The sequence below is a fragment of the Lathyrus oleraceus genome, chromosome 4 (genome assembly GCF_024323335.1).
Source record: "Lathyrus oleraceus cultivar Zhongwan6 chromosome 4, CAAS_Psat_ZW6_1.0, whole genome shotgun sequence".
Classification (NCBI taxonomy): Eukaryota; Viridiplantae; Streptophyta; class Magnoliopsida; order Fabales; family Fabaceae; genus Lathyrus; species Lathyrus oleraceus.
Window position 1 is genome coordinate 258,442,042 of NC_066582.1, and position 72,089 is coordinate 258,514,130.

At 39.8% G+C, this 72,089-nt stretch overlaps 1 protein-coding gene, 1 long non-coding RNA gene and 1 pseudogene across 3 annotated transcripts; 2 read left to right on the plus strand and 1 right to left on the minus strand.

Moving 5' to 3' along the window:
- Window positions 1-14,834: 14,834 nt before the first annotated feature.
- On the plus strand, window positions 14,835-14,934 carry LOC127077222 (uncharacterized; annotated as a pseudogene).
- A 4,687-nt stretch (window positions 14,935-19,621) lies between these two features.
- LOC127136964 (uncharacterized) lies at window positions 19,622-20,209 on the minus strand. The gene has a single exon (XM_051063467.1). The coding sequence runs from the start codon at window positions 20,207-20,209 to the stop codon at window positions 19,622-19,624; it is 588 nt and encodes a 195-aa protein (XP_050919424.1).
- A 3,599-nt stretch (window positions 20,210-23,808) lies between these two features.
- Window positions 23,809-30,974, plus strand: LOC127074961 (uncharacterized). Of its 2 annotated transcripts, none has more exons than XR_007786153.1 (2): window positions 23,809-29,512; window positions 29,600-30,974. It is a non-coding gene; the product is annotated as an uncharacterized LOC127074961 (long non-coding RNA). The 2 variants fall into 2 exon arrangements; XR_007786154.1 differs by having other exon boundaries at window positions 29,648-30,974.
- The last annotated feature ends 41,115 nt before the right edge of the window (window positions 30,975-72,089 follow it).

Here is a 72,089-nt window from a genome sequence, read left to right on the forward strand (position 1 = left end):
CATTTATGCCCCAGAGAAGCACAAGAGACAGCCAACAGGAAGCCAGTTTAGGATCGATCCAAAAAGGCAGACTGAATCAGGACTCATCCTAATGAGGAAAGAACTCAATAGGGAAAACCCATCCCGTGTAGGGAGGAAACGGAAACAACCGTCATCCACGAGGATGTATCTCAGTGGGGAAATGGCAGTAAAGGATAGACACTTTCTGCTTAAGGGGTTGGATCTACATGGAGAGTCAGACACGCCCACATATGCTAGGGGAATTGAACCAAGCTTGCAAAATGATGCCAACTTCGGGGAGTAACACTGCTGGGGATACCCACTTAACTAAGGAGTCACTTGTTGGGAAAACACCAACTTCTCAACCATGCTGATGAACCCAATTCTGAAGCCGATCCAATAGCGCGATGCTAAACTCTTTCCAACAACCCAAACTCGGCTAGTCACCACGGCCTAGGGCTAATGGATATGTTTGCAATGTTGATGCATGAGTTTTTTTTATTTTACACAATGCCCCATGATCATGGAAATGCTATGCACTAATGATGCAATATGCTATGCTTATCTAAATGATGAATGCATAAACACACGTCTCCTCCAGAGACAACACCGGGGAACTCCAGGAACTGTGCTGAGGATCCTATAACCATGTCAACTTCCATCCTGCTGGGGAAAGACAAACCTTGTTGGGGATGCACTCCATCGAACCCGAACTGCTTGGAGATTGCCCTACTAGAGGAGGCAACCCATTCTTATCTCTACTGGGGATGATTTTCTCCGAACCCGACCCGCTTGGGGATCTCACTGAGGGAAAACCATCAACACAAACCCTACTGGGAAGGCAGTAACCTTCAGGCTCGCTAAGGAGACACTGATCTCAAATCTGTTAGGGAGGATCTACTGGAGAGATCTGTATCAACAAATAGCAGGAGACAACCATCAACAGATACACGACAACAGCTGCATCATGAGTATCTGAATGCTATGATTATGCATGTATGCATGATACCTAAAAATGTATGATGAATGCTGACAAACAGACGTGCTCAACACACAGGTCCGGGAATCAACCATCCGGTACCACTCTTCCGGAGGGAAAACCAAAGTCACCAGAGAGACGAGAAAATCCACTGGAGACTGGGATATCAGGGAGCAACACCATCCTGCAGGGGAGGAAGGCCACCAGAGGCTTCCGGAGGGATCGTCGGTCACAACCGGAGAACAGAGCTCAGCATACAAGCGGACGCGCCATGACCACTTGTGTTGGAGATCAGAGATACCATGAAGCAACCAGATCTCTGATAAGGATAGATAGGCACCGGTAAAGCTCATCATGCCAACAACTCCGCTGGGGATCTACCTGAGGACATGATGGAGTATTGGATGTCAATCCACCAAATACTGAATCTTCCAAGAATAGCACCCATGCTGGGGGAGGGAGGAAGACTGCTCTGCTGGAGAGAGGAAAGTTGAAGTCTTCAATAAATGCTCTGCCTAGGACTGCCCCACAAAAAGCGTCCAAACAGCAAACTTGCTAGGGATGCCCCACAATAGGGCTCAAACAGCACTCTACTGGGGATGCCCCACTATAGGTGCTAATAGGGACTTGGAAAAAAAAAAAAAAAAAAAAAAAAAAACTGCACTGCCGGGGACATGAAGATGAACAACTTCAACCAACACTACACTGGGCAATCTCGCTGAGTAGAAACCATGAGAGGTTCTACAGGGAAAAGATACAGTCATGCTCGAGATACGAACAATTGTCTTACCTGTTGGTAATCATACCGCCCTTGGGAGAGCACTGTGGGTCTCCTAAGTATCCTTCCATCATTGTGAATATTCACTTAGTTTGAGAACAATTTTGAAAAATTTATTTATTTTGAAAAACAATGATACTTTATCAATTAAAACATGCAAAACGTTTGTTGAGTTGAAACAAATAAGAGTGCAAATAATTGGATAAAAGCTCAAATTGATGTGATGGAATGGTAGTCTGCAAAGGGCGAGACTCCATAGATTTGTACAAGTTTGAAATCGGTGATATATATTGGAGAGGGCTACATTGAACATAATGACCCTTACTCTACCATTCTGAATTTCGATGTATTCAGAGCTTCAGTCGACGACGCATCGAGGATTCCTGACGGATGACAGATATAGAACACAGTCTCGTCAAGATGCAGTTACTTGCCAAATCCCTAATTTTTGCCTAGATTGCCCCAGTGTGAGGTGCTCAATCTAGCGGGATGCAAATTCTTTTTTCAATGTCTCTAACTTTTGCCTGGATCGCCCTTTCGGGTTTTCAATCCACCGAGACGCTCCTTTTTGCCTAAGTCGCCCTTTGGGGTGTTCGACTTAGCGAGCTGTTTTGCTCTTTTTTTTTTGTTTTAGGCGAAGTATTTCTTGACTGCATCTGGATCCACAAGACGAGTGAACTTCTTCATCCATTGTTGTAAGTGTCAAAACATTGCCTGAAAAAGCTCTCTTGACAACATATGGACATTCATAGCTTGGGGGTTCACTTGCCCCTGGACTCGGGCACGAAAGACCAGACTTTCTTGAGCACAAGGTCCCTCGGAACACACGAGGCTTGACCTTCTTGTCGAATGCTTTCATCACTCTCTGCTGATATGACTGACCATGACACATGGCAGTTGATCTCTTCCTTTCGATCGGATTCACTTGGTCGTAGTGACTCTGAATCCATTCAGCATCAGTCAACTTGGGACTTTGAGGGTGCTATTTCTCTTTTGTTTCTTTCTTTCTTTTTCTTTCTTTTGATTTGGATTTCTTTTGATTTTGCACCCTCCACTTTTTTTTATTTTTTTATGTGCCCCAGTTGGCTGTTCTGCTGATTCTCGAGATGCAGCTGAGTGATCTTCTTTTCTTGCTCACGAAGCCGGGAAATCTAGTCAGGAATCCTTTCAACATCATCTTCTTCCGCTTCAAATACAGGGAATTCAAAATTGGGAGATAACGTCCGATCATTAGGTTCAATGGGTTTAAGAAACAACCTGCATAATGATTTAGAGATGAAAAGCTTTTTGAAAAACAAACAAGACAATCGTTATGCAGATGAAAAGATTGCTTTTATTCTTGTTTTTTAAGGTTTTTTGTGATCACCAATTTCATGCAAAAAGCGAAAAGGGAAAACAAATGGAAAAACAAATGTTTTAACATGAATTTATTTGAATGAAAATATCATTGCACAAAATGTTGCCAACAATGTCATCACTTCTCCTTTTGGCATGGGAGAAGGGTTTTTAAACAAAGTGATTATTACTCTGACTTCTGAACAACTGTAGGAACACCCACGGTGACCCATTTGTGATAGATCCCACCAGGGATAACAACTGTCAGTATCCTTTGCATCAGCAACTTCTGCTTTTGAACAAACCTCTTCGTTGAAGACCTCAGAAGAATAACCATCACCAACCCGGGACTTGCCGTCTTCAAGCTTGATTAACACGGGGACCTAAGTCTTCAAAGCTCGGAATCCCTGACCTCACAAGGTCTTGAACCTTCATCTTTAGCTGGAAACAACTATCCACATCATGACTAGGAGCACCCGAATGATACACACAATGCTGTTCAGGCCTATACCACCACCGAGGGTTGACGGGTATAGCCGGCGGGTCTCTGGGAGTAATCAAGTTCCGCTCTATCAAAGAGGGATACAGCTCTGCATAGGACATAGGGATCGGATCAAAAATGATCTTCTTCCTCTCATTACTCGTACTGGCTTGATTACCATTGGGAGGCCGGTAAGTCTGCTGCCGAGGACGATGTTGTTGATGCTGATATTGCTGAGTTGGTCTTCTCTATTGTTGTTGAGTTTGAGTGGCTGGAATAGTCACAGCAGCAACTTGCCGATGCTGTCCTTTGTTCACGCTCCTCCGACGGTGCACAACGTTTGTTTCACCCTCTCCCCTTCTGGGTGCCCCAGAGGATGGCTTTTTAGAACTTGAAGGATTTGAAGAGCCAGGATGGCGAACCGGAGCAAGGGTTGCTCTGACATTAACAGTCTCTGTAGCAAGGGGCTGTCCACTGATTATAATACCCCTCAAATCTTCACCCACGGCATAGTTGTTGACGGGAATAATGACAGCAGTAATTTGATAATTGACAAGGACCCCCTCTGGTGAAGCACGACTGGGCGGCAGAGTCACAGCTTCCTGTCTCTGGGCTAAGGCACGCAGCTCCTCTTGCCCCTGAACAACTCCTTGCATCATGGTCATGAACCGGGCCATGTTTGCCCTCATCTCAGCCAACTCAGCTTGGACTTGATCCATACTCCTCTGATGATTCAATCTGGTTGCGGTGCGGACGATGATCAACAATCCCGTCTCAGTCAAAACCCAGAGTGAGAAGTCTCTCCCAAGCATGTCTGCAATGCAAGGATGATATGTGCATGATATGCATATGATGCGGATGCTATTTTATCATGAATGATCCTGAAAAGGATATGCACATGCGAGTTAACTTTTTTTCATGCATTATTATTTTTTTGGAAAATAAACATGCTATGATGCAAAGGATGGAGCCAAGACTGGCAGGTTGTGCATCTCGGCACATAGGATCCGAAGCTTCGGCTTGAACTCTGATCACAACCATCTGAAACCCAAAGTCAATCTGATCAACTGGCATCTGAACCCATGTCTGGAGAACTGAGTCACCATCTGAATGAGCACCCACAGATTCAGCCCAGGGATCCGAAATAAACGGAACCCGCTGATAAACCACGGACAGAACTCCGGCGTCCCAGAAATAAACGTCCATAAATTTGGCTGAACCAAAGTCACCATCACAGCACCACTGGCAGAAACCGTATCTGTAGAGATCAAACCCTCCCCTCACAGGTAAGTTCTAAGAACAGAAGTTTGTCAGCTTCAGCCCTTCAGTCGAGAATAATACGTTTACCACTGAAGGTTTGGCATTATTTCGGGATAAAAGACCTCCACTGACTCCTCTCAACAGGACATCCTAAAGCAAGTTCCCAGTCTCGGGGTCCTCGGATTGAGCAGCGAGAATGCGCCCACCAGAGCTAACATAATCACGTCTCGGAGGAGAGGCCTCGACTGAGTTCTCGGGAAATGGTCACCAGAGTCAACGATTTCTAAAGGAATATCTGTCATTATGGAACACCCATAGGACAAAATATACCCAACAGAAACCTCGTCTGGAATGTGGGTCTCATGAACGACTTAACGTAGCAACATGCCACGCAAGCCTCATGACTATCCACTCTAACACTTATGTGTATGCTCAAGCCTGGGTAGTGGGCTTATCTCTCATAGAACATCCCCCCTCAACAAACAAACAACCCACGGAACCCACAGATACAACAAACATATGTACATGAATGCAATAAGATAAAGCAGGTAAATGCGGAAAATAAATAACTGTACAAAAGAATAAACACCCAACAAACAAGAAACCTACAAAAGCTAGGAGGGACTCGCTTAGGGAAACCAGGTCCCCAGCAGAGTTGCCAGCTGTCGCAACCCGAAAAAACAGAGGTGCGAAAAAAACAACCGGCGAAAGAAAATGACAGAAGAGTCGCCACCGTGCGTTATTTATCCCAAAGGAGGGAAAGGAAACGCTCGAAGTAAACCTGGAGAAAGGAAAGGAAAAGACAAGGTCTCGCAACCAAATCTTGGGTTCGGGAGTCGATTATGCGAAGGGAAGGTATTAGCACCCCTACGCATCCGTAGTACTCTACGGGATCCACTCTTGTTGTTTCTTGTCTAAAGGGTGTATGTTTATCTAATGTACTATTTACTAAAAGAAAGGGGTCAAAGAAATGACTCGCACAGATGTCGCATCCACTGCATACGTATCTCATCTGAATATGAGAATCAGAGTCTTCGTAGCTCGGCTACCTATGGGCGAAGGATAAGTGTGCTCGCTAAGACATCGCGTCTTATGCCTACGTATCTCATCGGGAATGAGAATCAGAGCAAAACGTAGTTCAAACTAACTACGGGAATAAGGGTCTCGATTGCAACTAGGGCAAGAGAAAGGGAAAGTCTCGATCGCAACGAGGGCGAGAGAAAGGATCGCAACGAGGGCGAAAGCAAACAAGGATTAGTTGTTAGTTGTTAGTCAAACTCGGAAAGACATCGCATCTTGTGCCTACGTATCTCATCTGAACATGAGAATCAGAGTTGCCGTAGTTCGACTCACGCACGCAAACAGACACAGGAAAACGTGGAGCCTGAATGCCAATCACTGGGCTTACATCAGCATCCGAACCAACACACACACAAAGAGGCAAACGTGGAGCCCGACTGCCAATCACTGGACTTATGTCAGCATCCGAACCAAACAAACTCGCAAAGAGGCAAACGTGGAGCCCGACTGCCAATCACTGGACTTATGTCAGCATCCGAACCAAACAAACCCACACTGGAACCCGAATGCCACTCGATGGACTTACATCAGCTTCCAAGCACACAACAAACAACAAATTGCCAAGGAGTCGGGAACTCGAGCCTAGCAATTGTCAAACAAACACACACAAAAAAGGAAAAAAAGTGCCCGGAGTGGTCTCGCACGACCACCTGCCTACATACCTCGTCTGGAACAAGGATCAAGGCGATGTAGTTCCCCTACATAGGGGAGCAAAACACACGCAAAAAAGAAAAGGGTGCCCGGAGAGACCTCGCACGGTCTCCTGCCTACGTACCTCATCTGGCATGAGGATCAGGGCGACGTAGTTCCCCTACATAGGGGAAAGGATGAACACACAAACTAATAGGGAGTCTGGAACTCGGACCTAATAGCCATCACACAAGCAAAAAGAGACGATGAGACGTCAAAAGAAACAAGAAGGTTAAAAAAGAAAAAGGGTGCCCGGAGAGACCTAGCACGGTCTCCTGCCTACGTACCTCATCTGGTATGAGAATCAGGGCGACGTAGTTCCCCTACATAGGGGAAAGGATGAACACACAAACTAATAGGGAGTCTGGAACTCGGACCTAATAGCCATCACACAAGCAAAAAGAGACGATGAGACGTCAAAAGAAACAAGAAGGTTAAAAAAGAAAAAGGGTGCCCGGAGAGACCTAGCACGGTCTCCTGCCTACGTACCTCATCTGGTATGAGAATCAGGGCGATGTAGTTCCCCTACGGAGGGGAAAGGAAGAACATGCAAACTAGTAGGGAGTCGGGAACTCGAGCCTACAAGTCAACAAGCAAGCCAGAAGAGACCCTGAGACGTCAGAAGAAACGGCACACACAGACTAACAGGGAGTCGGGAACTCGAGCCTGATAGCTGTCAAAATAACACACGCAAAAAAGAAAAAAGGTGCCCGGAGAGACCTCGCACGGTCTCCTGCCTACATACCTCGTCTGGAACGAGGATCAGGGCGATGTAGTTCCCCTACATAGGGGAGCAAAACACACGCAAAAAAGAAAAGGGTGCCCGGAGAGACCTCGCACGGTCTCCTGCCTACGTACCTCATCTGGCATGAGGATCAGGGCGACGTAGTTCCCCTACGGAGGGGAAAGGAAGAACATGCAAACTAGTAGGGAGTCGGGAACTCGAGCCTACAAGTCAACAAGCAAGCCAGAAGAGACGCTGAGACGTCAGAAGAAACGGCACACACAGACTAACAGGGAGTCGGGAACTCAAGCCTGATAGCTGTCAAACAAACACACGCAAAAAAGAAAAAAGGTGCCCGGAGAGACCTCGCACGGTCTCCTGCCTACATACCTCGTCTGGAACAAGGATCAGGGCGATGTAGTTCCCCTACATAGGGGTTGCCATCTGAACATGGACTTAGAAAGGAGGACACCAGTTGTGTCAAAGGAGAGTGGGCGATGTGTTCACGTCCTAGCAGTAGGTGTCGCAGCTCGCTGAATCGAGTCTTAGGCAGTTACCTCTTTGCAATAGAACGGACTACATGCCACAAGATCGGAGACACTCGAAAAGGTCTAGAAGGGGGAAGCTCTGCCCTAGTGTTGTCATGCAATATGGGATTTACAAATGGGGACATCTACCTAATGTTAGCATGCAAAGAATATGGAAATTCTACCTATGTTATCATACAAAAGGATACGGGAATCCTACCTATGTTATCATGCAAAAGGATATGGGAATCCTACCTATGTTATCATACAAAAGAATATGGGAATCCTACCTATGTTATCATGTAAAGGGTTCTATCTAATGGGTGCTACCTAATCGGAACAAGAATCGACGAATGGAGCAAGGAGAAGTGTTAGGGATAAAGGTAGATGGCGATGCATGAAGCAATCGACTTACAAGGTTGATGGCGATGCATGAAGCAATCGACTTACAAGGTTGATGGCGATGCATAAAGCAATCGACTTACAAAAGGGTGGATGAATACGTGCTGGTTCTGTTAGGTTTTGAAAATTGATTACTCGACGTTGGATCGAGGTTTTGATCTTGTTTTGAAATGGTTATCGAATGTTCATTTTAATTCTTGTATTAACAGGTGAATAACGAATGAAAGAATATTATACATTTCATGGGAGGGGGATACATTTTTTATGAATGGGGGTTGACATGGCAATCAAGCAATATAAGTATATGCCTCATACACCATACAAATAGGCCACAGTTAAACAGACAAGTAAGATATGAACAAGTATATAATCGAATCAAATAATCAAAGAATGAAATAATGAAGCATTAAACAATGTATGAGTGTAAGTGCAAGGGAACCGGCTCATTGTAAGAAAGCCCAAGAGTAAGCTATGTGAGGTTGATGGCGATGCTTAAAAAGCAATCGACTTACAAGGGTGTAAAAATGGGCTTGGTATTAAATCGAGAAAAGTGTGATTTTTATAGTTTGAAAAAAGATTTTGAACTAAACTAAAATACAACAACTATACATCATCAACAAAATGAACATATGAGTGTAATAAACATAAAAAGGATATTAATCAACATACTAAAAGAATAAAAAATGCTAAAGGAAAATAAAATCAAATAAAAAGCAAAAAAATTCACACATGAGTATTGAACCCTCTCCATTTAATACTATGAAACTAATCTCTTTCCACTAGACCACTCAACAATATTTGCTACTGATATACTATGTTAAATATATGAACCGGGCTAAAAAAGATTTAAAATAAAAAAAACAAAATAAACATTTTTATGGGTTTTTTATTATCTCTGTTAAAAAACAAAATAAGCTAAATAAATAAAAAGTAAATAATAATAACAAAAGAAAATAAAAGCATATACATTTTTCTGATTTTTGTGTTAAAAACAAACTAAATTAAATAATAAAAGAAAAAAATAAAAAAAGAAAAAAGAAAATGGAAACAGAAGCTCGTCTCCCTCACTCGAGCTCAAACCTTCAGCACCTCACTCGCATCTTTCCATCTCTCACACGAATCCCTCTCTCGCTCTCAACAAACCCCTCTCAATCACTCTCAACTCTCACAATATTTTCAACAGCAAGCACATGAGAAAGATAAACAAGAAAGAAAGAGAAATACTTACAAAGTGTCGTGGTGGTGGTGGCGGTGAAGAACGTATAGACGCCGGCCTCCAGGTAAACGGTTCTAGGTCTTTTTCCTTCCTCAGATTTCCACCTCTAGCTTTTCTGTGAACAGTGGCCGCTCCTCCAACCTTTAGAAATTAGGGTTTTTTCTCTTTTGATTTTTGCCTCTCAGTTTCTGTTGTGCTCTAGGGTTCTCTTTCTTACTGATTCCTCCCTTTTTATAATCCCATTGCTAGGGGTTTGGATGAGCTCAAAAGAGTATGGAATTGGAAGTGCTTTCTTTTTTGTGTTGCTCTGTTGTCTATCCCATTTTGGTGTTTGCTCTGAAAAAGGTAACATGTACCTTGTACTTCTTCTGTGAAAATGTTTCATTTTGTTGCTTGTGAATTTTTACCATCCTACTGAGTTGTTGTGATTTTACTGCAGTGAATTTTCTTGCAACTTTGAGGCTTCTGTTAACAACACTCAACCTTGCAAGAGTAGCTTGAAAACTTCACTATTGGTAAGAAACAAATTCACCACTGTAACTCGCTTGAATATATGTTTTTTCTTTTGGAATTGGACTGATTTTGGTGTGTTGTTGCATGCTGCAGGACATGGTTGTTAGTGATTGGTTGGAACCTAAATAATAGGGATCCGGTGTTGTTATTTGGAAATGGATTGGCCTTTGTTATGAGACCTTGCAGGCTGGCTGAATGGCTTTTGTCATCAAGAGGAATGGACTTGAGCTGCTATAGATTGCCACTCACATGTAATTTTGCAAGTTGTTATGGCACAAGGCTGAAACAAATGGAGCTGCTTGGACTGTGGGGCTGTCATTCTATGTTATGTTATGATATATGTAGATATAAGAGGATAGAGATCAAGAGTAAGATAGACTCGGTAGGAAAATTGGGGGCGAGAAACAAGCCTCTCAATGTTTGGATTATCATTGCATTTTCTTCTCGGTATGGATTATCGCCCTCATTGATTATCCCATCACCACCAACACATATAATTCCATCAGGACAAATGCTGATGTCTACAGTGGATGCAAGATTTCTGGCATGACCAGCAGATGTTGTTTTGACCACCTCCAATCTAAACCCAGCAAGCCTAAAAATTGGCTCCACGGTATCATGGAAAACTTTACTTGAACGACCTCTGCCTGAGCGTGGATTCAAAATTACAAGCATCTTGGGTGGAGTTTTGCATCTGAAGAGCAATTCAGGAGGGGTATCGGTTTGAAACAATTCCGAGGACGCTTGCTTCTTGGAAGACACTAAAGGGTGAGGAAGACAGTTAATGAAACAGTGTTGATCAGCAAAACCACCAACCCACTGAATTGCCTCTTCTATTGTAGTAGCCACAAAACGGAAGTCCTTGCAACTCCTTCGAGATTTAATAGAACAAGAAAGACCACATGAAGCCTTTTTCATTGGATACGAGTGCACTGTGAAATATTTAAGACCAGCATGATAAGAAACCGAGATGACATCGTCAAGGTGCAGCACATGAGATCCCCAAAGTAAAGCTTTGCTTGTTAGTTTGGCATCCACAGAGGCTTGGTTGGTAGTGTCAAAAGAAGTTTGTTGAGCATCACTTTTATAGTTATTTACAGAAATCTTCCTCTTATCCAAAACCAATTTTCCAGAGAATACCACATACCCTAACAAATCAGACTTCTCATCTCCTGTTCATGCTCCGCAATAGCGTGTTCCCGTTTGTTGATCTCAGATTTCAAGTGCTCCATCTCAACATTCATCTCTCCAATGGTTTGTTTTAGACTGTCTCTTTGTTGCAGTAATAAATGTTGTCTAACAGTTTTGATTTCTGGTGATGCAGCAATAGCTCAGGTCCCTTGAACCTTGATCCAATGGTTCAGGTGCTGCACTATGGAGACTTTGCGTATTGCTTCTGTTATATCCTGGTTTTGACTTGGCTGCTGCAGTACCATGATGGCAAGATGTGTCAAGGTGAGTGCAAAACCATAATTCATGTGCATTGCTTTGTTAAATTAACCATGTATGTGCCATCATGTGATTAAGGTGTCTGGTTTTGAGCATCAATTTCCCCCACACTTTGCAACAGCTCTGATGAATCCTGCATGCAATGATATGGAGAACCCTGGAGACCAGACTCTCCTAATGGCATTGTCGATGTATCGGCATCAGCTGACGCAGAAGTATAACGAGGAACAGTAGTAGGGAGCAGAAGACCAGACGAATCGATATTGACCCCAAACAGAACAGAATTTTGGGCATCTGAGTTGCAATGTGGTGGTGCGAGTGCTGTATCTCTTCCAGAATACTGCACGTGCGACATTGAGTTACCAATGCCATCGACCTGCGAAGGCGAATACTTTGAGGCCCATGTTTGTTGAGGTAACTGTTCAGTCAGCACAGAATGACCACTCGATAAATTCAAGAGATTGCCACTCCCTTCAGAACAAAGTGAACCAAGCATGTTTTGACCCGGTGAAACCGAAGCAACAAACTTCATGCCTGAATCCAAGAAATCCGGTTTCGAATATGACGGTGAAGGCAAACTAGCGTGCTGCTTCTGATGAAGTGGATCACCTTGAATTAAAAGTGTATCTTGATAAGTTTGTTGCTGTTGCTTTTTCTTTGTCTTCAACAAGCCTATTTTCACACGTACGACTTGTTGGTGCCCCTTGGAGGAGTCTTTGGAACTTATTGTTTTTTTTTGTTAACAGGCCTGTGGTCATATTGGGCATGTCGTGCAGCCAGTGAATTCAACATGTGGTGTGTAGCATCAAAGTTTGGCTGCAACCATTTGATGTTAGCTTACTTGTGATCTTGGTTAAACTAAGTGCAGAATGTTCAATAGACAACCTATCCGGCTTCCAGCCTGCTGAAAGATTTGGTGTAAGCTAAACATTACAGTAAGCATATCAAAGGGAGAACAAGGCAAGGTAGACTTCAATCTCTCCATTGTAGCTTGCATTTGAATTAAGCATTGGATGATGGATTTATTGCTGCTGTTGCATTTCCTTGTTTCTGTTTGAGGTTTATGGCAATGTATCAACTGTTTTTTTTTCATGTTGTTGTTGCTGCTAATGCAGATTGAGCATTGGGGTGGTGCAGCAGGGCAAATGCAGTAGGATGGAAGTGAATTGGCACAGCAAGAAACCCCAGATGTTCAAGGCATGACCAAGTTGGCATTAAAGTGAAGAAACCAAATCCACAAGGTAAAATCAAGGCCAACATGGACATGAAGCATGGGATGAGGATTAGGGTCATGATGGAAGACATAGGATTTTAGGATGCAAAGAGGTTGCGTTGACTTTGGTCAAGGTTGACCAAAAAGTCAACTGTTGACCAAAGTCAACAATTGGTCAAAAAAGCATTTTTTTTGTATTTTCTTGTGTAAATGGATAATGAATCAATGGTTATGATGGAATTGAGGTTTAATGGATTTGGGTTGACTTTGGTCAAAGTTGACCAAAAAGTCAACTGTTGACCAAAGTCAACAGTTGGTCAAAAACGCCAAATTTTGTATATTTTTTTGTATGGACTCATATGTACTGGTTTAAACAACGACATGAAATAAATTGAAATGGATTAACAAATGGTTGAAATTGGTTTCACAATTTGTTTTGCCTTATGACTTGAATGTTTGACTTTGAAAAGAACATGACTGATAATGCACATGAACAAACACCATGACTTTGGACCAAGACCAATCCTCATGTAAAAACCAAAGTAAGGTTAGGCCAAGCACGCTAAACAAACATAAAAAATTCAGGACCAAAATCGGGGTATGACAGTGAGTCGTCCTCGTTTTACGTCTATGATTGCACCGGCAGTTGCTAAGAACGGTCTTCCTAGTATAATAGGTGTAATATCATCTTCTCTAATGTCCATAATTGTAAAATCAGTGGGGATGTAGAATTGACCTATGCGTACGGGAACGTTTTCAAGGATTCCTACAGGATATTTGATGGAACGATCTGCTAGTTGCACAGACATTTTGGTTGGTCTTAATTCTCCCATTTCCAGTTTCTTACATATGGATAAAGGCATAACGCTAATTCCGGCTCCTAAATCGCATAAGGCTTTGTCGATGACAAATTTTCCTATGTGACAGGGTATAGAGAAACTACCTGGATCCTTGAGTTTAGGGGGCATGTTTTGGATTATAGCGCTACATTCGGCAGGGAGTGTAACGGTTTCGCTATCCTCAAGTTTCCTCTTATTAGAAAGGATTTCTTTTAAGAATTTAGCATATGAGGGCATCTGCGTAATAGCTTCGGTGAACGGAATTGTAACGTTTAATTGTTTAAGGAGATCAACAAATTTTCTGAATTGGCCCGCATCTTTGGTTTTAACAAGCCTTTGAGGGTAAGGTATAGGTGGTTTGTAAGGTGGTGGAGGTACATAAGGTTCCTTCTTTTCTAGGGTTTCCTTATTACTCTCTTCCTTTTCCTTAGGTTCACTTTCCTCAGTTGATTTCTTAGGGTTTTGGTTTTCTATCCTTGGATCAGACGGTCCTTCCACTTCCGTTCCACTTCTTAATATAATTGCATGAGCTTGGCTTCTCGGATTAGGTTGGGGCTGTCCAGGGAATGTACCAGTTGGGGCAGCAGTAGGTGCTTGTTGTTGGGCTACTTGTGATATTTGTGTTTCCAGCATTTTGTTATGGGTAGCCAAGGCATCTACTTTGCTTGCTAGTTGTTTAAGTTGTTCGCCAGTGTGTATGTTCTGGTTTAAGAAATCTTTATTGGTTTGTTGTTGGGAAGCTATAAAGTTTTCCATCATGATTTCCAAGTTGGATTTCCTAGGGGTGTTATTGTTAGGCATGGATGGATTCGGTTTCTGATATCCCGGAGGTATAGATGGGGCTTGATTTGGAGACTGTCCAGGTGCGTACAAAGCATTATTGCTCTTATATGAAAAGTTTGGATGGTTCTTCCAATTTGGGTTATAGGTGTTCGAATAGGGGCTTCCTTGAGCGTAGTTCACTTGCTCTGCTTGGATTCCAGTCAAGAGTTGACATTCCGCAGGAGTGTGACCTTGGATTCCACAGACCTCGCAATTATGAGTTATAACAACTACGGCGGCTGGGGGTGATACGTTTAAACTTTCAATTTTCTGGACCAAAGCATCCACTTTTGCATTAACGTGATCAAGGTTACTTATCTCGTGCATGCCAGTTTTCGTTTGAGGTTTTTCCACCGTTGTTCGTTCGGTTCCCCACTGATAGTGGTTTTAGGCCATGCTCTCGATAAGCTGGTATGCATCAGCATAAGGTTTGTTCATTAGTGCACCACCTGCAGCGGCGTCTATTGTTAACCTTGTGTTGTATAAGAGACCATTATAAAATGTGTGAATTACTAACCAGTCTTCCAAACCATGGTGTGGGCAAAGTCTCATCATGTCTTTGTATCTTTCCCATGCTTCGAAAAGAGACTCGTTGTCTTTCTGTTTAAATCCGTTTATCTGGGCTCTTAACATAGCTGTTTTGCTTGGCGGAAAATATCGGGCAAGAAAAACTTTCTTCAACTCGTTCCATGTGGTGACTGAGTTGGAAGGGAGAGATTGAAGCCATCTTCTAGCGCTATCTCTTAATGAGAAAGGAAAAAGACGAAGTCGAATTGCCTCTGAAGTGACACCATTAGCTTTAACAGTATCAGCGTATTGGACAAATACGGATAAATGAAGGTTTGGATCCTCGGTAGGATTTCCAGAGAATTGGTTCTGTTGCACAGCCTGCAACAGCGAAGGTTTGAGTTCGAAGTTGTTTGCTTCGATTGCGGGCGAAGCAATACTTGAATGCGGTTCATCTTGCGATGGAGCGGCGTAATCTCTAAGAGCACGAGCTAGTTCTGCCATCTCGGGTGAAAGAAGAAGATCATTGAGATCAGGAAATTCGATAGGAGGGAGATTGTTTTCAGCACGGTATTCCCGAATTCGTCGTAAGACTCGGAGATACAGTTCGATATCGTTGATTCGTAAATAGAGTGGTTCGCCTTGTGAGCGAGTGCGTGGCATACAAATCAACGAAAGAAAGAATAGAAGAAAAATAAACCTTAGTCTCTACAGCGTAACGGAAGAGTTACGATATCGATTAAATAAAAGTCCCCGGCAACGGCGCCAAAAACTTGATCGCTCGACTGTGTGAGTCGAGAATGGGATACAAACTGCAAGTGCACAGTTTTATCGCGTAGTTTTAAAAGATATCGATCCCACAGGGACTTATGAATCGATATACCGTTATCTAAGGTTACTACGTAAAGCTAAGGTGAAAAATGTTTGATTGTTTGGGGAAAAACTAAAGGCTAAACTAAGATCTAGCTTAAATATTAATAAAACGGATATCGGTATGTAGTTCGTCAAAACTAGGGAATCAAGTCTTTGTCGGTTTCTTGGTTTTAAAATAAATCGTTTCGGTTAACTTTATTGGTTAAAGGTTTTATCTCAAACTCTCGCTCTGTTGAATAAACCATGATTTTATATTAATGTAGCTGTCACTTATAATTAAGTCAAAAACCACTTTTTGAAAGCAATAAAGTTGCAGAAACTCTTCTTAAGAAAATACTGACCGTTTTAAACACCCTTATCTCAAACTCTCGCTCTGTTGACTTAGGTTATATAATTAAATCCAAATGCTTAACTCTCGTCCTCACATTCAATCTTTAAAATACTTTTTGGAAAAGGTCAGAATTTAATTAACTGTAAAACTTGCTCTCGCCCTGATCTAGAATTAATGCCTAACTTACACTGTCCAGTTAAAACCTCAAACTCTCGCTCTATTGATTTTAACTTCTTTATGTCCTTTACTTTTGTAAAAAATCTTGTTATTAAACCTGTAAGTTGAGACCGTAAAAAGATTGATTTTAATTTTAAGTTTAAATAGACCGACTCAGTCTTGATCCCTTATTCTGCTTACTTTACATACCGATATCTAGGCGAATTAGCTAGACATGCTAAACGAACCAGAATACATATCATGCATAAACAGACTCATTCCAGGCAGATAATATAAATAAATAATAAAACAAAACATTAAATAATGATTAAAGAACCTGAATGCGTAATACAATAGTCTTGAACACTCCACCACAAGCCGGTAGGATTTGTTCTTGGATTCTTCAATTAAACAATAAATTAAACCAAGGAAATAAAACTAGAATCTAACGTAAGGTTAGATCCGATAAAAAGTTACACAATAGTTTCCGGTGTAGAAACTATTATGCGAAAAATATCTAAATGCTAAAAAGGGAAAGGTAAATTGCAAGGGAAAAAACGTAGAACTTGCAAAAGAAATAAATAAATAAACAATGTTAAGTTGCTGGAAAGGAAAATTGCAGAAGCTAAAAAGAAAAGAAAATTGGAAAAGCTTCGGCAGTGTGAGCGTGGAAAAACCGAGGAACCCTTTTAGGTTTTTGAAGTAGCTATTTATATTGGTGTTGGTAACTGCTTTTCGTTTCCCAAGGGTCTTCAACGTGGCTGAATGCATGGCGTGGATATAGGACACAAACTCCTCAACGTCTCTTCAAGTCTTCTGAGGGCGTTACTTGCGCCAAAAAGATAGTGGAATGGTGTGACGCTCGTCACACCATGTGTGACGCCCGTCACAAGGCTGCTTTGCGTGACGCTCGTCACGCACCTTGTGACGTCCGTCACAGGTAGTGCCTTTATGTTTTGCGCTTTGGGTTGGGCTTTGGCATTTGGTTCTTTTTCTCTCCTTTTTGCACCTCCTTTTCTTCCATTTTCACTTGTTCTTCAAAATAGACTACCTGAGACAAATAGGAAGAAAATATCACGTAATATCTCATAAAATGCAGTAAACCGAAATAAATAGTCATAGAATTTAATGGAATTAAGTCCTAAAATATGATATAATTTCGTGTTATCATCATGTCCAAACAAGTTTCATTTGACATTTCAAACATCAACAATGGAGAAAATAAAGTCAGATGAAAACTTTCCCAAAATAGAAAGTGACTTGTAATTCAAAATTGCCAAAAATGGAAAGGTTTTCTCCTTAAAATTACATGTCCAAAAATGCTTCAAATGAAATTTTGTTCAACATGAAAGTTGTAGATCTTGCTCTCACCTTTCCAAAAAGTCCAAGAACATGAATTTCTCATATGTGTTTGGCAAGTTATGTATCAATCTTGGTCAAGAAAATATGAACTTCAACAAGGCATAACTTTTGCATCACAAGGCCAAATGGAGTGAGACTTTTTGGAGCAATTTTCTTTTGATGTCCTCTATCCAAAACAAGCATTACATGTCATGAAAACTCATCACACAAAAAGTGCATTTTTCACTTGACTTAATTTGAATTTTGGAGGGAAAAAAGGCATTTTGAAAAATATTCATTGTATTCACTCAATTCCACTTGCATTTGCCTCTGCATCACATTTCCAATTGAATCAAAACAGAACATTGCACTGCTACATTGATTTTATGCACTTGAGGGTGAAATGCTAAATTTGTCATAAAACTTGGTTTTGGCTTAAACACTTGCATTAACACTAATCATGATTAGGGACTAGCTTAACAACACATATATAAGGCTAATGCTAACTGTTTTTGTGATTAACATTCATTCATCTCAGATCTAGATTGAAAATTGCAAATTCTCTCAACTTTTTCTCTTCATTTTTCTTGCAAATTTTCCATGAACCTTGCCTAGTTCTTCATTGCTCCATCATTCACAAGCACTTTGGAGTGGAATTGAAGCGAGGAATCACCATTCTCAAGCCAAATTGAGGATTGTAGCAAGAAGCTTCATCAATGGCAACTGGAAATTTGAGTTGGATCCAAAGCAATTGAGCAACATTCCTTCTTCCAGTCATTAACCTGAGCATCAAGGAGTTTTTGTTTCAGCCGTACAAGCCTTGAAAATCGCGATTCCAGATCTGCATCTTCATAGAGGTTGGAATTCGATACTCTTGATTCATGCAATTAGGATATGCTTCTTGTAGATCTTGCATCCATGAGTGTACTGAGCTTTGTAGTTTTGATTTTCATTGAGAAACAAGAAAGATATGCTGAATTTAAGTTTGAGATGCAAAACTTCTTTTGATCGATCCAAGCTTGTTAGTGAAAATTAGGTTTAATTGTTGTTAGATTGTTAATGTGCATTGCAAGATGAAGCGATTGGTATAATTTTCATGAATTTCTGTGAATGTTGGATCATCATGATGATGAACATGATGAATGCGCGCATAAACCCTAGAAATCCATTTCCAGATTCGTATTTGATCTGCCAGTCCATGTATTTGCATGTAATTTGTGTTTGTGAGTCATGCTTCCAATAAGACCACGCCACCTGTATTAGTGAAACGACGCGTTTCACTTGAAACACGCTAGTTTTGAATGTGAGCGCAGCTCGATTCCGGGCGGTAGCATCTCATAATTGGCCTTGCATTTTATTTTCACATATTCAATCATGTTTCACACACTTTGTCCATGCTTTTTTTTTTTTCATGCCATTAGAACATTCATATCTCAATGAATATTTGTCCAATTAACATGAGGTTTTTTCCATTGTGTTCCTTGTGATCTCTAGTATTTTTGATGATTTTTATGAAAATTGTGCACGTGTGGAATCTGTTTGGGCTTAGGGAATGTTCATACATGTCATTTGTTGCACCTTGCTTACCATTTTGATTGTGAAATTGTGATGCTTAATCCAAAATTCTTGAAACTTTGCATGTGTAAACTAGACACCTTTAGGAACATTTTGGCTTTGAGTTTGTGATTTTATCATTCCTGGTTTGTGAGATATGATCTGTTCATTGGAGGTGTGACAATTTGTGTCACACCATTTCTTGTCCAACTTGTGGAATTTCTTTACCATGCCATATGAACTTTAAATGATCTGAATTTTTGCATGTTGATACTTCTGGATGTTAAGTTTGTTCCTGAACTTTTGTGGATTTTTTGAGTGCATTTCCAATTTGTTTGAGAATTTCTTTGCTGTTTGACCATTTGTGGACTTCTTGTGAGTCATGATCTTATTTGATTTGTGAAATTCTTGTTGTTTATTGGACGGACTTGAAATTTTGCATGTGTGTTCTAGACACCTTGAAGTTTGCCATGGCTTTGATTTTTTTTTTTGTTGATAATCACTTGTATTAATATGCACAAGGGGTGCAACCCAATACAAAGGGAAAAAAGTTACAATCCAATGAAGTTAGAAGGATTAGCAAACCATAAATCTCTATTAATATCTATACTCCCCTTAGACAAAATAGAAATCCAATCCCACCCAATTGATTTAATAATCAATAAAATCTCTACCACATTCCAAATAGAATGTTCAAAAACCAAATTATTTCTAGCATTCCAAATGCTCCAACAAACCAAAGACCAAATAAAAGCGAAAAAAGACGACTTCACTCTTCCATCCAAAGAATTTGATAGAAATAAAAGCACATCTTCTCCGGTAACAATAGTATCAATATCCGAACTTTCCAATAGATCATCAAAATCCATTCCAAACCACAAGAACACTTCCTTCCAGATAGATTTAACTTTACCGCACTTAAGAAAAAGGTGACCAATAAATTCCTCTTCTAACTCACATAAGGGACAAAAAGAACCCTCCACCCCTAAAATCACACCTCTATGCCAAAGTTCTTTTCTCGTCGGTAAGGCTCCCAAGATCCATCTCCACCCAAACAACTTGACTTTCCACGGAATAATAGCTTTCCATAATCTTTTAAGTTCACAAAATCTAAAATCACTACCAGTAGGATTAGCCATATTCAAAGTATACAATCGTTTAAATGCATTCCTAACCGAAAACCCCCCCACATCTCTCCACCAAATTAATTTATCAACCCCATTCATACACGGTTTAACATCCTTTAAGATCTCTATTAACTCCTTCCAATCCTCCAATAATTCACCTACTAATAAGGTAGAATCAACACCCACCTTCCAACTCCAACCCACATTCTCCCATAAACCACAATTATGTTTTGATTTGGTTCATTTATCTTATGCCAATTCTGTTTTGTGCTTGTGTGAAGTTGATGCATGATTTTGTGCCTTGTATGAGTTGTTTGAACATGCCTTGCCTTATGGGTTTTAATTGACTTGCTTCCCTTGGTCCAAATGACTTGAAATTTGGTGTGATGATCATTGGATGAATGCTGTTTAACCATGAATTTTTTGGGGATTTATTGAAATGTTTGTGAGTTGATTTGAATTGAATCATTCTGTTTGCTTCTATGAGCTTAAAATTGCATGCTTTGCCTTCTTTGCCTCATGAAATGATATTGATTGATGATATGAATGTGAGACCACTTGGATTTGATTTTTATTTGATTGATCTTGATTTTTGATAAGTTTCATGTTCTGTTTTGGTTTATTGCTCTCATTTTGACCCTAGGCCTTGTCCTAGAGGTTTGCTTCTCACATTTGAGTTGTGTTTCAGGTCAAAGAGCACAATTGCTTATACTTGATGATGTGCACTCAATTGGAGTTGGTTTATTGCTTGTTTATGACTAACTTTGAGTTTATTTTGTAGGCTTTGAGACTTGAGCTTAGGCCTTGTGGCTTGCACCTTTGTGCATTGATGCTTGTTTATCTGTTTATGTACAGTTGTCTGTTGACTTGTAACTGTCTGTTTGACTGTTTGAGTTATGTACTGATTATGTTAGATTGTTTTCAGGTACATTAGTTGCTATAGTTCATTGTAAACTTGCTTGTGCTGTTGCTTGGTTGCTTAACCAATTGAGGTAGAATTCCTTTTCTCCATGTAGTCTGGAAGACCTGGCCTGTTACTTGGCCAGGCACCTGTCTGAAGTCCTCCTTAAGAGGCAATGCTTGTGTTTGTTTATCTTTGTCCCCAAGCAGGAAAAGACCTTTGTTAAGGCAATTGGCAGATACAAGATATGTGCAATCCATCTCCTGCTATTCTGTTGAGTCATCCCTTGGCTCACATCACATGTTGATGCCTTGAGGATATTAACCCAAGATCTCTGTTGAGTCAGTTATAAGTGTAGAAGGGTTCCCACTTTCTGAACCCACACTTCCTTTGTCTGAAGCTCTCCCTGGCCAGGGATAAGAGCTGTGAGGCACACCCCTCACTCCCATTTCATCTGCTTCACCCTAACTCTCAATGTTAGGGTTAAGAGCTAACATCACCCGATACAGTTGGTTTGCTTTTGCAGCCTAACCCTTGTGTGAGCCCACTTTGTCTGTATATAGTGTGTGTTATTTGTGATTGTTTGCTTTGATTGCTTGTGCTGTTTAGGTTTAGCTTGCTGCCTGTGCAAGTTAGGATAGAAACCTTAACATAGGGCTATGATGCATGATAGCTATTAGGCCCGAGTCCATCTCCCTAGTAGTTTGTGTCTCCCTTTGTATCTGGTTAGGTTAGAAATTCTTTCCCGTTCAGGGGAACTACGTCGCCCTGATCCTCATACCAGATGAGGTACGTAGGCAGGAGACTGTGCGAGGTCTCTCCGGGCATCCTTTTTTCTTTTTGTGTGTGTTTGCTTGACAGTTGCTAGGCTCGAGTTCCCGACTCCTTAGTAACTTGTTGTCTGTTTGGTTTCTTCTTGTGTGTGTCAGGATATGGATGTAAGCCCAGCAATTGGCATTCCGTATCCTCTTGTTGTGTGCTTGGAGTCCGGTATAAGTCCATCAAGTGGCATCTGGTTTCCAGTGTGGGTCTGTTTGGTTCGGAAGCTGATGTAAGTCCAGCGATTGGCGTTCGGGTTCCATGTTTGCCTTTTTGTGTTTTGTTTTGTTTGGCGTGCGTGAGCCGAACTACGGCAGCTCTGATTCTCATTCCAGATGAGATACGTAGGCATAAGATGCGATATCCTAGCGAACCCTTTCCTCTCTTCCCCCACCTGTGTTTGTGTCTAGTGTGTGTGTGATGTTTGTGAGCAGTTTTAGCAACCTTGTTCTATCTTTTTGAGCATGGATCCCGTCGAGTACGACGGATGCATAGGGGTGCTAATACCTTCCCTTCGCATAACCGACTCCCGATCCCATTCTCTTTGGTCGCGAGACCATGTCTTTTCCAGGTTTACTTCGAGCGTTTCCTTTCCCTCTTTTGGGATAAATAACGCACGGTGGCGGCTCTGTGTTGTTTTGTTTTAGCCCGCCGGTTGTTTTTCGCAGATGCGACAGGCTGGAAAATGGCGTATTTGTTTAGTTGTTTTTACTGAACAGTATTGACGTTCGCATGCTACTATTCACTTGCTTGTATACTCGGTCATGGGAGCAGAAAGTATTCGCTTGTTTGTGGTAAAGTGGATACGCTTGGTTCGCACTCTAGCAGTTAAACATCACTTGCTCGCCCATGGAGGCTTGAGCTTCGTTCATAGTAGAACGGAAGTAACACGTTCTTATTGAAAGGTTTTGAATAGAGTGCACTAAGGCAAAAGATGATTTGATTTGTTGGGGTCGATTTTATGCATGGAGACAAGCATTAGACCATTGGCTAGATACAGTCAATGGTCCAATAACCCGGGAGTTGAGAGGACAATGTTGTCCTAACCACTCTTTTTCATCCAAAAAAAGAGATTTGAATTGTGAAAGAAATTTGGCAAGTCTAATCGTTGGAACTTAGAGAGAGACAAGTCTCTAACCCTTGACTAAGTACAGTCAACAATCAAAGTACTTGGGAATCGAGAGGACAATGGAGTCCTAACTATTCTTTTTCTTCCTCGTAGCACCTCGATCTAACTTGTTTGAATCATTAGATGTTTTAAGGGGGAAAGTCAAGTGTCGGGTCCTCAGGCTAGGTACGGTCGGCAACCCAATTACTTGAATATTGTGTACAAACACGTGAACCCCATTTGCATTCCAATTTATTATGAAAATGGTTTTGAAAAAGGAACTTGACGTTGAATCAAGTGTTTGAATTTATTAAGAAAATAGTGTATGAAGAATCGAGGTGAGATAGAATAAGGTTGAGAAAAGAATGGAGAAGAGATGTGAATAATGGATCATGGAGTGGATGGAGAATACTCAACGTTGGATCAACCATTCACATTGCAATGGTGTGAGTTTTATTTGGAAAACAACTTGACGTTGAATTAACTACCTTTTGTTTCTTTTGAAATACTTTGGTTATCGTTTTTGTATTTTATCTTGATTATTAACATGCATATTAAACTAATTAGGAATCAATAAATCTAAGTTATTACATGACTAAGGGAGGGGGGACATTTAACCCATAAAGGGGGGATCCACACAATACAACATAAAGCCATGAAAGGAAAATACACTTTACAAACTATTTAACAATAAAAGGGAATAAATTGGAGGATGTTTGGATCTCTTATTCACATGTCACCATGAAAAACAACAAGTGGTTAGTATGCATTAATAAAATGGAATTAAAATACTAATTCATGTGAATGAGATGGTATGATGTGACATAGAGATCATGATGAACACACATATACCCAATTAAATTGAGATGAAATTTTCAATTTAGCCATTAGCCACAAACAAAATATAGCCAAGTCAAAATGAGATTAATTATGTACATGGAATTTAACATGATAAATCAAATGAAATCTTAAACATAACAAGGTTAATCACATGGAAATTAATTCTGGAAAATTAAAAAATGAAATCTAATATCTAAAAGTGATTAAGCCTAATTTCTAACTAACTTATCTCCAAGATTATGTTAAATCCTAATAAAAAACTAAAAATTAATTCTAATATTTCTATCAAGATTGACAAACAACGTCAGAATTAATCAAAGAAAAACAAGATTAATAAACTCTAATCATGGATTAGCAAAAATTAAGAAGAAAACTATTAACATGGGCTTAACAGTTAACTGGAGGGACATGGTGATGTTTCAGCAAGAATGAACTAAGTCCCAACCCCAGGCCCAATCGAAATCCAGCATGATAAACAAGTGGTGAAGATAGAATTGTCCATGAATCATGTTACTGTAAGTAACAATACATGGCAACAGTGATGTGGATTCTCGAATCATGGCGGTAACGTCATTTTCATGTTAAGCTTCATGAGAAACCTATGAAACTATTACTAATGATGGACATTGAAGAAAATACGCGGCATCAGGTGCCACCGCGTCCTCTTCCTCTCACGAACTCAGTTCGTTCACCTCTGGTTACACGCTCCGTCGGACCGGTGGCGGTCCTCGGCGGCGATGACGGATTAAACTTAAAGGCATCCTAACGTGCTACTCGATCCTAATCCTTCCTGAATGTCTCGAATTGGCAATAGCTATTTAGGAATCCTAACCTAAAAACCTACGTTCGCCACCACTCTCCTAGAATCGGAGCCCGAGGGATCAGAGCTCCGATCTGCCTACATCTTTTCCATGTCACGGCAACAACAAACTGAAAGAAAAAAGAATTCTAAACTCACCTTGCCGGAGACGATGATTGCGATGGTGAAATCTCTACTTCCAGGTAGTGACTATATGTTTCCTTCTTCTTTATGAATGCGAAGTGATCTTCTTCTTCTCCAACTTCTAGTCTGTAGGAATGGCTTCTTCTTGAGATTCGTTTGTGATCCGTTGCAACCGGGAGGGTGAGGAAGGTTGAAGCTCAACTGGTTAGAGCTTCTGATGCTGAAGCTCTAATAGTTACGGTAATTGAGAGCGTATAGTGAGGAATTGGGATAGAGCGGAGGGAATCACGTGTGACTAAGAGTGATGAAGATGAGAGAATGAAAATAATCCAATATCCCCCTGTGAATGAGGATGGGAGACGAATTTATAGAGAGGGAAGGGTGTAACAGGATTGGGCAGATCGGGTAGCACCGTTAGGGTAGTGGTTGGTGAATTTGGAGAGGAAAGTGGTTAAACAGTTAACTTTGTTAGCTCCTCCGTTAGATTGAATTTGGTTAGTGAGTTGTTTGAAAAGAAGGTTAGTTAGTGGCAAAAATCAGCTGGTGGAAACTCGAATGTTAGCTATGTTAAAATGGGAAGTAGAGTTAAGTGAAAATGCAATGGCAATTGAGTTAGTAATTTCTGCAAAATGGTTTTTCATTCTCTGCATTACATTTCTATTATCATGGTCTTCAAATTATTCGGTGTTAATCGAAAGTGCGTGGGAATGTTCGAAGGACTGATTTGGTGTTCTTTTGTCCCATTGCAGGTTCGCCGTTATGGTCGCCAGAAAGTTTTGTTGAACGTTTTGGCCTACAACAAGGCAATGTTTGTGGTTTACACAGGGTTGATGCTGCTTCTGCTGACAGGCTTTAATATCACGCAAGCTGGTACCACGTATATCTCCGTCGTTACCGTAAGCAATATCACACTCACTCATCTTCTTGGAGTTGTTGCATTCGTCCGGAGTCGGCCAACTCTATGGATAGATCCGACGAATTTTTCAGAGACATTTCAAGATTAATATGCAGCTCAACTAATCCAGCAGGAAGAGCTTTGATCCTCGTCATTGTGGTATCAAATTTGTTATGTAGTTCTACATTCTTGCTAGAACTATTCCGTAGTTATACACGGCAGTTAGCAAGTTCGTCGTTATGCCACGGCGGTTAGCAGGTTCTTCATTACACCGTTGATTGTTCTGGTTACCTTCATTGCGTGAATCACGGAGCTATGATAGTTCACCAATCAACTAGTGACGGTGATAATCAAGTTCCAATTGGAGGTCCATTTGTTCAGCTAGCTGCACACTGAATATGTTTGGCATCATATGAGCAAGAAACAACTCTTCTTTCAGTCTCTGAAGCACTTCTAAAAATTCATGGTTTGGCAGAAATGGATTTGTATAAAAAATGGTTCTCTGGCCTTGAGTAAAAACCGATACTCCTCTTCATTAAGCCTTCTTATCAATTCGGCTACTTGCAAAAGATTAACCGAGCTCGTATCAGAAATAGGAGAGAGATCAAAGAATCTGGTGGAAGCTCTGGTTGATAACTCGTGAGTGGAATCATCAGTTGTAGATACGATAAGAGTACATTACTGGCCTTTATCGGATCCTGAATGCTTGTCTGACACAATATCAAGAGAGGAGAATAATTCCATTGGCCTATCTAATTGCTCCGCTTCGTGAGATGCCTCCTTGATTGTAGTATTCTCCGTAGTAATTCCTGGAAGAGACTGATCACCCTCATTGGCTTCGATCAACGGAATATCCTTTTGGTCATCTATAATTGCATCAGTTCTTCGACAAGATTTCGCCATATCCAACTCATCAGCTTCCTGACCTTCTCTTGTTCGCATCACATGTGTACGGGAAACATCTTCAGATAAAGACAACAATCTTTCCTTTTCTTTTTCCACTCTCTTTTTCAGTTGTGGTAGACTCATCCACTGTAGTTATAATAGAAGCATGCGGGGACAAAAGATCAACAGGTTTGGATGCAAGATCGGGTGTTATTACTCTTTCACTATTTGAAGTTCTCAAAGAAACATCTTCTACTACATCAGCGCCAACCTTCAGAGAGTTTACACCTTGATCTTGGGCTGACAATTCATAATCATTCTCATGGACTCCATGACCCTTAAGTGCTAAGTTATCATCCCATTCAGTTTTGTAGCTATCGCAGGTGGCGTGTGTTTGGTCGCTGTTTCGAGCCGCGACTTGTTGATGGTAGTTACCACTGCTAGGTACTTTTGTCTCACACCCTGCACTTTATTAAATTAGCTAAAAATGGTTATGTGAGAAAATGGATTATGGGCTAGATGCATTAATTGGATGACATGAATGGATTAACATGTGGATAATGGTGATTTTAAATGGATTGGTCTGGTACTTATTGCACAGCGGGTACAGTAAGATAAGAAATTTGGCTCATGGTGCAGCAGAATCATGGGTAATTGGATGCTAACTGTTGCAAGATTTTGGATAAGCATGATATGAATTCTGACTTGCTTCACGTCTTGCATAGTATCTTGCACTGGCTGCTGATTGATTGCCGGTTTATGCATGGTTATATGAATGGCTGCAGGTCTGTATAGACTGCAGCATTTCATCAATACCTTTTCAACGCAGGAACGCCACAAAGGTCGGGATTGTCTGCATACTAAGTGGTTGAAAGTGTGTTAAGCTGTCGTGATTATTATTCTTGAGACGGAAACAAATTCGTTGCACCTTGCCTTTAATTGATGCCTCATCTATACAGGTTTCTACCATGCTTAACCGGTTTATGCGGAATGCCATTGGCTTAACAACTGACTGCCACGCCGGTAAATATCGCGAACAGACTTCAGCAAAAGCGGTTTTAGCCATCAATGTAGCCAGTATAATGAATTGGGATGAAAAGGATTCTCGAGCTGAGCCGCTATATATTTGGCGAATTGTTGCATGTATTGATTTGAAGTTCGATTCAGTTGAATGAGCCAGGAATTGGTTGCAAAGCGGTTGCTGATGGAATGTTAGGCAAGAATGGTCCTGCTGTGTCGTTGTTACAAATTCCAGAATTTTGGAATTCTGTCATATCTTCTTTTCTCTTTGTTTCGGTTAGGGGAGTTCCTTGTTGTTACCAATGGAATCAAATCTTGAAAATTTCTCGTGACTATTGCCAAAATTGTCACCAAAATCCCTGCTGCTTGATGTATCAAAATGCTCCCTTCAGGGTATGCGAACCTGTGAGCCTCTGAGGCAACATTAACATTTTTTTTTTACTTCCTTTCGCAAGTTGGTTTACTTTGCTTTATGGTGAAGGGTTCTACTTTTCAGAACTTCCAATGGAACTCAGGAGATCATCAGCGGATGGGATGGGATCATGATGGCTTACACTGATACCGCCAGTATCACATGAGCTGCAGTCGAGGTATAAAACATGGATGGGAACGTCCGATGGATCTGAAAAAGCAGTAATGTGTACATGGTCTCTCTCTTCGCCCCTTGGTTCAACAACAGATTTGCAAAGCTGCTCAACTGTTGTGTTGGTCAGGCTTATTACGAAAGGTTCGAAAAGATTCATAGCGGTTTTGTATCGTAACGGACGTAACAAATCTGAAGAGCATAACAACATAATTAGATAAGGAATGATTTGGGATCCTATGCGCAAGCTCTTCATGACTTATGGAAGTCTTTTTCCCTTGAATCACATTTTCCTGTGGTTGCACTTTTTAATGATGAACATTCAGATTTCACAGCATTGAGTGGCGGCTCACTGTCTTGATAACTACGACAGTTATTAGAACCTTTGGTATCACAAAATGGAGGGCTGTCTGGTGCAGATTTAGTCACTTGATCCAAATCCATTTCTACACGATCCCCAATTTCTTTTTGAGAACATCTCATTGAATTACTTTTCTCCATAATGCACTTAGTATCCCCAACCTCATTTGACATACACGAGTTCAGCAGAACCTTGTCAGTTTCTTATAACTACAAGTTGAATTGTTAAGAGTTTGGCAATGCTCCAAAACCATCCTATCATCAAAAGAACGTTGCAGGAATACATTAGCACAAAAGGTCACATCCGAGTTCTTATAAATAGTCACCATGTTTTCCACAAATGGCACATGCCTTAAATCTATTTGAGCTGTTTGGTGTTACAGAGAGCACACTCAGAATCAATCGTTGAACTATCTGACATGCAGGAACTGCAGGACAAGTGGTTGGAAGGAAGCAAAACCGGTTGCTTGAACAAGCTCAAGCAGAGAGGGCATCTGAGTTCGAGAGCGAGTTTCTGAAAGTGAAGCATCCATGGATTCAATAGTTTGCTACTTCCTCTGTTCCTTTTTAAGTGTCCATTTCTTGTAAAAAAATCGTTTCTTTTTAATTGTCACTTGCAAAGTTCAAGGTAGTATTAATTGCAGTTTTGTCAAAATTACCCCTAGGTAATTATTATAGAGAGAGAAAAAGTAAAATGAATGTAATAAATAATTAGGGGCATTATAGGTAAAACAAGAATTATTGTTTGAAAAGTAACAATAATGATTAGCTTCCTTGATATGTGTATAAAGTCAAAAAATGACACTTAAAAAGGAACGAAGGGAGTACTACTTTTACTCGCGATGTTGTTGGTGGGTTTTCCAGAATCCTCCATTTTTCTTTCTTCTGATTTTGGTGAAGCTAAGTCCTTAGCAGTGAGTGAAGCGAAAAGAGGTTTCCTTGGTTTTGAAGTAGGTTAGAGGTTAGTTACTGGTTCGGTTAAAGAGATTCAAATGGAAACCTTTTTTGTTATTCTGTTTATGTCCCTTAGAATCGGTTCTTTATGCAGAGCAGCTAGGTTCTTCATTACCTAGCAAACTAATTCCTTCAAACTCAGATATTCCATGCTCGGAGAATTCATTCGCGGAAGGGCCTTCTAGTTTTAGCAACCGTCTTCTACGCCTAACATGGAGAGGATGATCTTGAAATGCAGCCAACGATGGTAAATCATTCATGTCAAAGACCATCACCAAAGCAGTCATTTGATCAAACCTGGGAATATTCTCGACAGAAAGCCCACCATGAAGATGAGCCGTCCAAACAACAATATGAACAATATGGTATTCATTGTTAACAGTCCTCTCATGGACATTTACCTCAGAAGCCAAGTCAAATGCATCTTCAAAACCAACAGATGGCAATCGGAAAAAGAAAGGTGAATTCGCCGATGGTGGAGGATATGATGATGAAGATTCTGGGTCAATTTCGAGAGAAACCGGATTCGTTTGTAATTCAGTAACATCCATGTGTATGTGTAGCAGTTAGAAAGTTAGTGTGAGCTCAATTACTCAAACCGTCAGAGATTGTGATTTTGTTCTTCTGCTACCGATTCTTGGAGTTGTCTTGGGTTAATGGTAGTGAGCCATTTGAAACATGGGCCATGAAGTGTTTATTATGCGTATATTTGATAGAATGTTTCGCATTAAAAGCTGGCGAGTTATTGGAATTGTTTTTTGCTGGGCCCATGAGAAACTGCAGCTCCAACATCATGATTTATCCTAAATTCTGCTGCAGTGTTAGAAGAATCCCATGCTAGATTGTGTTATTCTGCAACATCTGTCAAGACCTTGAGTTTTACTTCTCCATATGGAGTCTTAAATGAAAGCTTATCAATTATTGTGCGGTTCACGCCTGAATCTGGACGGAGTTCAGATACTGCAGTGACAAATCCTTTCCCATATTTAGTGGTAAGCAAGTTTTTTATGTGCAGTAATTCTGGCATATCAAAACATCTAGGAGCAGCAAAAATTACACTTGCGATGGCTTGCGGCATATGGCATCATGGTTCTTGACTGGTATAGCTGGTTTGTAGGAGTGTGATGCTTTTTGCTTTGCTGCATTTGGCATGATTTGGTAGCACATGGTCATGTTCACATGAAGTGGATTATTGTACAGGGCTTGCAAAATCAATGACGTCAAGTTGAAATTTGAAGTATCAATGACTAATGGCAAAGATCAAGTAGGAAATTTGGAAGATTAGGAATAGGATTTAGGACTTTGGTTGTAAAATGGTTAAGTTGACTTTGGTCAAAGTTGACCAAAAAGTCAATTGTTGACCAAAGTCAACAATTTGGTCAAAGTTCATTTTTAGTATTTTTCTCATGAAATGGACAATGTAATGGACTAAAAATTGTTATTTGAATGAGTTTGAATGGTTGACTTGATCTTGTATATGTATAACCTTGAGTGAACTTGAATTTGCCATGATGAGTTGAACATGTATGCCTTGAATTAACTATGATCAGGACTTAAACATGACTTAAAACGGAGGAGGATGCACAACATTGAAATGGACGAACACATTAACATGACTATGACTTAAATTAGATTAGTGAACATAATAACCTGGATCAACCCATGAACATTGACTGTGAATGAACCAAAACTCTGAAACATGAAAGAATGGCATAAAATGGACTATGACCAAACACCAAGCAATGACAACAACATTAAGTTGCATTGACCAGATGAAATGGGCCCCAAGCAAAGGAAGATCTTGGGCTAGTCATGAGGATAACTAGATGGAATGGGCCTAGGCAAGCGATGAACTATGCATTAGGTATGAGGATGACCCCGATGAAAGACCAAGGGTGAAGCTGATAAAGATAGTGGGACCAAGAACTTGACCTCAAACCAATGGACATTGGAAAACACTAGGTGCACCAATGATAAGAAGGAGAATCAAATGGAATTAGGGTTATAGGCCCACACAAAGGATGTTGGAGGTAATTAGGATTTTACTTCACCAGGAAGTCAAAGTTGAATCACCAATGATGGGCATACACACAGGCATCAAGAGCTATCTCCCGTGAGGGTTTGGTTGTTCGGCCACCTCAAGTTACAGAGAAACCCTAGTTTCCACTAGGTGCAAGCACAAAGCTTGGAATCCAGGATACCTGTCCTCTTGTATTGGACCATGATTATGCAAATGAAATGAAATGTCTATAAGGCTATGCATATGATTAAGGTTAGTGACCTATATGAACTTTGTGAACGGTAGGGTGAATTTTGGGGTATGACAGTTATTACTACCACCATCTCTAAAAACCGGATTTGTGGAAGCCATTATAGACCTTTTAGGAATATGTTACCTATAATCACTCTGATGACAATTTTAAGTATTTGAATGGAGAACCTATAATCACTTAGATGTAATTGTATTTTTAGAGATTTATGATATTTTTATAGTTTCTTGAAATTTTTCGAACAAATTTATAAATATGAAGTTGTTCTTGAATCAACTTCAATAGATAATTGATCTTCTCTTTAAATGTATGATTTAATAATATATGAATCTTTTATGAATGATTTTAAAGTTATGCACAAAGTTTCAACATTTTTGAAAGAGAATGAGCACTTATAAAATTATTTGAATTGATGTGAAAGATTAATAATGAAAGAGGTAATTTGAAAACTAATGTATTTTGCCTTAAATACATACTAAAAAATATATATGAATTGATGCAAAAGTTTGATACATATTCATGAAGGTTTGCAATAGTTTAGAATGACAATGGTTCATGAAAAAACATGAATTTGAATTCTGTTCGAGACTTGTTAAGTCGTTTTAACGGACACCTGACTTAACAAGTGCATGACGGGTTTTGAATTTCAAACAACAATAGGTGTTTTTAAGTCGGTTAACCAGACCTGACATAAAAAGTGCAACGAACCTGACTTAAAAAATGATGACAAATTTTTTAAAATTCAACTTTTTATGCATTTGCTTCAAATATTTTTATGCATGATAATTTGAGAACTTTAGATACGAAGATGAGTATTATTTTTTGAGCATCTAAAGTTTATACATAATGAATTGCAATTAAGTACATTGGCATCAAAACCAATTTCCTTTACTTCCAAAATATCCATAAGCTTACGCATTCCTGATTCTAAACTTTTTCTTCTTTCATATTTCTTCTTTGATATGCTTTTATTTTCATCAAAACCAAGTTAAGAAGTATGATGAACATCTTCTTCATAATCAATGGTAATTATTTAACACATAATCGTATCAGGTTACAACTGAAGCGAGTTATGAAATTTCAAAGTTTTTGAAGGTGTAACCAATTACATGTATTGGTTAATCGGGTTACACCTTATGCAATTTCTAAAAAATTCAAATTCATGTTCTTGTAACGAGTTAACAATATAGTGTAACTGGTTACACCTGATGCAAAAGTGTAAAATACCTTAAGTTACAATGAAATGCAAAACCATTTGATACCAAAATATATTTTATGCATCAGGATGAAATGTTTATGATGGTTCTGAGCATTATGGTAAAATACATGATTAAATTGTAATTTGCATCTTAATAATGTGATCAATCTTATAAGGTCCAAGATTATCTTAACATTGTTGCTTGTGATACAAGTCTTGTTACCATAGAGCTTTGAACATAGAGCTTTTTCTCATCCTTTGATAATGCACTTTGATCTTGAGAGATATACTTGTCTTTATCAAAACATAAACCAATTTTGGAGAAGCTTGTCTTCACAATATTGGAAATAATCATCCCCAATGAGACACTGAACCCATCTGATAAGGTAATGCATAACCCCGCTGATGAGACACTGACCCCTCAAACGAGGCGTTTGGCCTTTCAAGTGGGGGACTTCCATTGAGTCCTCTAGCAAGACTGGAAATCGGGTCTATGGTGCATGACATAGGTTGTGCCTCTTAGGCATGATATATTAAAAATAATCTTTCCCGAGGAGACACTAAGTCCCTCAAGCGCAATACTAGATAGCCCAACTGGTGAGACATCGAGTCTCTCAGTTGAGGCGTTTAACCTTTTAGGCGAGACTTCCTTTGAGCCCTCTAGCAAGACTCAAAATTAGGTATTTGGGGCTTGACGCTACTCAAGCAAGTATGTTCTTGTTAACATGTCCTGGAGGGTATTGAGAATCCTTCGCCGAAGGCCCAACATAATGTATATCGCCTCGATAGGCGCGAGGATCTTTGTTATGAAGTCTAGCTATGCATCGGCTCAAGGGGCGACAAGTATTTTGCTATGAATTCCAACTATGTGTATCGCCTTGAGGGTCAACAAGGATCTTTGTTATGAAGTCGAACTATGTGCATTTCCTCGAGGGACGACAAGAATCTTCGCTATGAAGTCCAACTATGTGCATTACATTGAAATGCGGTAAGGATCTTTTCTATGAAGTATATCTATGTGCATTGCCTCGAGGGACGACAAGGATCTTCGCTATAAAGTCCAACTATGTGAATTTCCTCGAGGGAAGGCAATGAACTTCTCTATGAAGTCCAACTATGTGCATTTCCTCGAGGGGAGGCAAGGAACTTCTCTATGAAGTCCAACTATGTGCATTACCTCGAGGGGCGACAATGATCTTCGCTATAAAGTCTAGATATGTATTGCCTCGAGGGGCAGAAAGGATCTTCACTATGAAGTATAACTATGTGCATTGCCTCGAGGGGCGACAAGGATCTTCTTTATGAAGTCCAACTATGTGTAATGCCTCTAGGGTCGATAATGATCTTCTCTATGAAGTCCAACATAAAAGAAATTTTAAAGAGGGAGTATCCTTGGCGGAAACAAAACACTTGAATGATAGTTCAAAATTACATGGGCATAATGTTTACCAGAGAGTTATAAATAATTCTAACTATAATAATATCGATGATGAAGGGTGTTCCAAGCTCTGGATTCTTGTTGCTCGTCGATCAAGTCCGTCACACACTTTAAACCTATATCATTTTATTATTTATTGAAATGGGTTCGCCACCATGATGGTGTCTCGATCTCGACAGGAAACATTACATATGCCTCATAAACCATGTAAAATAGGGTTCCTTGGTAGTGGATTGTGGTGTGGTGTGGTGTGACCATAATATCTCATGGAGTAGTTCCGCCCATAGAACTTTGACGTTGTCCAGTTTCTTCTTGGATCCTTTGAGGATTACTTTGTTCGCTGATTCGGCATGACCATTGGCTTGGGGGTGTAATATGGATACAATTTTTTTTGCACGCCTAATTCTTTACAGAAGTCAATGACCATGGTGCTGGAAAACTGGGTCATATTGTTTGAGACAATGGAGTCGGGGAGGTCGTATAAGCACATAATCCTTTTCCAATAAAAATGTCGCACTCTTTTTATCGTGATCTTAACCACTTCCTTCACCTTTATCCATTGGGTGAAGTAGTTTTCTCCCATTATCAAGAATTTCAACTGACCTGGTGCCAGGGGAACGGGCCCAGGATATCCATGCCTCATTGGTAGAATGGACAGGGTGAGGTCATCGATTAGAGAAGCTCTGATGTTGCATGGTGAAGGTAGGAATTCCTTTGGCATTGTTCATAATTATTTGACGAATGCAATGATATATTTCATTAGTGTAGGCTAGTAATACCCTGCTCTTAATAGCATGTGAGTGAGAGTTTTTCCGTCGATGTGCCTGTTGTATGGTCCTTTAAGAACTTATGTGAGTACTAAAGTGATATGTTTATCGCTCAAGCATTTTAACATGGGAGCAACCTTCCTTATTCTATAAAGTTTTCCTAAGAGTAGAGTATACTTGTAAGCTTTTCTTATGATCTTTCTAACTCCTCCCTCATCTGGAGGGAGTTCGTCTGACTGTAGGTAGTGCAATATGGGAGACATCCAACTAAACTCAGGGATGAGTTCCAAGGAGTATGCTCCCTCTGCCTCGATGTTGGGGGAGTCGAGGGTTTCTTGTATGATTGTCCTAATAAACCTCGCGACCTTCGAGGTGCCTAGTTCAGACAAGAGATTCAGTCTGAAGTTTTGTTCTGGGGGACGTGTTATACTTCAAAATAGAGGAAATGCAAGGATAAGTTTCGTACCTTCTATAGATATTTTATCAGTTAGGACTCTTTGACCTGATATTGTCCCAAGGCCTGGTTGGTGACTATCTGAGAGTCACTTTTGGCTTTTAATATGGTGGCTCCCATTTCTAAGGCGAGGATCACATCAGCGATGAGAGCCTCGTACACTGCTTGATTGTTGTTGGTGAACTCAAACTTTAACACCTATTCAATAAATATGTCACTCGGACCCTCGAGCATTATTCCTCCCTGCTTCCCTTTATGTTAGAGGCGTTGTCCACATATAAAGCCCACTCTGAATGGGGATCTTCATCGATGGGCGAGTTGAGTTCGACTATGAAGTTAGACATGGCTTAAGATTTGATGCTCCCTTTAGGAATGTAGTGGATGTTGTATTATGAGAGATCTAGTGACCAGGATACCATTATTCCTTTCAGGTCATGCTTCTTAAATAATGTCGGATAGGTTAGTTGGTTTTTACCAAGACGCTGTGCCCCTGGAAGTATGGCTTGAGCTTTCTTGTCGCGGTAACAACGGTTAACGCTAACTTCTTAATATTTTGGTAGCTCATCTCAGTGCCCTTTAAAAAATTTATTACAAATTACACAAGTCTTTTTGCCTTGTCTACTTCTTGGACGAGGACCGAGCTCATAGCCCGCTCGGTGACCAAGAGGTAGGAATAAAGGCGATTCATCGTTTGGGCGAGTGAGGATCAGGGGTAATATAGGGAATTATTTAACCTTGGTGATAGCCTCTTCATACTCAGCGATCCATTTGAACTTTTCCATTTTCCTCAGAGTAGTGAAGATAAGGAAATCTTTCTAGCATGATTAGTAGAGGAAGCGAGACAGGGAAACAAGGTATCCCATGAGTTGTTTCACTTCCTTCATATTAATAGGGCTCCTCGTATCAATGATCGCTTGAAACTTGTATGGATTGGATTGAATCCCTCTTATAGTCAACATAAAACCTAACAATTTCCCCTACTGAACTCCGAAAGAGGACTTGGCGGGGTTTAAGCGCATATCATACCTCATTGCTGATTGTAGGATGTCCTTCAGGTCATCGGTGTGACTATGCCCCTCCATGATTTTGACAATCATGTCGTCGACATATACCTCTATATTCCGCCTAATTTGATGGGCGAGGACCACATCCATGAGTCGTTGGGAGGTAGCGCCATTGTTCTTAAGGACAAAGGGCATGACATTATAGTAGTTGTTGTTGTCGTGGTTCAACATGAAGGTGATTTTAGGCGCATCTAGTGGATCAAATCGAATATGGTTGTATCCCGAGTAGGCATTCGTGAAACTTAACATATGGTAGCCTGATGACCCGTTGATTATACATTCAATATTTGGTAGTGAATATGGATCCTTAGGGCACGCAACGTTTATATTTGTGAAGTCCATGCACATGCGTTATTTGTTGTTGGCCTTTAGTACCAGGACTATGTTATCCAACCAAGTGAGGTGCTTTGTTTCCGTTATGAATCTGGTGTTGCATAGTTTTTCCACCCCTTTATCAATGGTAGCCCTCTTTTCCTCACCTGCCTTATGTTTCCTTTTCTCCACTAGCTTGGCGGATGGATGGATGGCCAAGCGAAGGCTCACGACTTTGGTGTCAATACCTGAAATGTATGAGGGGGCATATACAAACAGGTCAACGTTTCTTTGGAGTCAGTCGACTAGCTCTCGCTTCTCCTCTGCATATAAAGAGATGTTTGTCTTCGTGACTTGGTGAATGTGAGGACCTATTCAGACTTCCTTCAAGTCTTCTATAGGTGTGAGTCGCTCTGCCCCCGCACCCAATCTAGGGTCCCAACCCTCGAACTCAGCATTTGGAACCTTAGAAGAAAGGACATTAACCAATGCGATCTCTTCTCTGGATGTATTTGGGTTGCCAAGATAAAATTCATGAGCAACTTGTTGATCCCCTCTGGATCGTGTCCACTCTGCCATCTAGGAGAAAATATTTTAGGGTTAAGTATGGTGTGGACATGATCGCCCCTATGGCATTTATGGTCGGAATCCCCAGGATGATGTTGTAAGGTTACATGGTGTCTACTATGAGGTAGTTAACTTCGATGGTTTTTGCGTCATCTCCCTTATCGCAAGTGGTTTTTTGGGTCACATAGCTTATTATTTGTACTCGTTCGCTCGCTAATCCTGTCAGAGAGTCGGTGAACCTCTATATGTCATCCAAATTCAATTCTAACTTCTGGAAGGCATCCCAAAATAGGACATTGGCTGAGCTGGTCAGGTCTATTAGGGTGCGCCTGATATCCCAATTGTCATAATTAATGGTGATTACTAAAGGATCATTGTCGTGAGGATTGATGCATATGGCATCCTCTTAGGAGAAAAAATGTTGACTCCTGTCATTCTTACAATATTTTCAGGAAAATAGGGGGATATTACGTTTTCCATGAACACGTGCTTCACGTATATTCGTCGGGCAACCTTGGAGAGGCCCCTCTCAGAAATACCTCCAGCAATGATGTTAGCTACATGGTGTATGACCTTGTTAGGTATATCCAAAATGAGGGGCATGCTAGGGTTGGAGTGAAATATGTGTCTCATGTTAGTTTTATCGGGCCCCATGTTAGGCACCACTGTACTTGTAAAAAAGTACAGGGTGTGCGTGTCCCATCTGCAAGGATAGGGGGACTTAAAGGCCTTTATAGGTGTATTATAATTTAGGTATTGAGGGCTTTATCATGGTGGAGATAAGCATTATGCGGTGGTTTTTGAGGCTATTTAAGGGACCAACTAACATGAGGTGATAAGCTATGCTGGTGGCTGGTATTGCTGGGTTGCAGACATGCAGTTAGGTTGATGGTGTGTTAAGGCTGCTAAGAGCGTAGTTCTATCTTAGTAGTAGTAAATATGTATGACTTGAGATTTGTCCATCCCATTGAGAGGATAAAAATTAAGTGTGGGTTTTGTTGGTCCATTTGATATTGCTTCATCACATGTCGTAATAGATAGATCGCTTCCATGGTCGACCTACTAGATATACAACCAAATTGATTCTAAGTGACTTGAGTCTCTTTTGTTAATCTCCGTTCAATTACTTTTTCCCATAACTACATGGTATGAATCATGAGTTTAACCCCGATATAATTTGAACAATTTTGTATATCCCCCATTGTTCTTATAAATTGGAATTAAAGTGATTATTGCCCATTGTGTTTTTACCTCAAAATTTCATTAAAGAGTTTGGTGAGTCACTCAATACCTTTATCTCCGGGAATTTTACACGCTTCAATAAGTATGTTGTTTTGCCCGACCACCTTATTGCTACTCATCTTTTTCAACGCCTCTTTTACCTCTTCTTTCTGAATTTGACGATAGTAATGATAGTTTTGATCCTCTTATCTAATGTCAAGTCTGTTAGAGTCTGATGAGCTATCATATCCTTCATTAAATAAAGTGTAGAAATACGTCTTCCACCTATCCTTTATATATTTTTATTGAACCAAGACTTTACCTTATTCATATTTAACATACTTTATTTTATCCAAATTTCTTATATTTTTTCTCTTCCCTTAACAAGTCTATATAGATTTATATCCCTCATTGATTCCTAAATATTGATCTAATCCATCAAAATCTTGGGTTCTTACTTCACTATCCGCCTTATTAGTCTCATCCTTAGCTTTTTTGTTCTTTTCCCAAGCTTCAACATTTTTACACCTATACCATTCTTTAAAACAATCATTTTTTACTATAACATTACTCTGAACGCTTTCATTCCACTACCACGATTCTTTACCCCTATGTACAAAATCTTTTGATTCACCCAACGTCTCTTTAGCCACTTTTCAAAAACTTGAGTTCTTGCTTCACATATCATTTTCACTTCCTTGTGGTTATCCAAACTCTCCCTCTAAGATTATGTGTTAGAAAAATACTTGTTTTTTACCCTTTAAATGCCACCACTTGATTTGTGGTGCTCCCATGTGGCTTCTTCTCTTTTCTCTCCCCTAGATTCTTACACCCATAACATATACTCTGTGATGGGTAGTAATGAGAAAAGGAAAACTCCATGAGTCCACAAAATATGTTAACCTTTTATGATGGAAGACATACCTGCAGAATCTATTTCTACCATATATGGTAGAGAAACCATACCCGAGTTATCCAAGGAAAGAACACCCGAAAAAGGGATAGTGAAGTAGCCACTGGGTAAGTCAAACTATAAACACATACATTGGCCCGATAACGAGACCGAGATATGCTCATCACAAAATCGAAAAAGAATCTACGTTATATGCCTTTATACTTGGAAGCGGTAGAAATCCGAAAAAGTTTGTGTTGAGATTCTAGGAAAAAACCAGGTACAAAGCCAAATCCCATAGTTTAGTGTAAAGAGAAGATACCTATTAGAAATTAAAAGTATGTTGATGTGTATCCCGCTAAAGGTAAAATCAATTATCAATGATCATATGTGGATTCCATGATGTCGACTGTCAAAGGAACATGTGCAAATCCTCTCGACACGCGAGACAAGTATTTCTCATGGCTCCTAAAAAATTAAGTAAATAAATGTTTTTCCTAAAAGAATAATGTATGCATAAATAATATTATAATCCTAAAAAGAGGTTAACGTTACATGGGCCTTGGAAATGTGCAAGACTTTGTTGAAGGACCAAGAAAACATGTTAAATGTAATTGTCATCGATCGAGACACCGCACTGATGAATTCAATTGCAAAGGTGTTTACAACATCCTATGAGTTATTTAGTCGACATCACATAACAAAAAATATGAGAAGTCGGCTCAAACCCGCTGTAGGGACCAAACAATCAAGGGTGAAGACGGAAAAATGGTCAAACTGGGTGTGGTGTTGGAAAAGATAATGGACACATGGAATGGTATATTAAACTCATCCACGAAAGACTTGTATGCTACCTCTGTAATGAATTTTAGGAGTGTGTTTTCAAATATCTAGATTTCCTAAAATACGTTAAGAGTACTTTTTGGACCAAGTGAAGGAGAAGATTGTTTGTGCTTGAATCGATCGGGTTAGACACCTCAAAAATAAAACAACTAACAGAGTCGAATATGCACATTTGAAACTAAAGAAATGGTTGGGTGATATTAATGGTGTTTTTTGTACAAAGTGGGACGCCGTGAACCAAATGCTCAAAAACCAACATAATAAAATACAAACAACTTTTGGTCGGAGCATTACCGTGTTAGAACACCAATTCAAAGACAACATTCTCTATTCGAACTTAGTTTGCAACATATCTTGGAAGGGATTGGATTTCATTTTTCACGAAGTGAAGCCAGTAGAGAAGACATGTTTCATACCCCAAAATTTGCCTGTTGATATTACAAAGCATTCCTCAAGACCCTCCGACTTGTTCTGCAAGGCACTGACATCAAATGGACAAAAGCTCAGCTCACAACAGGCCCAATCCAAAGGCGGCCCAAAATAGCTTGCTCGCTAGGCGAGCAATTCCTTCGCCTAGCGAATACTTCATCATGACACTCGCCCAGCGAAGCATCAGATCCAGAAAAAAAAAAAAAGCCCAGAATAGCTTGCTCGCTAGGCGAGCAATTCCTTCGCCCAGCGAAGCTTGCGAAAATCTGAAGTTTTGGACCTCATTTTAAGCCCATTAGGTCACCACCACTACTACTATAAATACCAGCTCCTCAGCCACGAAAAGGGGGGACAGACCCAGAGGGAGAAACACAGAAACACACGAACAGACGGACGAAGGACGGAAACCCTGGTGCAAAAACCCTGCTAACCTGAAGGCAGCCCATCCGCGCCGAAGCTACCTCCGCCCAACTCAATCCCGCCTCCAAGCAATCAATCCCTTTCACTATCGCAATTGCACACAGGTTTGCGTATCACCGCTGTTTTACGTTTCCAATTGATCTTCTTTACATACATGATGCATTCCGATTAAAGTTTTGATATGTAAACTGATTTCGCATGTGAATCCAAGTATGAACATCCTGTATAATTGTATATGCTATGCCTATAATCCAATGCCATGAAAGTGCAGGTTTTCGGAAGTCATGCTGCAGTCAAAATCCAAACCCGTGGCCGCTCGCTAGCTCATCGCTAAGCGAGCCTGCAGCGAGCCTTCGCTGAGCCTTCGCTAGGCGAAGCAGAGGCGAACGGGACAGTGGCTGCTTTGTCTCTTTGTTGTCCGTTTTATGTTTATCTAGTCATGTTTCTGCATCATTTGGCCTTAATTCCTGACTGTTATGTTTATTTCATGATGCAATTTCCAATTGTATTTTACCTCAATGCTCTAATCCGTGTGTTGCATGGTATAAAGGCTAGCATACTTCCAAAGGGATAGCCGGCTAGGCATGCCGCTTTAGGTGTGGACACTCTCGAGGAGATGGCTTTTGGATGACCTAAGTTTAATGTGGAGATTCATCTTGAATTACCAAGCTTGATTTTTAATGTATTGATTTCATTGATTTACTGTGGACCTAATTACCTAACTGATTACGGCTATTTAATTAATTGTTAAAATCGGGACTTTAAATAAATAATATCGGACCTCTCTTTATTACCCCACGATTACGTAATACGGTCATGCCCCGCGAATGTGGGGATACACTTAGCAATGGCCCTTCGGTTAAATCATCATAGTCCCTCGGATGTTGCCTTCGGAAATACGATTTTGTCCCTCGATGACCCTTCGGTGTAGCCTACGGTTAAATGATGATAGTCCCTTCGAATGCTAAGGTATCCTCACAACTGTTGCCTTCAATGACCTATCGATGACCCTACGATGACCCTTCCACATCCCAAGGATAAAACTCCTTACTTCTCAATAGTAAGGACAGTTTTACCCTCATAAGGATAGGAAATGCCCGGAAAGACCTCGGACAGGTATAACCCTTAATTGCTCATTCATAACCTAAAATATTTCTCCCACCTTACACATTTCAAACATCCTTTTTGGAAAATCACCATTTAGCATACATCCGTACTAGGATCATTGCTGAATTATATTTTCCTAAACAACTTTCAAATCTAAATGAGATAACCACTTTGTATACATTCATGCAAGAATCATTACAAAGTTAAATTCTCATTTTCAAAACACCTCCTACACATTTCTCAAAACACTTTTCAAACAAGGAAAACATAAATGATTGAGCAATTAAGAGCCCATGGATAACCATGGATACAAAGGGTGCTAATACCTTCCCTTTGTATAACGTACCTCCCGAACCTAAGAATCTAAATTAAGGTCTTTCCTGTTCTTTTCCACCTTTCCTTATGGGATAAAAGAAAAGTCGGTGGCGACTCTTGCTAACCGCGACATTGCGATTAAAAAACACAAAAAGTCAGTTCACCGTATGACAGAACTGGCGACTCTGCTGGGGACTACAAAGAGAGGTCACCTTAAAAATCATTTATGTTTTAAACATTTCCTTCTTTTAAGGGTATTATTGAGTGAAAGATCCTACACCCGGATCTAGTGTACCTTAGGTAAGTAGCAATAGATCATCGCGACTATCTGGCGTATACTGGAATGGTCAAAATGATGGCTACGGTTAATGTGACACTTTGGATGTCCTGATGTTCCTCATGTTCACTTGAGGAAAAATTTGGCTTCCGCGTGGTGTCATCAAAGCATTAACCAGACCTTTAGAACCCTGATTGACTTATCCTAGCCATTAGAAAGTAGTGAGATAACTGATTTCGGTTCCGACTGAGGTTGGTTGATACTCGATACTACACTCTTTGAGATTGGACTTTAGGGAAGCTTCGGTCAACCACTTGGCGTTGCACTGAAGTGGACTTAAAGAAAGGTCGATGATCTGAGATCCTTCTAGAACCCGGTTACTATTCTAGGACAGGTTGAACCAACCAAGCTTCAGTGGGGAGGGTATTCACCTATGGAACTCATGCAAGCCTTAAAACCTAGGAATAATTGTTGTGTGACATGCTTGTGCTTGCATAACATCATAACATCATAACATCATGACATCATAACATCATGGTATTATACTAACCATTTCAAGGACTTAGGAATTTAGCTTTGCTCTGCTACACAGGTTATGGCTTCCAGGAAGACTATCCGGATCAATCTTGTAATGATCTCTCCTCAACTCAAGGATTTGGTGGCAGAACTTCCCGGTCATGCTCAGTTCAACAAGAAACATGGTCATCTCCTCAATTTGGTTACCACTGGTTTCAAAGAAGATATGATGAGAGTTCTATTCCAGTTCTTCGATCCTAAACATCATTGCTTCACTTTCCCAGATTATCAGTTGGTACCCACATTGGAAGAGTTTTCCAAGCTGCTTGGGATACCTATCCTTGATCAAATACCTTTCAGTGGTTTAGAAAAGGTGCCAAAGTCTGAAGAAGTTGCCGCAGCTTTACACATGACGAAGTCCGACATTGAAGCTAATTGGGTAACAAGGAGTGGAATGAAAGGTTTACTTGCCAAATTTCTGATAAGTAAGGCCCGGGAATTCCTAAAGGTTATGAATGTCCATGCTTTCGAAGATGTCCTAGCATTACTGATCTATGGTTTGGTCTTATTCCCTAATCCAGACCAGTTCATAGACATGAATGCTATCAAGATATTTCTCACTCATAACCCTGTGCCTACCTTGCTCGGAGATATTTTGCATTCCCTTCATACTCGTACTATGAAGAGACAAGGGACTCTCATGTGTTGCGTACCTTTGTTGTCTAGGTGGTTTATTTCGCACCTTCCTCAATCAATCTTGAAGAATGATCAAAATCCGAAATGGTCTCAAAGGATAATGGCACTCTCCCATTCAGACATCCGGTGGTGTTCTAAGCTCGAAGAAAATGTTATCATCATCGACCGTTGTGGAGAATTCCCTAATGTACCACTCATGGGGATAAGAGGAGGTATTACTTATAATCCTGCCTTAGCCTTACGTCAGTTTGGGCATGCTCGAAGAGATGGTCCACATGAAATGATTATTCAAGGTACAGTGTTCGACTATGACAATGACCCTCAAAATCTCCGTCAAAAGTTTGTACGAGCTTGGGGCATGGTGAAAAGAATCCCTTTAGGACAGAAAAATTCTATTCCTATGGAGCCTTATCTCAGATGGGTACGCGCCAGAGCTCGTGAACTTGTCATGCCATATCTCGCAGTCGGACCATTGATTGTTGAATCAGAGGTCGAAGGAGGTACTTCCCAGATCATCTCTTACCCAGATATGCCTACCGATGTTGAGGAATTGAAAAGATCCTGGACCCAGTTGAGAGAGGAGAGAGATACTTTCGAAGCTCAGTTCAATGCAGAAAGGAAGAAAGTACTAGAGCTCACCAGTCAGCTTAATGAGGAACGAAGACTCAATGCATATCTTCGCCCAAAAAGAAGCCGCCCCTGGGAGACTTGAGCTTTCATTGCATTTTACTATTATTCCTTTTGTAATGAACATTGATAAAAAAAAAAATTAGCAATAAACATTTCTCTCTTGTTGGTGATTTACGCAAAGTTAAATTCCAAAAGTCCTTGAAAACATTTCATGCATCGCATAACATAACATTGCATAACAGGTATTCTAAAGGACCATATTCTCACGGTCTGCCTCTTAAACAGAAAAATGGATCTCGAACAAACTGTCAAAGATCTCCAGACTCAGAATGCTCAATTCAAGGAGATGATGCTAAGCTTATCCAAGGGGCAGGAGGAACTGAAGGCTCTTTTGCTCGAAAAGAAGAAAGACAAGAAAGTTGTGAGTTTCATTAACCCGAGAAGAAGGCGTAAAGGACAGGCCGCAGGAGTCAAGTTTGGAATCCCGAATGGTCCAGAAGAGGGGGCGGAGAATGATTCAGAGGAAGAGAATGTTGATTTCTCCAACCCTGAGGATGACGATGAAGATTATGAAAATGAACAGTACTCTCCAAGAGATGATAAGTACAAGTTGCTGGAAGAACGTATGCTAGCTATGGAGGGTCAGAAGGCGCCCGGTCTGGATTTCGAAAGTTTGGGTCTGGTCTCCGATGTGACCATTCCTCGCAAATTCAAAATCCCCACTTTCACTAAGTACGATGGTACGTCTTGTCCTCAGATGCATCTGAGAGCTTATGTGAGAAAGATTCAGCCGCATACCACTGATAGGAAGCTGTGGATTCATTTCTTCCAAGAGAGCCTGTCTGGCACACAGTTGGAATGGTATTATCAGCTCGAGAGTTCTGACATCCGCACCTGGACTGATCTAGCAACAGCTTTCTATAAACAGTACCAATATAATTCTGAGCTAGCGCCTACTCGGCTACAGCTGCAGAATATGGCTATGGGATCTAAAGAAAGCTTCAAAGAGTATGCCCAGAAATGGAGAGATTTGGCCGGCAGGGTCAAACCCCCTATGACTGACAGAGAATTGGTGGACATGTTCATGGGCACACTGACCGGCCCATTCTACAGCCACCTACTGGGGAGTTCTTCATCAGGTTTCACTGAACTTATACTGACAGGTGAACGGGTGGAGAGCGACATTCGAAGTGGAAAGTTACAGGCAGCTACTTCTACAAGCAGTAAAAAGTCCTACCATGGGAAGAATGAATCGAATGCTGTGTATGGTCAAAAGAATCATAACAAGAAAAATGGTGACCATGCCGTTGGAGCAGTGACAATCGCAGCCCCGCCAGCTCAAAACTTCCAGCAAAGACAAGACAGACCAAGAAGGCAGTTTACCAAGCTCAATATGACTTTAGCACAAGCACTGCAAAGCATGCTGAAGGTAAATTTAATCACTCTCAGAGGTCCTCCTGCAAACGTCAACACTGCTTCGCCTCGTTATAATCCCAATGCCAGGTGTGCATATCACTCCGATAGCCCCGGGCATGATACAAACGACTGTTGGTTGTTGAAGAACAAAATTCAGGATATGATCGACGCTGGAGAAATTGAATTCGAGCCTCCGGAGATTCCTAATGTCATCACTGCTCCTATGCATAATCATGACAAGGCTGTTAATGCTCTCGATGACGATTCTCTCATCACTGCTGTAGCGGACTTAACATCTCCTCTCCCAATCATAAAGAGGAATTTATTGCAAGCTGGTTTATTTCCAGGTTGTACTAAAGATTGCAATCTCTGCATACTCTGGCCCGAGGACTGTTTGAAATTGAAGAATGGTATTCAATGGCTGATGGACGATCGCACAATTCTCTTTGAAAGGGTTTCTAAGACGGAAAACCCTATTGAAGAAGTATCTGTGATTGCAAGGTCCAAAGTTCCAGTGAAGATTACTGCTCCCAGAGTACCTGTGAGGATTATTGCTGAGCCCAAAGTAGCCCCTCTAATCATCATTGCCCCTGGCCCAGTACCGTATTCTTCAAGCAAAGCCATTCCGTGGAATTATGGAGGTGATGTTTATATCCATGGCGTAAAGCAAGTTGGTGATTCTGCTAATCCTAATGACATTGTTGGGACTAGTAAAGTCACTCGAAGCGGAAGGATCTTCTCTCCAGAGATCTTACCCCCAGTTCCCGAAAACCGAGGAAAGGGACCAGTCAACCCTTCTCAGTCAGAGATACCGATCGAAGCTACTACTGAAGACGTTGCCAAACGAGAAATGGAAGAAGTGCTGAAAATCATCCGCAAGAGTGATTTTGATGTGGTAGAGCAGTTGGGGCATACCCCGTCTAAGATCTCGATGTTGTCCTTGTTGTTATCTTCTGAATCTCATGCCAATGCCTTGATAAAATTCCTGAAGACTGCCCATGTACCTCAGGAGACCTCCGTCGATCAGTTTGAAAACTATGTTGCTAACCTGACTGTTGACGATGGCCTAGGTTTTTCCAATGCTGACCTGACGCCAGCAGGGAAGAATCACAATAAGGCCCTGCATATTTCTATTGAGTGTAAGGGAATCACCCTGTCTCATGTGTTGATCGATAATGGCTCTTCTTTGAATGTGCTACCGAAAGCCGTGCTCGACAAACTTGACTGTAAAGGCATTGAATTGACGCCTAGTGACATTGTGGTACGTGCTTACGATGGTGCGAAGAGTGTTGTCCATGGCGAAGTGGTTCTCCCTATCAAGATAGGGCCTCAAGTCTTCAACACTACCTTTCATGTAATGAACATTCGCCCCGCCTATTCCTGCTTGCTGGGACGCCCTTGGATTCACGGGGCAGGTGCTGTAGCTTCGTCTCTCCATCAAAAGCTGAGATATCCAATAGAGGGAAAGATTGTCACTGTGTGTGGGGAAGAAGAATATATCGTCAGTAGTGTGCATACCTTCAGATATGTCGAGATGGATGGTGAATTCTTCGAGACTCCGTCTCAGTCATTTGAAGTGGTCCCTCCGCCCCATCCTGTCCTTAAGCCAACTCCCCTTGTGCCCGAGGTTATTCGAGCTCCTCCTGCCATGGTTTCCCTGAAGGACGCTCAAGCTGTGGTTGAAGATGGTGGCTGTACTGGCTGGGGTCAACTGATCGACATACCCTACAAGTCTGATAAATCCGGTCTGGGATTTAGCTCTGAAAAGATGGTCAAAGATCAAATCAATGCTGTAGAAGATGCTGACGATGATCGCGACTTGGATAGCTGGATCTTCCCAACAATTGGTGGCGGACTCAATAATTGGAAGGCTGAAGACACTATCCCGATCTCCTTTAGTCAGGAGTAATTGTTATTGTCCATTTAGTATTGCAAATTTTTAATTTTTCAACTGAACTTCTTAAAGCATTGTGTCTATGCCCGGGGCACAATAGCTAATTTGTTAAGGGTTTTGTCATTTCATAAGCATATTCATATTCAATAAATCAATGGACTTTGCTGCATTCAAATGTTGCGCTCTTTATCTTTCCTGTCGTCTTTCAAACAAGCTATGCTTTCTTACACACACTCACGTAACGAATTGCAGATCCGTATCCACTCTAGATCCTATGGACAATAATTCCGCTACTGTTCATTATGACTTTGAAAATCCGATCTACCAAGCCGAAGATGGAAGTGAGGAAGATTGTGAAGTACCTGGAGAGCTTGCCAGACTGTTACCGCAAGAGGAAAAGACTATACAGCCGCATGAAGAGTCACTCGAAACCGTAAATCTAGGTACTGAAGTGGACAGAAAAGAAGTCAGAATAGGAGCAGGATTGGAAAACGGTGTCAAAGAAAGATTGATTCGGATGTTACATGACTATGTAGAGGTTTTCGCTTGGTCTTATGAAGACATGCCAGGATTGGATACTGATATAGTAGTACATCGGCTGCCAACGAGGGAAGATTGTCGTCCTGTTAAGCAAAAGGTTCGTCGCATGCGTCCTGAAATGTCTGAGAAGATCAAAGCCGAGGTTATGAAACAATTTGATGTCGGTTTTCTAGCCGTTACTTCTTATCCTCAATGGGTTGCTAATGTGGTACCAGTGCCGAAGAAGGATGGTAAGGTGCGAATGTGCGTAGATTACCGAGACCTGAACAAAGCAAGTCCCAAAGACGACTTTCCACTCCCGCACATCGATGTTCTGGTAGACAATACCGCTCAACACAAAGTATTCTCCTTCATGGACGGTTTCTCGGGTTATAACCAGATTAAGATGGCACCTGAGGACAGGGAAAAAACTACGTTTGTGATGCAATGGGGCACTTTCTGTTACAAAGTAATGCCATTCGGTTTAAAGAACGCCGGGGCAACGTACCAGCGCGCTATGGTGGTTTTGTTCCATGATATGATTCATCATGAAATAGAAGTATACGTGGATGACATGATAGCCAAATCTCATACTGAAAAAGAACATCTCGATCATTTATACAAACTGTTCGAGAGGTTGAAGAAGTACAAGTTGAGATTGAATCCGAACAAATGCACCTTTGGAGTAAGATCCGGTAAACTCTTGGGCTTTATTGTCAGTGGTAAAGGAATTGAGGTTGACCCGGCTAAAGTGAAGGCTATCCAAGAAATGCCAGTTCCCCGTACGGAGAAAGAGGTCAGAGGTTTCTTGGGACGCTTGAACTACATTGCCCGATTTATCTCCCACTTGACCGCTACCTGTAAACCCATCTTCAAATTACTGAGGAAGAATCAAGAGATGATATGGAATGACGAATGCCAAGAAGCTTTTGACAAAATCAAGAAATATCTCCAGGAACCCCCAATACTGATACCACCAGTTGAAGGAAGACCTCTGATCATGTATTTGACCGTGTTAGAAAGTTCAATGGGGTGCGTGTTGGGGCAACATGACGAGTCTGGTCGAAAAGAGCATGCCATATACTACCTGAGCAAAAAGTTCACCGACTGTGAAACAAGATACTCACTGCTCGAGAGAACTTGCTGTGCTTTGGCCTGGGCTGCTCGCCGACTAAGACAGTATATGTTGAATCATACCACTTTGTTGATTTCTAGGATAGATCCCATCAAATACATGTTCGAGAAGCCTGCCCTCTCCGGAAGAATAGCGAGATGGCAGATGATCCTAACAGAGTACGACATCCGGTATACTACCCAGAAAGCCATCAAAGGAAGCGTGCTCGCTGATCATTTGGCTTATCAAGCGGTAGACGATTATCAATCTATGAATTTTGAGTTCCCAGATGAGGATGTCATGCTTGTTACTGATGAGGAAAAATCTAAACCGGATGAAGGACCCGAACTGGGATCCCGATGGACTATGGTCTTTGATGGGTCTTCTAATGCGTTGGGCCATGGTGTTGGGGTTGTACTCATTTCTCCCGAGGGTTACCATACGCCTTTCACAGCTAGACTATGTTTTCATTGTACCAATAATATGGCTGAGTATGAAGCGTGTATTTTTGGACTCAAAGCTGCTATAGATTGGCGAATCAAGTTTTTGAGTGTGTACGGAGATTCGGCCTTGGTAATCAGTCAGATCAAAGGAGAATGGGATACTAAACATCCAAATCTCATCCCTTATCGAGAGCAGGTAATGACATTACTTCCATACTTTGAAGAGATTACATTTGAACATATTCCACGAGAAGAGAATCAGTTGGCAGACGCATTAGCTACCATGTCATCTATGTTCAGAGTCAGATGGGACGGTGAAGCTCCCAGGATTACCGTTGGACGGTTAGATGAACCGGCATACTGTTATGAACTTAACACTGAGAGGGTACAGGAGAAACCGTGGTTCCATGACGTAAAAAGATATTTAGAAGGTCGGGAATACCCTGAAGGGGCATCCATCAATGACAGAAAATTCTTGAGGAAGTTCTCCGCTAAATTCTTTCTGAGTAATGGAGTGTTATACAAACGTAATCATGACTCGACTCTGCTTCGCTGTGTGGATAAAAAGGAAGCAGAAAAGATTATGGAAGACATGCATGACGGTATTTTTGGGACTCATTCTAATGGACATACAATGGCCAAGAAGATTCTGAGATCAGGGTATTATTGGTCTACCATGGAAGCCGATTGCCACCATTACTCCAGAACCTGTCACAAGTGTCAGATCTATGCGGATAAAGTACATGTGCCTCCTGTTCCGTTGAACGTTTTGACAGCGCCTTGGCCCTTTGCAATGTGGGGCATCGATATGATTGGAGAGATTAAACCCACGACTTCTAATGGACATCGCTTCATTCTCGTCGCTATTGATTACTTCACCAAGTGGGTAGAGGCAGCCTCATTCGCTTTCGTCACCAAGAATGTGGTGGCACGGTTCGTCAAGAATAGCCTTATTTGTCGATACGGCATCCCTGAAAGGATTATCACTGACAATGGTACTAATTTGAACAACAAGATGATTACTGAACTCTACACGCAGTTCAAAATTAAACACCATAACTCTTCCCCGTACCGGCCAAAGATGAATGGCGCCGTAGAGGCTGCTAATAAGAACATCAAGAAGATCATACAAAAGATGACAGTAACGTACAAAGACTGGCATGAGATGTTACCATTTGCTCTCCATGGTTATCGCACTTCAGTACGCACTTCGACAGGGGCAACTCCTTTCTCTTTAGTCTACGGAACGGAAGCTGTTTTACCAGTGGAAGTCCAGATTCCCTCCCTAAGAATCATGAAAGAGGCGGGCTTACATGAAGATGAATGAATTCAGACTCGACTCGATCAGATAAACTTGATTGATGAGAAGAGACTTGCGGTTGTTTGTCACGGGCAGATATATCAGAAGCGCATGACCCAAGCATTTAACAAAAGAGTCAAGAGACAGGTGTATCAAGTTGGCGACTTGGTGATCAAGCGTATCATTCTACCACAAGGGGATCCCAGAGGCAAGTGGACTCCCACATACGAAGGGCCATTTGTGGTTAAGAAGGTATTCTCCGGTGGAGCCATGATACTTGCTACAATGGATGGCGAAGACTTCCCGCATCCTGTGAACACGGACATAGTTAAAAAATACTACGCATAACAGAGACCCGCTAGGTCGACGTACCTAGGCAAAAGTAAGGGCATCCCGGCGAACCAAAAGGGTTCGGGCAAAAATTAGGGATAAACATATAAAAATGTACACCCGGCAAGTCGAAAACCTGAATAGGCGGCTTGGGCAAAAATGGGTATCCTGGTGGGCTGAAAACCTGAAAAGGCGGTCCAGGCAAAAATTAGGGATTCAAGCGTATGACTATGTCCCGCTCTCTGTCAGCTTCAACCAAGTTCAAGGGACTGAACAAGCCAATCACCTCTATCCGACAGCAGGAGATGAGATGCTTGAAGACATGATGACAGTAGTGGAATTAAAATCAATAGGACTTTTGCTGCATAGCTTTCTCTTTGTTTTCTTGACAATTTCCTCTTACTAGGATTTCTGTCTCCTTGTACTCACTTGCCTGTTTATAGGCCCTCTTTCAAAATCAATACAATTTCATTTCGAAAAAATGTTGTTATTTTACTTTTCTGTTTTGTTTGCATAAACGTCCATTGATTTAATTTGAATTGATATATGCATTTGAATATGATCAATGTTTATCAAAAATACATGCCTAAAATGGAAATTGCAATTACTACGAGATTTCAGGACCAAGGAGAAGGTCTAACCATGCTTTCCAATGAATCCGTTGCTAATTCGATTCCCCGACAACGCCAATTATTCCCCAGAAGAGGTCGGCACCACCAGACAGATAGGTCATCTCTTCCATCCCCAGCCGGGCTCTGTTGAGTGTTTTCATCGTCAGACAGAAATCAAGTATCCCCCAGCCGAGACAGGGTCATCAATACCAATGCCTCCGACCAGCAGACTGAGATTTATCTCCCCAGTAGTGTCCCCTGGAAGAATGTTTCAGACGCCTAATGCATTCATTACATCATTTCACATCACATACCTATATACAATTTTCATTCCGCATCATATACATTACATCATTTCATATACATGCATACAATACTCGCATTTGTTCCAGACGCATAATTCACCCATCACATCACAGCACACGCATACATACAACATTTGCATCTCATGCATCATGACATGGCATGAAACTAACTTTATTTCACAGGTTAATTATCCTCTTGATACAACCAACACAAAGGTCCATTCAGACGGACATCTTTATCAATTACATTCAAGACTCAACTATATCCCTCAGATACTGCCTAGCGTACGGTATATTCTGGGGTGTAGTCTAGCGTACGACTACTTTCTTCTTCAGATACAGCCTAACGTACGGCTCATTCTGCAACTCCAATACGGTCTAACGTACAACCCATTTGGACCTCCAGCTCAGATACGATCTAACGTACGATCCACTCTGATCTTCAACAACTCAGATAAGGTTTAAGGTACGACCAAGTTAGACCTTTATCTCCTCAGATGCTACCTTCGGACAGGTACATTTCTGAATGGTAGTCTAGTATACGGCTACTCCCTTACTCAGATGCTACCTTCGGACAGGTACATTTCTGAATGGTAGTCTAGTATACGGCTACTCCCTTACTCAGATGCTACCTTCGGACAGGTACATTTCTGAATGGAGGTCTAGTATACGGCTACTCCCTTACTCAGATGCTACCTTCGGACAAGTACATTTCTGAATGGTAGTCTAGTATACGGCTACTCCCTTACTCAGATGCTACCTTCGGACAGGTACATTTCTGAATGGAGGTCTAGTATACGGCTACTCCCTTACTCAGATGCTACCTTCGGACAGGTACATTTCTGAATGGTAGTCTAGTATACGACTACTCCCTTTTCAGCAGATTCAGACTAACGGACGGCTCATTCTGCTCAGATATGGTTTAATGTACGACCAAGTTAAACCTTCATCTCCTCAGATGCTACCTTCGGACATGTACATTTCTGAATGGTAGTCTAGTATACGACTACTCCCTTTTCAGCAGATTCAGCCTAACGGACGGCTCATTCTGCTCAGAGATGGTTTAATGTACGACCAAGTTAGACCTTCATCCCCTCAGATGCTACCTTCGGACAGGTACATTTCTGAAAGGTAGTCTAGCATGCGACTACTCCCTTTAAAGCAGATACGGCCTAACGGACGGCTCATTCTGTTACTCAGATGCTACCTTCGGACAGGTACATTTCTGATCCCTTATCCCCAGCAGTATATAGCACACGCTGACTCCCCAGCGAAGTCAACAGCATGATGGATGATTCACTATATGGTCTAGCGTATGACCCGGTATGACACCTCATCATCCAACTATCTGGATGGCATCTTTAAGCCCATCCCCATCAAGACTAATGGACAAGCGCAAATTTTCGGGGCATTCTGGTGTTCAATAATCTTTCACCTCCAGACCACGAACAACACATACCATTCTACTCTCTCGGTTCAAGAATATTGAACAGGGGCAGCTGTCATACCCCAAAATTTGCCTGTTGATATTACAAAGCATTCCTCAAGACCCTCCGACTTGTTCTGCAAGGCACTGACATCAAATGGACAAAAGCCCAGCTCACAACAGGCCCAATCCAAAGGCGGCCCAAAATAGCTTGCTCGCTAGGCGAGCAATTCCTTCGCCTAGCGAATACTTCATCGTGACACTCGCCCAGCGAAGCATCAGATCCAGAAAAAAAAAAAAAAGCCCAGAATAGCTTGCTCGCTAGGCGAGCAATTCCTTCGCCCAGCGAAGCTTGCGAAAATCTGAAGTTTTGGACCTCATTTTAAGCCCATTAGGTCACCACCACTACTACTATAAATACCAGCTCCTCAGCCACGAAAAGGGGGGACAGACCCAGAGGGAGAAACACAGAAACACACGAACAGACGGACGAAGGACGGAAACCCTGGTGCAAAAACCCTGCTAACCTGAAGGCAGCCCATCCGCTCCGAAGCTACCGCCGCCCAACTCAATCCCGCCTCCAAGCAATCAATCCCTTTCACTATCGCAATTGCACACAGGTTTGCGTATCACCGCTGTTTTACGTTTCCAATTGATCTTCTTTACATACATGATGCATTCTGATTAAAGTTTTGATATGTAAACTGATTTCGCATGTGAATCCAAGTATGAACATCCTGTATAATTGTATATGCTATGCCTATAATCCAATGCCATGAAAGTGCAGGTTTTCGGAAGTCATGCTGCAGTCAAAATCCAAACCCGTGGCCGCTCGCTAGCTCATCGCTAAGCGAGCCTGCAGCGAGCCTTCGCTGAGCCTTCGCTAGGCGAAGCAGAGGCGAACGGGACAGTGGCTGCTTTGTCTCTTTGTTGTCCGTTTTATGTTTATCTAGTCATGTTTCTGCATCATTTGGCCTGAATTCCTGACTGTTATGTTTATTTCATGATGCAATTTCCAATTGTATTTTACCTCAATGCTCTAATCCGTGTGTTGCATGGTATAAAGGCTAGCATACTTCCAAAGGGATAGCCGGCTAGGCATGCCGCTTTAGGTGTGGACACTCTCGAGGAGATGGCTTTTGGATGACCTAAGTTTAATGTGGAGATTCATCTTGAATTACCAAGCTTGATTTTTAATGTATTGATTTCATTGATTTACTGTGGACCTAATTACCTAACTGATTACGGCTATTTAATTAATTGTTAAAATCGGGACTTTAAATAAATAATATCGGACCTCTCTTTATTACCCCACGATTACGTAATACGGTCATGCCCCGCGAATGTGGGGATACACTTAGCAATGGCCCTTCGGTTAAATCATCATAGTCCCTCGGATGTTGCCTTCGGAAATACGATTTTGTCCCTCGATGACCCTTCGGTGTAGCCTACGGTTAAATGATGATAGTCCCTTCGAATGCTAAGGTATCCTCACAACTGTTGCCTTCAATGACCTATCGATGACCCTACGATGACCCTTCCACATCCCAAGGATAAAACTCCTTACTTCTCAATAGTAAGGACAGTTTTACCCTCATAAGGATAGGAAATGCCCGGAAAGACCTCGGACAGGTATAACCCTTAATTGCTCATTCATAACCTAAAATATTTCTCCCACCTTACACATTTCAAACATCCTTTTTGGAAAATCACCATTTAGCATACATCCGTACTAGGATCATTGCTGAATTATATTTTCCTAAACAACTTTCAAATCTAAATGAGATAACCACTTTGTATACATTCATGCAAGAATCATTACAAAGTTAAATTCTCATTTTCAAAACACCTCCTACACATTTCTCAAAACACTTTTCAAACAAGGAAAACATAAATGATTGAGCAATTAAGAGCCCATGGATAACCATGGATACAGAGGGTGCTAATACCTTCCCTTTGTATAACGTACCTCCCGAACCTAAGAATCTAAATTAAGGTCTTTCCTGTTCTTTTCCACCTTTCCTTATGGGATAAAAGAAAAGTCGGTGGCGACTCTTGCTAACCGCGACATTGCGATTAAAAAACACAAAAAGTCAGTTCACCGTATGACAACATGTTCGGATAGTTTGAAGTATGAACACACACTTAGGAAGACTTACGGTCTTCCATGTACTTGTATCATTTAAAAAAAGATAAAGTTTGATGCTCCGATACGTATGGATGAAGTCTACAATCCCTGGAAAAGGATTCGGTTTTATGACAATGGTGTGATGAAGGATGGTAAAACATGTATAACTATCATGATCAAGTGGGAAATAATACAAGATAGGTTTTCTAAAGTAGATGACACCATGAAATTGTACATCAAAGAGCAGTTGAGGAAAATTGTCTGTCTAGAAACCACGAATTTGAAACCTTATTTGGAAATAGTTAAAACTAAAGGTGCCCATAAAAAGGTCAGACTTAAACAAGATGACAATTCAATGAAACAACCTCCTTCATTATTTGAACATGTTGATTCATATTTCTTGGATTCTCTAACTCCAAAATCTCAAAAAAAGTGTTTACAAGGGTGCCCACATTAGCAAACCACTGATCACACTAAAATTTACGTATTTTTTGACTCTGATTTCACATGCATTCTAGTTGTTTTATTATCATTTCATTGTGTTATTGCTATGTTTTTCTTTGTTTACAGGTTTTTACTTTAATCGGAGCCCCGATCGAGAAAAGGAGTGAAAAAGGGCTAAAAACCCTAAAATTCAGCATTTTGTGCTTATGGCCTACCCCATGGCGGGCGCCACAGACCAAGCCATGATGTGTCCAAGTCCAACTTCCTCAACTCCCACATTTCCCCACTTCATCCACTAAGGCGCCCCACTTTGTGCTTGTGGCGGGCGCCACAAGAAGGAAACGGTTTCCTCTATTTTCAAGTTGAAGGGCATCCAAGTCAATTCCACCTTTTTTATTTGCTTATAAATAAAAACGCGAATTCAGTTTTACAATCATCCAAACTTAAAGCAGAGGCAAACTCAGAAGCAACTTTGTTTCACTTAGGCATATATTCAGTATTTTATAGTGGTAATCGCTTCGCATTGGAGTGTTACCACAATTGTGTCATCAAGTCTGTGATAGAGTCTGTAATCGAGTTTGGAGCACTTTGGAAGGAAGTTAATCCTGCCGCCATTTTCTTTTCCGCATTGCAATTTACTCAGCCCTCCGATTGGAGCAGGTTTTTATTACTCGCCTTTACTTTATTTATTTCCCGCACTCGCCTTTACTTTATTTATTTCCCGCACTCGCTTTACTTTATTTATTTCCCGCACTCGCTTTACTTTATTTATTTCCCGCACTCGCTTTACTTTATTTATTTCCTCGCACTCGCTTTACTTTATTTATTTCCTCGCACTCGCACTATTTTTATTTACTTTAATGCACTTTTATTTTACCATGTCTAACTAAATTTATAAGGCTAGAATGTAAGGATCGTAATTAAACCAGTAATCCGTACAATTGTTCGTAGAAACACTTAAAGGGCTATTTTAACTTTCAATTTAAGTTTTCCCGCACTTCAATTCCGTTGGGTAAGATCGAAAGTCGTCCAACGCCTTTATAAACTTAATTGTTTTTAACTATTTCAAAAACAGCGAAAGCGCTTTGTTTAGTTCATTAGGAGTTTTTAACATCAAGAAGAAAAGAGATTTTAAAACTATTTTCGGATGCGTTTATAAGTTTAGAGTCTGGTTCGTGAGAACCTCTTTTGGTGAAGAAATCCAGGTTATAATACTTTTCAACTTAGTCAAGATACTATATTTCTTAAAAATAGGTTTACTACTCTAACGCAATGCGCGCCTTTTTATAAGTGACAATAAGAGGGTTTGATTAGGGAGTACAACTCGGTTCTGAATACGCGAAAGCGACAGTTCCTGTTAAATTAGTTCTTTTCAAAGTAGGAAACATTGCCCATAAATAGCTCTATTAGCAAGTACTTGGATTATCAATTGATTACGTGAATTACATTCGACCCTGTCTTTATTAATTATATGTTATTTCAATACTTTACTTTTTTATTGCACACTACAAAAACACTTATTTTGATTGCCTTTGATAAACACCATAACAACAGATAACGATAGCTTGACACTTGGTCTCTGTGGATACGATAATCTTTTATATTACTCTGACGCGTTCGTATACTTGCGAACACCACATCAAGTTTTGCTACGCATCAACCACCTCCTTCATCGTCAATGCCAAAAATAGTATACATTCAAGAAAATGCCACTTTTTATGCACAAACACATTGAGTGGATTGTAAATGTTAAGGGTGATGGTAACTACGATTATCAGGTTATATCTGGCTTACTTGGTAAAGGAGATGAGAATCACTTTCGTGTTCGCCAACAACTTTTGAAAGAGTTGACCTTACATAGGGAATTCTACACACCGCTATACGGGAAAAATAATATTATGATGAAATTCACGATGCTCTTATTCCTTTTGTTAGCGGTCTTGTACCGGAGTCAAAATGCATGTCATTCCCTGAAATTGGCCATCTTCTAGAAAATGCATATAATAGGGTGTGCATCGATATGACAATATATGGTTTCTTGGAGACATTTTTCCACTTTGGAGTGGCCCACCTTAAGATCCATCTGGATGCATCATATGTATTAGGTGGCTTTCAAAATCGCTACATTTTGTTGAGGTTTATTTGAAATCGGGGGGTCTTATACCAAATGTATCATTGGAATGGACTGCACATTCCACAAAAGAGGCGAAAACTTGGGCGAATTAATTTTTGGAAAAGATAGAAGAGTTCACCAAATTGAGCGAGCTTGAAAGAGAATCAAATAAGGAAAAGTCAAAGAAGGAACCAATAGTAGATTTATGTGGTGATGCATCTTTTGATACATTTTAGATTATAAATGATACACTTTTTTGAATGTATTATCGTCAACGATGTAATCTTGATACGATTTAATACATAAGTAATATATATATATATATATATATATATATATATATATATATATATATATATATATATATATATATATATATATATATATATATATATTCAACAATGATGGTGTAAATGTCTAATGTTTCAATTTACAAATTTGTTTACATTTTATATTTTTGTTTACACAGTTTTTGGTATTATTCTAGTTCAGGGTGATTCCGGATATGCATATTCGGATACATTCCACACTAAATTAAAAGAAACATAACATGGCGGTTTGCAGATGTGCATATCTGTAAACACCTTTTTTTTCGTAAAACATAAATAAGGTTTATCTGTAGATGCATTTCCGAAAAGTCCATTGATGACATGATAGATTTCTAAGGTTCAAAGAGACTCAAAACTTGTATAAATAGGGAGTCTCTCATCCCATATTTTCTACAAAACACATCCCAATCAGAGAATGAATGCATATCCCCACCTTGCATTTGTGTAATTCAATGACGCGAAACCACCATTTCAAATTAGGAACGATGACACGCCTCTCGCTGATCTGATATCCAAACTGAATACTCTCATACTATATCCAGAAAATCAGAGAGTTGTCAAGCTCGAGTATCGTTCACCCTCGTTTGACAGCGAAGGGAAGATACATCTCACCAACTTTGAACTGAAGACGAATGAAGATTTAAAGGTCATGTGGAGTACATTTTATCGTTACACATCAAATGGTCCGATTGAAGTGGATGTCAAGATTGCAAGATCCATCGACAATATTATCAATATGTTGCAACATCCTGAACTACCCGTTTATAACGATATGTAATGTTAAATTTATTTAACAAGTATCTATGTAATGTTGAGTGTTTTAATTTAATGGCAAGTTGTTTTTGTTTCTAGACCTTGCTCATATTATCTATGGTTGTAGTTAGAAGTATTAGAGACATTTTTGGATATGCATCTTCGAAATATATCAAATACACATTCGGAGATGCAACTGCAGACTAAAATGGGTGACTCACTCGTTTGCATTCAATTTTATGAGAAATAACCGTGTCCGAAGATACATCTCAAAAATTTAAAAACATTATTAAATTTTTACCCATAATTTATTAGAAGGTATATAGGTGAGAACATAAATTCGCTTATCTAATTTTAAATTGTTTTTACAAATAAGCTAGTTATAAAAACAGAGTGACATGTTCTTTTTCTCTAAATATTTTAAGGCAAGTCATTTTGTATTACATTTCAAGATCCAGCATGTGAAAATTAAAATATTGCCATCCCTTATTAAATTGCATTTAAAGCTTTAGTTGTTATTTGAGCCACTACTAGTCACTAGTCGGTTAGAATTTATAGCATAGTTTTTAGTTAAGGTCTTAGTTTTTATTTTTTATTTTTATTTTTACAGAACTCCGTATATCCCCACTTCCTACTACAAGTGTTTTAGTGAGGATATAGCTTGTTTATGGAAATGTGTTTTACTTGTAGAGAGTGAGTTCTGGTCCTTTAATTTCATATTTCATTACTAAACTAGTATATTGAATGGTTAATCTCTCTTGCAAGTTAAATCCATGAATGTTGGAATTATTTCTTATAGAATGAAAGTTAGCTAACCATACATGATTTTAATGGCCATAACAATAAACTTTCTTCTTGCTTTGTAGACTAAGTCCAAATATCTGTCTATGTAAAATGTCATGTTGGTAGAAATACATATTTTCTAGAAATATATTTTTAGATTATTTTTTAACCAAAATAAACGAGGGTGTGACTCGATTACGAAAGAATGTAGTATATAATATATATATATATATATAATATATATATATATATATATATATATATATATATATATATATATATATATATATATATATATATATATATATATATATATATATAATGTGTCTGAAATTGCAATTTTAAATTGTATGGTCATTGTATTTGTCTTGGTTTTATTTTTGATTTTTGTTTGTTTATGTTGGTGCACAAGAAGGAAGAAGATGCACATGAAGATGATGAAGATGAAAGAGAGAAAAAATAGTTTCTAACAAACTTTAATAAAAAATTGAAAAAATGTTATGCTCAAGATTACACTTTTAAAGCTAAAACCACACTTAATTTATATGCAACTTAAAACTAAATACAAGTTAAATCAAACTTAAATGCAATTGAAAAATGAACTACAATCTAACATCATCCCTTAATTCACATTCATCTAATCAAAATCAACAACATCAATTTAATCCCTCGGTGGGATAAAGTGTTCAGTCTTGATAGTCTTAGTAAGAACATCTGTCAGCTGCTTTTGAGTGCTATAATTCACAAGTTCAAGCACCCCATTATGAACATGGTTCCTCAGAAAATGAAACTTCATGTCAACATGTTTATTTCTTCCATGCAACACTGAATTCTTGGCAAGACTTATAAATCATCTGTTGCCAATCATCAACTTCACATGCTTGCTCACCTTGATCTTCAGATCCTACAGTAAGTTCAAAATCTATACAACTTGACAAGCAAATAAAGCACCTACAATATACTCAGCTTCACAAGTTAACAATGCAACTACCGGTTGCTTCTTGGAGCACCAAGAAATAGGACCTCCTAGATACTTTAAAAAAATTAAGAAGTACTTCTTTTGTCAACTTTGTCTCCACACCAATCAGAGTCTGAATAACATATTAGCTCTGACTCGGATTCAACACCAGAAGGGAACAAAAATTCATACTTCAGAGTCCCCTTGATGTACCTCAGAATCTTGACAGCCGCTTGGTAATGAGACAATTTTGGTTTACTAATAAACTTACTCACCATTCCAACTACATAACAACTATCAGGTCTGGTATTGCACAAATATCTCAGAAAGCTAACCAACTATTTGAAAATTGTAGCATCTACATCATCACCTTCCGAATCAGAGTCCAACTTATGGTTTGTCTCAGAAGGTGTAACTGCAGACTTGTAATTCATCAACTAAAATCTCTTCAGAAGCTCAAGTTCATACTTCAGATGATGCAAGATGATACCCTTATCAGAGTATATAATTTTCATCCATATAAAATATCTCATATTTCCTAGACCAGTCATCTCAAACTCATTCATTAACACCTTCTTGAACTTATCTGTCTTATCTAAACAACTTCCTGTTAGCAATATGTCATCAATATAGATACACACCATAATCATATTTCTATCAGATGTATGCTGAACATAAACACCATACTCCACCTCACATTTTCTGAATCCTTGAAGTTTGAAAAACGAATCAATTCTCAGATTCCAAGTTATATGAGCTTGTTTCAGTCCATACAAGGCTTTATGTAACCTGTACATCATCCCTTCCCGATTCTTTGTCACAAATCTAGGAGGTTATGATACATAAACTCCTTCTTATAAATGAACATTCAGAAATGCAGATTTCACATCTAAATACATCAGAGGACAATTCTTACTAGCAGTTATAGCAATCACCAATCTGATTATTTCCTGTCTAGTTACATTTGCAAACACTTCAAAGTAGTCTAAACTAGATTTCTGTAGAAATCCTCTAGCTACTAACTAGTTTCACCTTCTAAATCCATCTGACAATAATGAATTTTTTGTTCTTTAGAAGCTCAGTCAACTCCCAAGTCTTATTTCTTTCTATAGCCTCAAGTTCTTCTTTCATGGCCTTCAACCACACTTTCTTCTTGAGAGCTTCTTATGTACTAACTAGTTCATAGTCCACTATCATGGTACACTGAATAAATTCCCCTTTAAAGTCTATTTCACTATCTTGCAACAATTCAAAATCTACAAGCCTTCGTGGAATCTGTCGAATTCTTTGTGGCCTAGTTTTAGAAGCAGGACCACCTTCAGAAGCTACAACTTCAAAAGCTCCACCTTCAAAAACTACAACTTTAGAATCTCCACCTTCATAAGGTCCATCTTCAGAGGTTAGATTACCACTAGAGTTTGGATTGTAGCACCCTTCTAAATCCCACATATAATTATCAGATATTTTAATCAAAATCACAACCACCACGGTGTCACACACATCAAAATAAAATCATGCTTCGTAACACGAGTTACATCAATTCACATTAAACCTGTCATTGCACGCTCACTTCCATTTTAAAGTATCATCACGACGAAAATATCATTAATAATTATGGAAGATAAGGTAAGTAATGACATTTGGTCTCAAACTTCATCTTTAATAACAAATAAGAGAGTTATAATCAATCTTCTTAACATGCTTAAGAATGCACCACAATAAAATTAGTCTTATGACTTCAAGATAAACATGTCATAAAGTTAAAACAAGCATTCCCAACCCGATGTTACATGATCAGAGCAAGACGTTACTAAATAAAGTGCTAAACTAAGAAGAAACTCTGTGAGTTGGCTTCCACTTACTTCAATAACGTTACTCCTGAGTTTCTGCATGATGTCCATGTAAAGGCAACATTCAAACATAAGGGGTGAGACTTCATTTCAATAATAAACAATATAGAATTTAAAGTAGAGGACAACATCTACACAATTATGCACCATAACATATCATATTCACACACCCAACTCATTATCAACATCTCAATTATCATCATCATCATCATACGCAACAACATCATCATAACACAAAGTCATATTCCACGCATACATTTCATTCATGTTATACAACTCATGACACCAATGGCTACTTATATGCATGTGGTACCATTTATGAACACTCAGGTTCGTCTTGCTCCCGATCCCTACCATAGGACCAGAGCACACCAAATCGTTACCACCATCATAGGTAAAACTTTACCGATTCCCACCTGAAATCGTCTACTCGCTCCTGACCACCACCATAGGACTAGAGCATACAAAAACTGGACCGAAGTTCGTACACCATGATGCATGACTCTCAACAACATGCATTATCATAACAATGTTCACCAAAAGGATCCTCATACACATCTCACAATTTATGCATCACATCATTCATCATGCAACAATCAATTCATGTTACAACATCAATAACATCAATAAACAATAGCAACTCACCATCATATTAACAACATCATCATAACATTATCGACATAAAAACATCATTATCACACAACGGTATTACAACAATGCAACTATTCATCAACCAAACATATAAACCAACACAATTATCTACATAGTAGGCACATGAGTAATATTCGAACATTTCACCAGTAACTACCAAGATATAGGTCTAAGTGTTATCTTTATAATGCTTCAAACGACACATAATTTGGATATACAAATCAAAATTTATGGTCAAAATCGTCGAACAATGCAAAACGAACATTCTGGCAGTTATGTGTCGATGCATGACTCATATGAGTCGACGCATAACATGTACAAGTCGACGCATAATATCCATAGTTCGTCGCATAATATCCACAGTTTGCCGCATGTACTTCATTTTTAAACCCTGTAGAATTATGTTTGATGTGTTATCTGCATGTGTCGACGCATGACCTATAAAGGTCGACGCATGCATCGAACAGGTCGACACATGACCTTCATTAGTCGACGCATACTACTATTTTCTGTCTAAAAATAAGTTTTTAATCATCCAAACACTATCTTATATAATAATAACTTATTTTACAAAAATCTATCATATTAATTTCAAATCCTACTACTATCACCCCTAAACTCGTATATTATTTCATGGATTCATGGATCAACGCATTACAACAATATCACCATGTTTATCATCTCTAAATCATTAATTTCCATCAAATTCAATATGATTCATTTGATTCAAGCACATCGTAACAACAACATATCAATACACATGGTTATAATTCATATCACTACATATAAAAATAGTATTATCATCATCAATCAAAAGAATAACAAACCCTATGGAAGATTATGAATCCCTCCGCTATACCATTCCATCATACCCCTCCCTTATTATTGAAACAATTTCTCACCCTTACCTGAATTCCTTACAAAAATCTGAAGCGAAACCTTCACTCTCTTCCTCTAGATCACCTTTAGCCTCTTGCCCTAGCCTTCCTCCTATTTTCTCCAAGTTTTTACGTAAGATGAATTTTAACCCCTTTTTCCAATTCTCTATTTTTCTAGTAAATCGATTTCCCCCATTATACTTTTCCTATATTATCCTCAACTTAATATTGTAATTACCACTATGCCCTCAAAATCTATACACACTCCTTATTTTCTTACTATTTTATTATTCCAAAATTCATTTACTCAATGAATTAAATAAACTCTTATTTTCACTATTTAATATAATAAAATAGTAAACATTATTATTTTTAATTACTAAAACATCTCTAAATTATTCTACTCACTTCTATCACCTCTAAATACCCCTAATTCAAGGATACATACTCCACCAACACCCAACAATAAAATAATCATTAAAAATACATAATTCTAACAAATAAATTATACTAAAATATCTAATCAGAAAAACAGAGTGTTACATGGATCATCATCAAAATCTTGGTCACCATTAGAATCTGAATCATCGTCAGAATTTGAATCATCAGATTCTCCTTCAGAGTCAGACTCAACTTTGGCATCAGTGTCACCTTCAGACTCTGACTCATCTTCAAACTCAGAATCTCCTTCAGAGGTAGATTCTCATTCATAGTCTGAAATGTCTTTAGAAGTTAACTCACGTGTTAACACTGCACCAGGGTTGGATTGAGACTTATTCCAATCCTAGGCTTATGATTCTTTCATAATGACATCTCTGTTGAATTCAACTTTATTAGTGATAGGAGAATAGAGCTTATAAGCACATGTACTAACATAACTCTGCTTATGTCATCCAACTTCATTCTCTTAGCATCAGGAACATGTTTATAACAAACAAAACCAAACACCTTCAGATGGCTCACACTTTTCTTGTCTCTAGTCCACTTCTGAATAAGAACAATTTCCTTTAGCTTCTTAATTGGACACCCGTTGAGCATATATGTTGCAGTGGCAACAACTTCTCCCGATAAGGTGTGAGGTAGTTTCTTCTCCTTCAGCATGCTTCTTGTCATATCAAGCAAAGTTATGTTTCTTCTTTCAATAAGACCAATGTGTTGAGGAATGTATGGAGCAGTAACTTCATGCTCAATCCTATTATCCTCAGAGTATCTCTTGAACTCTGTAGAGCTGTACTTACATCTACCATCAGTTCTGAGAATTTTTCAGCTTCTGACCACTTTATTTTTTGGCCTTCATCTTGAACTTTTGAAACTCAGCAAACACCTCATACTTAAACTTGATGAGTGCTACCCATGTCATTCTTGTGAACTCATCCACAAATGACACAGAATACTTGTCTCTTCCAAGTGAAGGTACTTCAAATGGTCCACATACATCAGAATGCACTACTCTTAAAGCATATTATGCTCTTGGAGGCATTTCAGATGCAAATGGCAGTCTAGGTTGCTTACCTTTTATGCATATCTCACATGACTTCTTAGGCTTCACAATCCTAGGAATGCCATGTACTAGCTTCTTAGAACTCAGATGTCGCGAGCTTCTGAAGTTCATATGCCTCAATCTCCTATGCCATAACTCACTGTCACCTTCAATACCTTCCACACTAAGGCACTTAGTTTTAGTTGTTTGCACATTCACCTTGAATGTTCTACCGATTCCCTATTAAGACTACACAATAAGATTCTGATCAGAATCATACAACTTCAAGAAATTATCCTTCAAAATAACTGAGAAACCTTTCTCAATTAGCTGACATACACTCATCAGATTTCTCTTCATGCCAGGTACTTACCAAATATCCTTGATCATAACAGTTTTTCCATTCTTCACTCTGACCTTGACATTTCCCATTCCTTTAACATTCAGATACTTATCATCAACATATCAGATATTTGTCCTCTTTCTAGAGTCAAAATTAATCAGCCATTGTTTGTTTCCAGTTAGGTGATTTGAGCAGCTAGTGTCCATATACCACCATTCTACCATATATCCACCATCAGATTCAGAAGCCATCAATAGCACAGGTTCATCATCATATTCTTCTCTAGCTATGTTTTCTTCTTCTGATTTCCTTTCATTGTTTGACCAACAGTCAGCAGCAAAGTGACCAAACTTCTTACAACAGTAACATTGAACCTTCTGTTTGTCAAACCTCTCCTTTCCCTTCTGATGTTTCTTCTCATCAGAGTTGGAGGTTTATGACTTTTGATAACCACCATGTCTCTTCTTGGCCCCTAACAAAGACTGCTTTTGATTCGTCTTACCAGAAGACGCTTTCAGAGTCTGTTCTATTTCTCTTTCAGAGGTTCTCTCCGTGAGACGCAACTCTCGTGCCTCTAGACTATTTTGCAACTCTTTAATTCTCATGGTGCTCAGATCCTTAGAATGTTCAATTGTTACAGCAATGTAATCAAACTGAGGAGTAATAGATCTCAATACCTTTTCAATGATTACTTGTTCAGAAATAGTATCTCCACAAGTTTTCTTCTCATTTATGATTAGAATCTCTCTTGAGATGTAATCTGGTATCTTCTCATTGTTATTCATGTTGAGATTCTCGTACTGCTTACGCAAAGACTGGAGCTTCACCTTTTTCACTAACGCGTCACTATCGTAGCAACGTACCAGTATATTCCCCCACAATCTTCATCGTCGTCGAATCAACGATCTTCTCAAACACATTCACATCCAAACACTGATGAATGTAGAATGAAGCTTTCTGATCTTTCTTCCTCAACCCTCTATACGTGTTCCTTTGTGCTTCAGTTGCTTCTGCTACAACCACTGCATAATAGTCATTGGCAATATCAAGAACATCTTGAGCACCAAACAACACATGTAATTTCAGTTTTTAATGTTATGTCATCTATTTTCCAAATTTACGCCTTTTTTAATGATTTGTGTTTCATGTTGAGTAGCTGGTTATAGAAAGTTTTTTTAAATGTACTTTTAGTTCTCTTATTTTAATTTTATTTTTTAACTTTTAGTCTTCTATTTTAAAAATTATTTTTTTATCCTTCAACCAATATTTTAAAAATCAGACTGATCATCACATCGATGAAGGTATTGGATCACTGGTTCATTGGTCGAACTGCATGACTAAACTGGATAAAACCAAAAAACTTCGTTGAACAAACTTGTCACCATAACAAAACTATATAGGTATTAAACCGATTGAACTGAATGACTTGGTGTCTAAAAATATCAATAACACCTAAAAAGTTTTAAAATATAATAATTTCACAAGTTCATAATTTAAATTTAAATTTGAGTCAATTATAAATTTGAGTCAAGTAATTGATTTAAAATTTTAACCAAAGTATCAATCTCAAATATAAACTTCTATTTGTTACTTATCAAACATCTATTACCATTTACTTTATGAAACACCTCATACTAACTAATAGAAATCAATGATATCAACTAATTTAAACATGAACACAAAGAAACTCATGCTATAATAAAAAAAATCATAAATACGTCTTAGCTAAGAAATTCATTTATATTAGAAGTAAGTTAAACTAAACCTAATTGCAATTCAAAAGCATATATTGATATAAACCTACTGAGTTTTTAGGTTGATATAAACATAGGATAAGATTAACCATTTTGAAAAGAATCTAAGTTTACGAACGAAAATCATGAGAGAAAAAAGGAAAGAGGAAACGAAATCCGAGAGATAGCGACTGAAGGTGCGGAGGTCGGAGAGCAAGAGCGTGGTGGAGGAGAGGCGATAGGAAATGGTACGATGAACAAGAAATAATTTTTTACCAAAATAACCCAATTTTCCAAGGAAATTCCCAAAATACCCCTGGTTTAAAAAAAATCCCAAACTACCCTACTTTTAGGAGGAGGTGCCAATTCAATTGGCGACTCCTCTTAAAAATTGAATGGAGGCGCCAATTGGATTAGCACCTCAGTGTAAAATGCAATTTTTTTTTGCTAAATGGTCTACGTGATACATAATTTTGAAATAGGACCATTTGATATTAATAAAATTTTCCGTTTACACAAAAATGCCTAATGGTGATGACCGGGATCACCTAACCGACCTTCGATCCCATATCCCCTAGCTATCCTAACCCGTGGCCCTAACCCACGTTGATGATTCACTACTGGTGTTTGAGAATCTGAGGGGCCAGGAGCGTCACTACCAACTACAGGAGATGGCTTGTTGAGGTAGTTAGACAAGTCGACATAGTCTTCAGTATGCATCGAGGGTGTACCGCCGTAGTTGAGTTCATGACCCATGCCAGAGTAGTTGGGTTGTGTTTGACTCATTGGTGGGCGACCAGGACGGTTGAAGGGAGAAATGGGTGTGAATGATGCATCGAGGAAAGGTCGGAAAGGTTGTTGGGGTGTTTGGTAGAGATAGGTTTGTTGGAGGTTTTTGTTTTATGAGGTTTGGGCTTCTTGGCTATGGTAGGAGGAAGGGCGGTTCGTGTTGAATGATCGCTGGGTGTTCTGGCTAAGGCGGATTTGGTAGGGTGATGTGTTGGGTGCGAAGCGATGTTGGGTCTTAGGTTGATAGTCAATTTATTAGTGGTGGTATGGGGTATGCTCTTGGTATTGAGGTTGGGTGTATGACATGTTTTGGTTGTATGTTTGTGTGTTAGTGGAACGGAATGTTTGACGGACAGGGGGTTGTGTGTATCCGATCTGTCAATGTTGTTAGGGGTTAGATGTTGAGGTGTCTGGTGTGTAAGTTTGTTGGTGTGGGTCGTACAGGTACATATCCTCGGCGATGAACTGAAAACCAACCGATCTGTACCAAGCCATATAAGTACGACTTGGTTTTTCTTCATTTGGCATGACTGCGTCAGTTAAGACATGGTCATGGCGGTGCTTCCATTTGTAACACTCCGATCTTGCGAAGCTTTGCCATGGATTGAAGTTCCATTGGTCGTTAACTTTACGTAGATGCCATTCTCCTAGGCTTGTTAGGGGATCTGGGATGTTTTGGGGCATAGCGAACAACAACTTCACACGATCACTGTTATGCATCTCCATAGTTGTGAATCATATTATCGGTGTGCATGTAGTCCATACGGCCGCGTCTTCAGCGTTGACCTCATGGTCATGATCCAAATTAAGGTATGAACGCCAAATGAACTGAAACGTAAAAGAAAATAGGATTATAATCTAGGTAGAAGAAGTTAACAGATTATAACGAAATAATGAGGTTATTATCCTTACGTCTGTCGGTCGAAGGTGATGCAACAGATTGCGATACTGTGTAACACAGTGTTTAGGACATCTGTTATAACTCATACCACGTGCAGACCATCTACACCAAAAAGGTAAAAATATTAGTTAGAGATAATAATCTTTAAAGAAGTAAGTAAATATATAGAAATTTAAACAACTTACTTTTGTGCGTACGGGAATGTGAAAGGGTTGTTGTTGACGGGTGTTAGGGACGGTAGTCTTGACCAACCCCATGCTTGGAGCAAAATAGTACATCCAAAAAATGCAGATGTGTCTTTGTGTGAGTTTTTGCACAAGGAGCTATAGAGATAGGCAAGACAAGCAGATCCCCAATTATAACTTCCTATTCTATCTACATTTCTAAGTAAAGGTAAATACATAATATGCATACTAGAACCACTACCTTCGGGAAATAAAAAAGAACCAATTAAAAGCATAATGTAACACCTAGTTTTTATTATTCGAGCATCTTTGGTAGAATGCTCATCTAAGTATAAACTATTATAATATGACTTAAGGCATGAAAGGAGTATACCTTGACCTTTTGAGTTATCATCTAACAAATCAGTCTCCAAGAGGTCCATGCAAATTGAATTTGCATAGTTGGTTTTACCATTTACAACCTTACCTTCAATGGGCAGTCCCAAAAGCATGTAGACGTCTTCTAACGTCATGGTACACTCACCGGTTGAGAACCAGAATGTGTGTGTCTCGGGACGCCATCTTTCGCATAGAGCAAGAATGAATTTGTTATCTACCGACCAAGACAAAATCTTGCTTATATGACCAAAACCGGCGAGTTCAACATAAGGTTGAATCATCGGGTCCATGTGGACATATTCGTGGACCCGAGTCCGGAACCTTGAAACATCCTATAAAAGAAAGAACATTTTTTTTACTAAGTTGGTATGTTATTAAAAGGGACTCTATTAAAACAAATAACAAAACAATAAAACGCTTACATAAGTTGTTATGTTTGCAACCGTTCCTCTGTGTGATTCGCCCATTGTGAGGATAGACATTTTGTCGGGGATGAAAGCGGTTGGTGCAGATGAAACTACAAGAAGTTGTTGCAAAAGAAATTATAGAAGAAGTAGTGAGGTTTGGTGTGGAAGAAGTGTTGATGGTGTAGATGTATTTATAGGCAAATGAATTGGAGCATGAAAAGTTGTGTTTGCATGTGATCTCCAATTGAATTGGCGCCCATGTGCATTTTGTACATGGTGTCTCCATTCAAATTGGCATCTCCATAGGGACATGCATGACACATCTAGGTATGATTGCTTGGTTTCGAGGTCTGCATGCATGCAAGACAAGGTGTCGCCAAATGGATTGGCGCCCATGTGCAAGGAATGAATGGGGGCGCCAATTCATTTGGAGTGTGTGTCTGTATATGTGACACGTGGTTGTCCTCTCTCTTGCATGTTGGACATGTCACTTCTGAGTAGCTTGCATGGTTGACACATAATTTCGGACTAGCTTGCATGCGCGACACATCACTTCGAACTAGCTTGCATGTGAGACATATCACTCACCTATTTAAGTGTCTTACTATCAACATCCAAGACTCAACCCACATTCATTTGCAACAAGAAAATAGTTTTCATTTGTACAATGTCATCTTCACCAAAATACAGTGTCAACGTTCACTACA

Bases quoted from the DNA above. Each gene is read 5' to 3' on its own strand.
- LOC127136964 (XM_051063467.1), bottom strand. From the start codon at position 20,209: ATGGCTAATCCTACTGGTAGTGATTTTAGATTTTGTGAACTTAAAAGA.